The following is a 71,620-nucleotide window of genomic DNA, read 5'->3' as shown; positions in this document are numbered from 1 at the left end:
TATGCTAACGGCGTCAGGTATATTTAATGGTATATGTTGATTTTTAATGGAATATTCCCTAACGCCGTTAGGGTTTCCATCCAGTGTGCTAGGCATGTGCCTGCGCGTGGCCGCGGGTGTGGGCGTGCCTTGGCCGGCACGTGAGGGCATGTGGGACGTCGGAAGTTTTTCCAAAAATATGGGGATGTTCGTCGGGTTGAGTAGATCACGATGGTATATTCAAATACCCCAATTGAGCAACGTATGAGAAGTTACTACCTAATTTTGGTTATGTGTTTAAAATAACGTTTAAATAGTTGTTTTGTATATAGGTGAGACTTATCCTGAGGAAGAGCGCAGTCAAGCAAGACTCGAGGGCTACAACCCTTACACATATCAGTGAGTGAGCTTTTGGTTTTCAATATATATACACTTGATATTTTTCCCAGAAAACTTATTTAAATGGTTTTAATGTTAAAATGCCATGTCAAATGCTCTTTATGTTTGTTTATGAATTAGTATGATTATATATATTGTTGTTTGACGTTGCAGACGCTCAGGTAAGCGTCAGGTGAGTATATATTGATGATAGTGATGGTAATGAGTATAATTGTGTTGAGATGTAATTAGAGTTTATTATTCTGCACCTTGGTGTTAGTGCTCTGCCTGAGGTCAGGGCCTAGCCTTCACGTGATCGTTCACCTCCCCATACGCTCACCTTGGATCCAAGGCAGGTGCCAGCCTGTTGTACATACCACATTAGGTGGTTCCGACTCGTAGGTGACTTACGATACTTCGCACAACCTTCACGTGATCGTAGCACTTGAGCATATTTATTTACACCTAGCCTGTCGTACAGACCATTTTAGGTGGTTCCTACTTGTGTGCAGAAAACTAGTTGATGAGCTATAGATCCAGCCGTACAGGTCACGTTAGGTGACTCCAGCTGGCATGCCATTTCCTATTGATTTATCTCATCTGGTTTATTTATTCTTTGCTGAGATATTTGACATGGAATATTTGTGGAATTGTTATTTCGAATATGATTTTTGAGATATAGATATGCCTACTATTTTTTGGGAATTATACAGGTTTTATGGCGAGTGGTTATTTATTTTTGACAATGACCGGTTTTGAAAAACTTTGTTTTTGCCTACTCACACTTTCTGTTTTGCGCCCCTCCAGGTTCTAGTTAGGAATGCTTGTTGGTGGCTGACGAGGAAGCATCGGCGGTTCTGCGGTTTTGACAGATTATACTAATGTAGGACCACCTTTGGTATTGTATAATTAGTATTCATCCTGCCGACCTGCACTTAGGCTTCTTATGCTCTGGTTGTGTGTAATCACACTTATTCTCGTCACTTGCACTTTATCTTATCTAGTACTTTTAGTTAGCTTGGTTTTTATTTATTCGCATTTCTTTTTATCAATGTCATATCCGCACTGTGCACATGGCTACGTCACCCTCACTTGACGGCCAAAATGCCTCGATCTAGGTCAGGGTGTGTCATTACATGCCTCTTAAGATGTTTTGAACGTGTTTAAAATAGAGAAAATAATATTTAATAAACAACTGATTGAATCACATTATTGCTAGCCTATTGTGAGGCTAGCATCATCCCCCTCCTCCTTAGTGTCGATAATATCGTTTGTTAAAAAAAACAATCATTTGACAACTAATTTAATCACATTAATAACCACGTGCGAATGACATTTTTTATAACCGGCATTATACGCCTCTTAAGATATTTTGAACGTGTTTAAAATAGAGAAATTGAATCACATTATTGCTAGCCTATTGTGAGGTACTAATTAAAACAAAAAAACAAAAAACAAAAAACAAACCACAAAAAAATTAATTATTAAAAAAATACTATTAAAATGACGAAAATGACCCTGCCTTATTTGATGCATTATTTTGGGATGTTTTTGAAGTTTTTTGTCTTGGGGGCATTTTTGTCCAAATATTTTTGTTGAAGCTTGGTGACACCAAAATCAGTATTCACCTTTTCTATTGACTTTATATATAGATTTTGAACCAAACTATGTCAATTGTTTACATTTTATTTATATTACACCCTACTAAGGAGAAAAGGAAAGGATATTCAACTGCAATCAAACGTATGTAGTCTCAGCAATCCATGTGATAGAACTTGAGAAAGTAGCACAAGTCCACATCAAATGAATGCAAGGCAATAACTGTTACCAAGTGAATTTGAAGCTAATCTAATGGAGCAAAATGCGTGCCATGAACAAGACAATGCTATCACCACATTAAGAAGTGAGGAGGAGATCGACAACGAATTGAATGGACTAATTGAAGACGAAGAAAAGATCGAAAACTCAAACGAATTGAATGAACTAATTGAAGACGAAGAAAAGATCGAAAACTCAAAGATGGAGGAATCTTTGCTTGGGCCAACTAGTCAAACTACCTTCACCAACCGGTTACTCCCTACTGAAATTCTAGTGTTGAAGCAAATTCATCTCTTTGAATCCATTGATCCTAAGGCTCTAGATTCATTTACTCTAAATGCTTCCAAAGATCCACTTGTAGTTCACTTACCGAATTATGGAAGAGTTTGGAATCGAACCAAAAATTGAGGATATGTTTGGTCAACTTAATTCCACTCCAATAGCCAAGATATGGTGGAAGAGGCAACGTAAAAAGGTGAAAAAGAGAAAGAAGTCTCAAGCCTTGAGATTTCAGAAAATACAAAAATATGCAATGTCTCATTGTCATGCATAGAGTGGAAGACAAGGAACACGAAGAAGATGCATGGAGTGGTTCCTCATTCAATGATCCACCATCTTCGACTTAATCTCGGCAAGTCAGGCTGAGAAATTTAAGTCATGTGACTTAACATGTGATATACTTTAAAGAGTAATACCGTCAATTTCTCAAGGTTGAGTTTCTTGGCTAGTTTTTGGAAAAATCGAGAAATGTAAAGGTTTTGGCCCTTTTTGAGTGAACTATTTGTTTTAGTGGAGCTTACGGGACTAGGAGTTTACATATGAATGCAGTTTTAAATTTGAAATCCATGGATGACCAACTTGAACTTAAATTTTTCGTAGTACTCTCTTCAAACATACTCGTCAAAAACTATTTTTACACACATTTTCACTTTCTACAAACTCCTTATCTAGTCACTGAATTGAACAAATTAAAATATAATCAAATACCAAAATTAAGTGAGAATGCAGAAGGTGTAAAATGATTGGTAGAAATCACTCCATATTAGTTACCGAAGATTTCAACACATTATTTTTCACCACAAGCACAATCCATACTTATTTGTGATCTTTACATTAAAAAGTTACAGAATATCCATGAATAAAAAAAAAGGTGTGCAACTTAAAAAAATGAGTGTGTAGAAAGAACAATGCTTGATTATTCAAGAATAAGTAGAAACACTTACTCAAAATTCTTCGTGATCGGAATAGTTCATATTATAAAGATCATTTTTGCAAATATTTGAATTAAAACTAAAGTCGTTTAGTTAATCAACTGTAGCAAATAGATCGATAGTTCGTAATGATTCTTACCATTTGTGTCCATCTATTTTTATATTGTTCAATAACTAAACAACGTTGTTTTAATTGAAATTTTTGCAGAGATAGTCTGTATAGAATGATTAATAATATGAAAGGTTATGATTATATATACACACAAAGTTCTACGAATTGGAAACAATCTTGAGTGAGAAATCATACTTATCTTTTGGGTAGCCAAGTATTGTTTGTGTAGAAATCATTTCTATTACAAAAATGTTACTTCTACCAAAATTTTCATATCACATTTTGTACTATTTCTTTAACAGAGATGAGACTCACAGATATTGGTGAGTTCTACATCTCTTAGAGAGATGATACAAATATAGTATAAAAGATGTGGTAAGTGTAGCATTACTCTGACAAATTTTATGACTTTGGTCAGATTCCAAAATTAAAAGTATTCTAAAAGCTAAACTTCCAAGCCATTTTAGTACTACGATTTAGTGATTTTCTCATCACTTGTAAGTGAGAGGTTTTAGATTTAATTATCTCAAAAGGCGAATTTGAACTATATTATTGCTAGCTTATTGTGAGGTTAAACTTAACCCTTAACGTCGTTTGTTGAAAAAAAAAAGGCTAAACTTTCAATAGCGGTTGTATCCCAGTAAAGGGTAAAGCTAAAAGAATACCCTTCCAAGCGCGGTTGATCAAAAGGACAAATTATATAAAAACTAAAAATTATCAAAAAACGCGTGGCAAGTCAGCAGACTTGTTTGGGAAGTGCAGGACTTGATTGGTTGGGATCAAATACTACTGGAGTATTCAGAAGTGAGTTATAAACTACTTGCAATCTCACCTTCTTCTCAGTTCAAACTTCACATTCACAAAAACACAGAGAGAGAATAAACATATGGGAACATTGGGAAGCAACAGAAAAACAAGAGGTGGAGGGGCATCAGACCCAGTAGGGTTCAGATTCCACCCCACTCCGGAGGAACTGGTCGATCATTACTTGAAGCTCAAGAAACAGGACAAGGATTTCAAATGTGATCACATCGCTGAATTCGATGTCTGCAACTTCGACCCTTGGGATTTGGCTGGTAATTATTAAGTTTGTCTCACTCTTTCTTCACTGTTTATTTCTCATTATTCATTAACAATCCATTGTTATGAAAAATTTCCCAAAAAATGTAGTGTTTTCTATTTAGTACTTTGTTTTTGAAGAACTGAATTTGGTTGGCATCAATTTCTTGTTTTGAATTTATTTCGTGTTGAATTTCTCACTAGCAATCATGTATAAGTTCCCCAAGGGAGAATTGCTCTGATAGTACTTGGTTTGTCAAGACTTCAATTGAGTTGGCCTCAATTCTTGGTTCGGTCCTTTTTTTTTGGGAACTTTAACGAAAAGCACCCGGTACTGTTCACTTTAACGAAAAACCACATTTTTACACTAAAAAGTCAATCCTGGTACTATTCACTTTACCCTTTATTTTGTCCTTTTCATTAAAACTCAAAGTTTTCAAGCCCTTTTCATTAGTTTTCCTTTTTTTTTTTGCATTATAATTTGCAGCTCGCATTCCATCCGACGATATGGTGTGGTACTTCTTCAGCCCAAAGGATTACAAGTACATCAACAGCACCCGGTCCAACCGAACTACACCAGGAGGCCACTGGAAAATCACAGGCAAGGAGCGTGCGATCAAGGATCGGCATTCCAAAGCTGTCATTGGGAAGAAGAGGACCTTGACATTCTACCGACGTTGTCAGCCTAAACCCATAAAAACCGACTGGGTCATGCACGAGTTCTATCTCATTGATAGTGAAGCCATCTCTAATCCTAAGCTGCATCAGGTTACTCTCTTTTTCAGTTGCAGAACTTGCTATTTTGTTCTTTGTTTATTATCTTTGGATTATGCAGCATCTTGACCAAAAAAAAAAGATTATGCGGCATCAAAATTTTGTGTGTCGGATTGCTGTTTCTGTGTTTAACATACATGAATTAATAGTTTTGAAGTGTGATAATGGAATTTGATCTATAATTCATAATATTGTTATCCAACTTATGCAGAAGGATTTTGTTCTGTGTTGCATGAAGAAAAATTTCGATATGGAGGATACCTCAATCGGTGAAGTTGAACTTGGCAGCTACAGTGTGTCTAATGCTGAAGATCATGCTGCAGCTGTTGTGACTCCAGAGGTGAGAATGAGAACCGTCTCGTCTTTGAAATTTTTTGTTATGGATGTCGATTCATTGAAACTTAATGCATCTCTCGTTCATGCTCTTCAGTCACAGGATTACAGTTCCTCTACATACCTATCATCAGGATACATAGAGTTGGGAGATATTCCACAAGGCAATGCCAACATTGATGATTGCAATGCAATGCAATCACCATTTGGATATAATAATTATTCTTATCCCGATAAGAATGATATTTCAACCTGTGATGAAGGTGAACCTCCTAGCTTCACCATGTTTGATTTCGAAAATGAAGTTCCAGATCATATGTCTCAAGAGGTGAGAATAAACATTCTTATTTGAATATTTCTAGTATGAACTTTAATAAAACAAAAAGTTTATCAAAACTTAGACCTTCTCGTTTGTGATTTTTAATCCAGTTATGTCTTTAGCCACAAGAAGACATGGAAGAAGATATTCAAACTTAACTACTTACTTGTTCATGATTCTTAATCTAGGTATGTCCTCCACGAGAAGAAAATCTGGAATTGTTCTTTTATCCACCTCAGCCGGAGGACTACACACTGGAGCCACTAATGAACATGACAGTGGGAGATGTTTTGCATGACAATAACTATATTGCATACAATGAGTTTTGGCCCCCAATTTGAAGCTACACCAAGTTCTTAAATAAAATTATAGTTAACTATGACTATTAGTCCTATGAAGAAACAACGTACACTCATTTTGAATGACTAAAAGCTACCCTAGTGCAGTAAGCATTGATACGAACACTGCCATGTATTTGTAAAAGACGATTCTGCATTAGCGAAAGGAGAATAGCAAAAGAGACATTGTGATTTAGGCATGAAAGAGGTAGCTGGCTGCAATTGAGACATTCTTTCAATTTCCCGAAAATAATCTCCTCAAGCCATTAATCAAGTCCTCCATAGAATATTGATTCGACCAAGCGCTGTAGTTCTCGCCTTATTGGCAACGCTATTGTTTGTTCTGCAGTTGTTGCATAGCTGTTGGAGTCTTATCAGTCTACATATTATCGATGCTTAAGATGTGATTGGAATAATTATCAAAATATATGGTTGTAGTTTAAGTCTTAAACCTTTTTATAAGTATATCCTTGTGTATTGTTTTTAAGAACCTCTTAAGATTGAATGGAATTTTGCATTTGCTTTTCTCTTTCCATATATATATATATATATATATATATATGAGTTTTGTACCCAACTATGTATATATATATATAGGAATTGCTTAAGGGGAGGGATCCCCATTTTTTCAAAAAAATGGGGGCACGCTTTTCACCGTTGGATTTAACTTTAATGAAATTGTGTGGTTGAGATTATGTGGCTTGTGTTTTAATCTCCACCACACAATTTCATTAAAGTCAATCTAACGGTGGGGAGCGTGTCCCCATTTTTTTGAAAAAATGGGAATCCCTCCCCTTAAGCAACCTGTATATATATATATATATATGAGTTTTTGTACCCAACTATGTTAATTATTACATGTTATCTATGTTACACCCAATCAAGGAGAAAAATAAAGGATATTCAACTGCAATAAGGTGTCCATGGTTTCAGCATACCAAGTGCAGCTACAAAATCAAACAAACCATCATTCCCTTTAAATAATATTTCTTCATAATTTTAATTAAAGGGTGTTTCTCTTGTGGTGACACACCTCGACCAGGAATGTCCACCTAGACTCTGAATCGAGCTATGTTGGTCGACATTAGGAGGGTGACAAAGCCATCATTATAGTGATGTAAAAAATGTGAATAAATTTAAACCTAAAAGTGCCTAAGTATAAGAGTGCACATGTGAGAGAGAACGAACCCATTTCACACGTGATGTCAGAGCATATTGCATGTGCCGAGTTAAGTCATCGGAGAGTTGGCAGGAAATGTCGTCGGCGTCGCCGTGTACATCGGCGGAGCACAGTACCTCCGAGGAGGTGCATGTGCGCCACGCACCGATCACTGCAGCACCACATGCAGCCCACGCATCTGCAAGTACAAACGTACTCGCCATTTTCGCGAAGCATAGGTTCGCCCTGATTTCTAGCAACTTCCATAGCTAATATCTAGCTCAATTCGCCACCAAAATCGATGATTCAAAAGTCATTTTGAAGTTAGAAATGTAGCGAACAAGACTATACCTGTTTCGAGAGCCATATGTCGCCGGAGATGGTTGGAAAAATCCTCTAAAAGTGGCCCAATGGCCACGGTTCCAAGCTTCCAAAATTTCTAGGAAAATCGTCCATTCGTCCTAACAGCTTTTAAACCCTATTAAAATGCGTCCAAACCTTGAGATCGTTCACTAACAATGAAAAAGGTAAAGGAGAGAGAGGTTCCTCCTTAGGTTTCTCGATGTGTCGAATCCGAATCTACCGTCCGTTTTCTGAAATTCGACCGTTCTAAAATAGTTCATTTATTAGTCGTACTTTGTATGAAAACGAATAATTAAGTTAGTACTATGGCATGACTATATTTATATTATCTGCTCATTATTTGCTACACCAATGTTGGTACTGGCCCGTATCAGGGCCAGTCTTTCACTTGTATGTGCACATCGAATTGTACACTCACTTTGGATCCATTGTAGGTGCCAATCATGTCCTAGATTGCTATAGGCAATTAGGACTCATATGTGCTGCGCGTAGCGCCAGTTTTCACGTGATTGTAGTACTAGAGCGTATATCATTGTTACACCCAATCTTGTTCATCTCATAATATATCTGCATGAACTTGTGTGTCAGCATGTATCGATGAGCACTTGTTATGATATGTTTGCTTATGCAAGATTATGTGATTACGGATGTCATGCGTACTTACGAAATATTGTGCCATATTGAATTCTTGGGTTATTGCAAGTTACGGTAAGTATTTTCTTACTATACGTAGTTTGTATATTTTGGAAACTATACTTGTTTTACAGCGAGGGGTTATTATGTTTTCGAAAAAGTTTTTATAAAACTTTATTTTTAGGCTCACTCACCCTTGTTTTTCACCCCTCCAGGTTTTAGCGGCTGAACTTCTGTATCGACGAGGATTCTTGGCAAATCTTGGTATAGGTGGTTACCTTCGACGGTATAATTCTCATCCTACCTTATTGTACTTTACTTATGCTCTGACACCACGTGTGAAATGGGTTCTTCCCACTATTGCGCACTCTCTTTATTAGCTTAAATAAATGTTAACTTTGGTTTAAATTTATTCATATTTTATGCATCACCTTCCTTTTGGCTATGTCACTGTTGGGTGTCGGCTAGCATGCCTCGACTCCGGTTGGGGTGTGTCATGTGGATAATATCCCGATATTTCCATCGAAATTTTCGTATTTTTGAACTACCGATATTTCCGATATCATTGATATTTTAGACCTTGATAGGAACTCTATGTGGTACTAAGTCACTCATGTATCTTACCATGCAATGTATAAAGTGTAAAATATTGTACTAATTCATTATATATAAATGATTATGGTGTGTTTAAACTTCTTTCATTAATTACTACATATTTTCTACACTCATAATGTTTGCCAGCTCGTTATATAATCAACTTAAACCAGTTAAATCCATCATGTAATGCATTTCCTTCCAATTTTTTTTGTGATAAACTAATAGATAATTGACTAAATAAACATCTTGCAAAGTTTCAATAAAATTTCCAAGTTTTTCTTACAATTTCCGTGGTTTTTATTCAATTTTTATCGATATCGATAATATCCCGATATTTCCATCGAAATTTCTGTGTTTTTGGACTACCGATATTTTCGATATTATCGATATTTTAGACCTTGGTGGTGACCATATAAGAAATTTACTTTTCTTTATGTCTGTGTAAATTATCTCCAAATTAAATTATTGGTCCTTAGAAAATACACATTCAACACCCCTGTAATTGTGTAATTTGATGCTTGGTAAATAAAATCTCACTATCATTTCTTGTCCAAAATAATAAATATTGTGTGCAATTCAATTCAGGCGGTTTCTGGTTATAATGAAAACGAAGTGGTAGATTGTCTTATTTAGATAGGACCTTATTCATCAGATCATTACTGTGAAACCCTGTCCCAAATTTAGTGTATTTTTATATTAACGGATTCATGAAATTACCTTTTCACCCTTAAGTTGACTTTGTTTGACCGTCTCAACATAATGCGTATGATTAATTTTCTTAGTTTATTCTTATTGTACTCATCGACACGAACGCGTTGGCGCGAACAAATTCGAATTTGGAGTTATAATGAAGATTTTATGTTTTTGAAACCTCAAACGTTTTTTGAGTATTCCACATTTCGTCTCTAGTGATCTTAAATTGTGAGCCATTGGGACCCACCTTGTTTCCTCGCCTTTTCTCCTTTGTCCCGTGCATTCCCCCACTACCCTTTCTTTCTTTATTTTCTGAAAAGTTTCTCTCTCTCTCTCTCTAAGCTCTCTCTCGGCTCTCTCTATCTTAGCCCTCCCCGAGGGCACGACATACACACAACAACAAACAGGCAGGCCGCAACGTGAATCAAGACACAATAATGCCTTAAACGTAAAGAATGCTTCCTCTGTGGATGTAGATTCAGAATTACCTCAGATTAACTGTATTCGATTAGCCCCTGACGAATACTATAACAATGAAAGAACACGCGGAATAACATATCCAACAAGTGCCCTCGAAGCACTAAGCAAACAGAAAGAATTAAAACAGAAGCAAAGCAAGGTGAGTGAAAGAACCCAAAACTGCAGCACGGAGAATGTGAATAATGATTCTTTGTAGAGGCTATTTCCACAACTTAATTTGGTTTATTTTTGCAGGCGTAAGAAGCTGCAGAGCGTCGAGCTGCTGTTGATTTTCCCCTGAAGAAGACCTCTATAACAAAGTCTAACAAAGAAGCAGAGGTGGCTCAAGGCAATAATGCAGAAAAGGGTCTGAAGCAGACGCAGAACGTAACAACCGCCGGCAATTGGAAGGACTGTTTCATTTCATGGGAGACATCCCGTCCATTAACAAGTCCCCCATCGGTGTACTTTTTCAACATGGTTGTAGTTTTAGGCTTCTGCGTTTTAGTTTTATACGGGCAGTGGTGCTAGAGGGGTTCATTCACCAGAAAAATGGTTAGTTTTTGTTGTCTGTCACACAATGAGTAATGCCATACTTACCGGTTACTTATTGCTGCTCTAAAATGTGGGAGTACCAGCCACGGTTTGCAGTGATGAAGTGTTTATATTGGACTTGATTCTCTGCCCTCCCATTTCGGTGCCCTCCCCGTGCCCTCCTGTTTTGTGTGGTCACGATTAATCCATGCTAAAATTTTATATTGTTTTTTATAAAAATAATAAGACAAAAAAAAAATAGTAATATAAAATATTGACGTGGCTTAACCGTGACCACACAAACAGGAGGGCACGGGAAAGGCACCGAATTGAGAGGGCAGGGATTTGAACTTTTTTCTGTTTCTGCGGACCAGATGTAATGATGATGGCTAGTCCTGGAAGCTCAATATAATATATTGTTTTTTACTTAATCATTTAGAGAGCAGGGATTTGAACTTTTGGGATATCTTCTTAAAATTGTGAAATAGAAGCACTACTAGACCACGGTGTTGTTCGTGTTGTTAGAAGTTGCAATGTTTTTTGTTTTTATATAATTGCAAAAGAATCATTTGGGGAGCGAGGATTTGAACTAGTGGGATATCTTTTAAAATTGTGGAAGTTGAAATGTTTTTTCGTTTTAATATAATTTCAAAAGAGTCACTCAGTACTACAGTCAGATGGTATTCCTCTTCACTTGTAAGTGAGAAGTCTTAGATTTGAATTTTGTGGATTGCGAATTCAATACCAAATTAGGTTGCCCATTATGTGACTTAGCCAAACTCTCCCCCCCTTTAATGTAAATTATATCGTTGTACTAAAATATATATATATATATTATAATTTCAAAAGAAATCATTGGGGGAGCGGGGATTTGAAATTTTAGGATCTTCTAAAATTGTGAAAGAGAAATATATTAGACCATGATGTCGTTGGTATTGTTAGAAGTTGAAAGTTAAACTTGCAAAAACAAAAGGATAAAAGGGTAATGGGGTGAGGATAACTCAGAAGCTATGAGACCTACGCGCTAGCCAACTGCGCCACCACCCCGAGTTGTTCAAGGTGTGTGTTTGTTTTTTAAAACTAGATACAAAATGGGCCATTTACCACATATATGTCATAGCCCACAGCTGCACAACCCACCTCAAAAATTTTGCTTGGTGAAAAACGGTTTGAAGGAGAGCTGCATTACCATTCAAATTTGATGCTTAGGGAAAGATTAACGCGACCTTCCTAGGCATATTTACCGAATAATACTGTGGTTTATATCTTCATGTATAATACTTGGGTATTGAGAACTTACCAATCTGTACTCAAAATACTCAGTTGTTACGTGGATCAATAATTTTGTGATGTGGATAACCAAACACCTATCTTCTTCCTTCATGGGAAATCTGGCCAATCCCTCGCCTCCTTCAGCTTTTGCATTTGTTCCCATCCTGTCACCTCTGTCGACCCAACCTCATCATCTCCATCATTCCCACCAGTCTCTACCATTGACTCCGCCCCCAATCCGTCCCCTTATTTCTCGTGGCAGCCATGGCAGTGGGGGAGGAAGGTGACAGTGAATCATGAAATGGTTTCATGGAAGGTTTTGTATTGATTGACATGGAGGAAGATGAGGCTGATCATATTTGCAACGGCACGTATAAGAGAAAACTAAAAAAAGGGATGTTTGGTTATGAATATTAAATGAACAGATATTGTAATATTTTTTAGTCAACAGATATTGTAATATTTTTTAGTCATGTAATAGGTCAGTATATATTGGGTATTGAATGATGTATACCCAATCCCAAGTATTGTCCTATCTTTATTCTGTGGAATTAATCCTAAAATTTATGAATTATAACCTTATGATATTATGGATTAAGTGAAAAAAGGGAACAAAAAGGTGTGAATGAATGTACCAACATATATGTGAGGTGGGGTAGTCAGTAGTGTACTAGAAGACTACTTGCTGAGGAAGTACTTGAGACTTGCTGAGGAAGTATTGGATATCTCCATCCTCCAATCACAAAATTCAAATATATTCCTATAAAGAGGGAGGAAAGAAAGGGATTAAACTTGGATAAGGGCACTCGAATCACGTTATGTGCCTCGAATCTCATGTATTTTAATCTCATTTGATCTCACATTGAGATGTTTTAGTAGAGAGTTAATGACATCAGAGATGAAAACCAACCCACCCTGGCAATGCCAATTGCAATAGAATCCGGAAAGGTGAGGAAATGGAAGAGGATTCTTTCAAAGCCAAAGTTTGCAGTTTTATACTTTCAGATGTGTTGATCCTAAAATTTTTATCTCAGTTTTAACGGTCACTTTGGTCATTGATTATTATCCGAGTGAAATGAAGTCTCTAAACATTTTTTTTTTTGATAGAATAAATGTTTAAACTCATTAAAAAAAAAACCTGCTAACTTCATCCCTATTATAAAGATTCAAATCTATTTTATTTAATTTTATATTAATTTAAGTCACGTGACTTGTATGTAATGTACTTTAAGAGGTAAAACCATCATTTTCTCGAGGTTGAGTATTTTGGCTCGTTTTTACTTTATCGAGAAATGCAAAGGTTCTATTAGTTTTAGAGGACTAGGGAGTGTACACATGAATGCAGTTTTGAAGAATTGAAATTATGGATGACCAACCTGAACTTGATTTTTCTTAGTACCATCTTCAAACTTATTCGTCAAAGTTTTGTTTAATCATTTGAATATTACGCGTTCTCTTTCTCTCTTAGGATATGAGATGATGATCACGTGACTTACAATGTAAACATTCGTTGTTGTATAGACGAAGAAAAATGATTTTCACACATATTCTCAGTTCCTACAAACTCCTTTTTAATTATTGAATTGAACAAATTAAAAGATAATCAAATATAAAAATTAGTGAGACCGTAGAAATCCCCCCATATTAGAAAGTCTAGTATTATTACGGGAGATTTCAACACATCATTTTTCACCTCATGCACGACCCACTTATTTGTGATCGTTGCTTTAAAAAAGTTACAGAAAATCAACGAATGAAAACAATAAGGTGTGCAAATGAAAAAAATGAGTGAGTAGTAAAAAACAATTCTTGGCTACGTACTCAAGAATGAGTAGGTACTTCTACTAAAAAAAATTCTTGTTCGGTTCACAAAACTTGGTGCATATAATCAGAACCATCATAAATCGCTTTGTAAAAATCATCTTTGCATAAAAGAAATTAAAACTGAGGTTATTTAGCAATCAACTGTAACAAATAGATAGACGATTTGTAATGCTTTTATCCTTATTTGTCCATCTATTTTTATGTTGTTCCATGACTAAATGACAATGTTTTAAGTGAAATTTTTGTAGAGCTAATATTTATAAACTGATTTATAATATAAACGATTATAATCATAAATACGAAGTTGTATGAATCGAAAATGAAGAGTCCTGAGAATGAGCTCTTACTTATATTTGAGTAACCAAGTATTATTAGTGTAGAAATCATTTCTATTATTGATAAATGCTAAGGAGACTCTCAAAAGTAGAATTCTCCATAAACTCTCTGTCATCCCATATTTTTTACACAACATTTTATTAAATTGAAACAAAAATTAATGTTAAACTCTAAAGTGACAAAGGGACCATGAAAAAGCTTACTCTAAGAAATTTTCCTTAGCTTTTCTCATTATTATTTGATTTTGAATTTCTGAGAAATGATAAAAAAACTCTTTCAAAGTGGAACTCTCCACAAACTTCTAGCCACTTCATAGTTTTATAGTAATTTTCGTATCAAAATTATAAAACATAATGTAAAATATAAGATGATAGAAAGCTCAAAGCTCCACTTTTGAGAGAATCTACCTACTATTACTCTTGGATTTGTAATTCAATGTAGGAAAAGGACCCTATAACTTTTTTATTTTTTATTTTTGGAAACCTGGTAACATTAAAAGGCAAAGATGCCAAGCAAATACAAGGAAGCCTACCCTGAGGCAAGACACCAATAACAACAAAGAAAGTAATACGAGTGGTTCACAACAATACCACGACGCCGCATCTAATGCTAAAGCGTCCCACATCACATAACTCAAAAGGACAGCTAAGGGGGGCAGGGAAGGCCGTCATTACATAGAACATGAACAAGGGAAGATGGGGGTCTATCGACCCAAATCTGATCACAAGCTTCCCTACACTTACTCGACGCTAAATAGTCCGCCGCTGAATTGGCCGATCTTGGAACCCAAGACCAGCGGCAGTCAAGAAAATCCTTACCTAAGCTGCAACATTTCACCAAGATAGGAAAGGCATCCCAACTGTCATTCCTTGCCATATCCTTTAGACACGAAATTGATATTCAGAATAGCCAGAGCCTCCATCATATCTGCACTAGACGCCTTCCCACTATACCTTTCTGCCGCCAGGAACTGTCCCTCCTCACCCCGTGCCACCACCCCAATGAAGCTCGACTTGCTCCTGAGATTCCAACTAGCATCCACATTTATTTTCACACTGCCCATGTTCGACGAACTCCACCTAATTCCAACCCTAGACTCATGTTGACCCGTGCTAGGCTTGGGCGACAGAGCTAGATGAGCAGCAATGTAAGAAGAAGCCGAGAGGGAAGAGGCAAAGATCACCTGCCTTGGATCAATCTGATGGTTGTTGAAGAGCAAATTACATCTAAACTTCCAGATATTCCAGCATGTAAAAGCAATATACGAAAACATCTTTAGACTCACCTCTTTTGAGCCCTTCACTGAAGTAAACACCTGCAGCAGCTAATGAGCCCACGACACTGTAGCCGAAATACCCACCTTCAAACTGAAACAACCTCCACGCTAGATAGCACTCACCCAGGGACACTGCAAAAAGAGGTATTCGATTGTTTCCTCCTGCAATTGACAAATTGGACAAAGTGGGGACTAGGCCGATCTCATTCGTGCGAGATTTTCCATTGTTGCAAGCGCCCCATAGAGAGTCTTCCACAGAAAGCTTCTTAATTTTTAGGGAGTTTTTAAGCTCCAAACCAACTTCCAGAAGCAGGTATGGATGAGGGATAAAGAACTGTTGGGAAGGGATAGGTATTTATCAATAGCCCTGTGATATCCCGACTTTACCGAGAACTTCCCTTTTTTCTCAAACGGCCAAATCAAACGATCACTTCTCGAGGAATCACCAATATACAGGTCCAATATGGCCTCTAACTCGGGTTGCTCAAGAAAAGGTTTTAAAAAATCAACATCCCAAACCCCAGTCACCGGATTAATTAGAGACTCCACCCTCAAGTTTCGGGAAACATGGACCGACCCCAAAGGAGTAGGCCTACCCAATGGGAGAGCCGGAACCCAACGATCCCCCCACATTTTAATCTCCTTGCCATTCATTATCTGCCAATGAGTTCCATTTAATAAAATATCTCTTCCCTTTAGAAGGCTTGACCAAGCCCAAGAAGCTCTCCCGCCTCTTTTCGCCTCAAGGAAAGAACAATTAGGGAAGTATCTAGCCTTTAACACCAAAGCCCATAACGAGTTTGGGTCTTCAACTAACCTCCAACATTGTTTTGCCAACAGAGCATCATTATACACTTCGAAGCTTCTTAGACCCAAACCACCTTTCTCTTTCGCCCACCCCAAGTTTTCTCTAGAAATCCAATGAATTCGGTGCTCTCCCTCCTTTTGTCCCCACCAAAAGTTCAAAATCACGGCATCTAACTCTTTGCAGAACGAGGCTAGAAATTTGAAAAGATTCATCGGATAAGCCGGAATAGCTTTGAGCCATAACTTTAATGAGAACCTCCCTCCCTGCTTGAGACAGAAAAGCTTTCTTCCATCCTTGCAGTTTCTCCAATAATCTCCCCTTGATATAAGCAAGACCGGTTTTCTTATAGCGGCTCCAGATAGTAGGAACTCCCAGGTAAGAACCAGGATCCCCTACTATTTCCATGCCAAGGATAGACGCCAATTGAGTGGACAGATGCCCCGGAACATTACATCCAAAGAAAATACTTGACTTGGATTTATTAACTTTCTACCCAGAAGCCAAGCAAAAATCATCAATCACTTTGGATAACTGTTGACAGTTTTCCACATCCGCCCTCAGAAAAATGAGTGTATCATCGGCAAAAAAGATATGGGAGATGGTAGGGCCAGGAAAACTCATTTGAATTCCTCTTAGGTGACCAAGATCACTATACTTTTGAATAAGAAGGGAGAAGAATTCACTAATCAGCAAGAACAAGTATGGGGAGAGCGGATCTCCCTGCCTTAAACCCCTGGAAGGAGTAAACTTTTTACCAAGTTGCCTATTCAAGAGAATAGCAAAGTTGACTGACGAAATACACCCGAGAATCATATTCCTCCATTTTCTGTCAAACCCCATCTTCTCCATCACTGCCATCAGGAAGTCCAATTCCACACGATCATAGGCCTTATGCATATCCAACTTAATCCCCAACTCCCAATTGCATCTTGCTTTCCTATTTTTTAGGAAATGGAAAAGTTCGTGAGCAACTCCAATGTTGTCTTGAATCTGCCTGCCAGCCACAAAAGCATTCTGAGTTGGTGAAATCAATTCTGGAAGAAAAGCTTTGAGCCTTTTTGCCAAAACCTTCGACAGAACTTTGTAAGAGTAGTTGCACAAGCTAATTGGCCTAAATTGGGAGACCAATTCCGGATTTTGGACCTTTGGAATCAACACCAAATGAGTTGCATTTAATCTTCTTGGATCTTCCTGACCATTCATCAAAACCCCAACCATCTCATTTACGTCCGCAGCTAGGATGTCCCAGTGTTTGTGGTAGAAAATTCCAGAAAAACCATCCGGTCTTGGAGCTTTAGTCCCCCCCCATTTCCAAAGCAGCAAACTTAACCTCATCAACTGAAACCGGCCCAGAGAGGACCTCGTTCATCGCCATTGTTACCTTCGGGGAAATGCAGCCGAGAACATCTCCCCAATCCCGCTCTCCCATCGATGTGAACAGGTCCACAAAATGCTCATCAACCACTCTCCTAATCAATCTCGGATCATCCACCCATTCCCCGTTCCTATTCTTCAAAGTAATCACCTTGTTTCTTCTTCTTCTTTGTATTGTTGATTGGTGGAAAAATCTAGTATTTGCATCCCCCTCCTTCAGCCATTGCACTATTGACCGTTGTAACCAAAAACATTCTTCTTGTCTCCATAAATGGTCAACTTCTTTGGAAAGATCTTTAATTTCTTCTTCATACTCCCTCCAGTTGAGTTGCAACCGGCCAATAAGCTCCAATTTCTCCTTCAACTGTCTCCCACGCTTTTTGAATTTTTCCTTGCTCCACCTCTAGAGTTTGTTTCGACAGTCATTTATCCTCCAATTCCATCTTTCAATAGGCGTCCCATCCTTATGCCTACCTCAGACCTCCTCCACAATATCTTTGCATTCCCCTTCTTTTGTCCAAAAAGCCTCAAAACGAAACAATCTTTTACTTCTTTCATCCCCATGCAACTTGCATTTCACCACAACGGGACAATGGTCTGAACCCACACAAGTGCCTATCACTGCTGAAGTATTAGGCCACAAAGACTGCCAATTTTCATTCATCAGAGCTCTGTCCAACCTCGCCTCAACCATCTGCCCATTTCGCATCCCCCTCCATGTAAATTTAGGCCCATTAAAACCCACATTCATAATCTCCGCTTTCTCGTGATCCCATATAAATTCGTTGAAATCGCCTCCACATAACCAATGATCATTATCAAGATTGAATTTACAGATCATATCCCTTCAGAAGCTTTCTTTCTCCGCCCTGTATGATGTACCATAAACTCCAGTGAAACGAAACCCAGACCCAGACTCACCAATATAACATTTAGCATCAATGAAATGCTTAGATGACTCTTTCACCTCAACACATATTGTATCGTCCCACCAGAGGCTTAGACCTCCCGCACTCCCAACATGAGCTACATTAAAGCCATTCAGATATCCCATCCTCCTTCTCACTCTTTCAATCCTATGATCTTTCATTTTTGTTTCTGATAGAAAGATCATAGAGGGTCTATGTTCCCTAATTAGCCCATGAAGGGCACAAACCACCATGTCCGACCCTAGGCCACGGCAGTTCCAGAATAGGTGCGTCATGGCGATCGTGAGGCTGTTGAAAGCCAGCCGCCACCGCCTCTGAAAGACTTTTCTTTTTTCTTAGCCAACAACGCTTCTTTTTCTTTCGCTGAGACATTCTCCATATAATCCCACATATCCTGTTACTCAATCGGAACCTCTTGTAACTCCTCTTTAGCATCCAGAGCTCTCATCATCATCGAACATCTTTCTTTGATCGTCATTCTTCCTATATCTTCTGCCGCTTTTCTTTTTCTCTCTATAACATTTTGGTTCTCAATCATCAGCTTGCATCTCTTCTAGGGAACTTGTGCCGATTTGAGAGTATTGTCATTCATCACCCGCTTGTTTTTTCTGCTATGGTCATCCCTCCTTGGTCCAACTCCTTACCTCTATGGATACTGGCCAACGTCCTACCCTCAAGCTGAGAAATATTCGTCTCCAGGATTTCTTCTATTATAACTGATGGGCCCTTACCGAAGGTAGTACGATCAAGACCCGGTATTAATCTATTTTGGGCCATCAAGCCTATATTCTCCGTGAACTATTGGGCCGGGTTTGGAAAAGGACCCAGCCTTCTTTCTTACAATCTATGCCATTTCTTTGCACTAACACTGATTTCCTGTTGGGATGTTGGAGGACTTGGGACCCATTTCCCCGAGACTTGTGGTACCCTCTGTCTTCTTTCATTATTCCCCTTTGTGTCTCCCTCCTTATGCTATGCCCCACTCTGCTAGTACCAGCATTTCGTCTTTCTCCCATCATAACAGACGAAGGTTTAGTAGGTTCTGAGAAAACCCTTACTGGAGCAGCCTTTGTCTACTCTCCGTATCCTGCCATTCCTCCCCCCATTGCCTCAAACGAACAATCAGAATTAGCATGCCCAATTCTCCCGCATCTATAACAGAAGTCCTGCAGTCTCTCATATCAGAATTCTATCCAAGTCTCTATATTATTTTCCCTTGGGATCCAGCATCCAGTAGTGAGGGGCTTAATGGTGTCAACCTCCACTTTAATCCTTAAGAACCCGATTGCCATAGACAGATCTTTAATCTCCTCCACCTTCCCAAGCTTAGCTGCCAAACACCTCAAATTTGTTTCTGTACTACGATTGGGTGGTAGGCCCCGAATTTGGATCCAGAACGGAACCTCCTTCATATTCACTTCCTCCAAAGCTAGCTCCTAGGGCCAACGCTTGACAGAGAAATTCTATTTCATGACCCCCCAAGGGACCTGTTCCAGTATCTTTTTTGCCGTGCTTTCATCTTGGACTGTAATAATAAACATATTTTCCTTAACCTATTTTACCTCCGTTTCCCCAAGCTCCTTCCAAGCTGATCTGAGCACATTTCGTATTCCCCATGTATTAAGAGTTTTGTTAGCCAAAACAGTACCCACCAGCTTGATTCCTTGCTCAATTGAAGAGAGCTCCAATTTGTTATTCAGTTGCACTACGAGCTCGTCAACCTCACCCCCAGACATCACAATCGACAGGTACAACATTGAAACTAATCTCCAAATAATTTCAACCTGGCCTTCTACCTTTTTATCTCTCTCTTTCACCTTTCACTCTATCCAGATTTTCTGTGCATGCCCCAGATCCTTTCGAGATTAAGACCAGCCAAAGATACTCTCCTTTCAATTTTTTGTGCATGCCCCAGATTGTCTGACTTCAATAACTTTAGCCTTCTGAAGCTCATGTGCGCTGAAAAATCTTGGAGATATGAGTTTAGTCTTATCACCTTTGATGAATCCTTCCTTCATCTGGGCGACACAGGCTGCATTATCTTCATGGATGACAGTTGGAGTGTCTGTCTTTGAAGGTAGACCACATGAATTCCGGATGTGATTGATCATTGATCTTAACCAAGAACATTCACGACTTACTTCATGTAAAGCAATTATTTCTGAGTGATTGGAAGATGTAGCAACTTCGTTGATCGCCATGAAATTGCAGTATCTCCATTAGTGAACACGGAAGAGACCTATATTTGTTGTCCCACGAAGGTATCGTAGAACATCTTTGACTCCCTTCCAATGACGAATTGTTGGAGCAGAGCTATACCTGGCTAACAAGTTAACTGAAAAAGCTATATATGGTCTAGTACATTGTGATAAATACAATAAAGCATATATTGCGCTCAAATATGGTACTTCTGGACCAAGGACCAGTTCATCATCTTCTTTTAGACGGAATGGATCTTTCTTAATGTCCAAAGAACGAACGACCATTGGGGTGCTAAGTGGATAAGCATTGTCCATGCCAAATCGCTTCAGTATTTTTTCAATGTAAGCTGATTGATGGACCACAATTCCATTGACACAATGCTCGATCTGCAGGCCGAGACAATATTTGGTTTTCCCAAGGTCTTTCATTTCAAATTTGCTTTTCAGATATTTAGCAGTTTTGTTGAGCTCTTCAGGGGTTCCAACTAGGTTCATATCATCGACGTATACTGCCATTATAACAAATCCAGTATTTGATTTCTTAATGAACACACAAGGGCATATGACATTGTTGGCATATCCTTCTTTAATCAAATACTCACTGAGATGATTATACCACATTCGCCCAGATTGTTTCAACCCATATAGTGATCGTCTTAATTTGATTGAGAACATACCTCGTGGTTTGTTAGTTGCTTCAGGCAACTTAAGTCCTTATGGGACTTTCATATATATGTCAGTATCTAATTCTCCATATAGATATGCGGTGATGACATCCATAAGTCGCATGTCAAGTTTTTCTGAAATCACCAAACTTATTAAGTAATGGAACATAATTGCGTCCATTACAGGAGAGTATGTCTCTTCATAATCCATTCTAGGTTTTTGTGAAAAACCTTGTGCAACGAGTCGTGCTTTATATCTTGCAATCTCGTTTTTCTCGTTGCGTTTCCTTATGAATACCCATTTTTAACCTACGAGGTTCACACCAGGCGGGGTTTGGACTACTGGTCCAAAAACACTTCGTCTTTCCAGTGAACTTAATTCTGCCTGGATTGCATCTTTCCACTTAAGCCAATCTTGTCTCTGTCTGCATTCATCAACAGAGCGGGGCTCAATATCATCACTTAAGATAATTTCAGTGGCTATTGCAAATGCAAACATGGCATCGATGATTATTTCATTTCGATCCCACAATTTATTAGTACATGCATAATTTATGGATATTTCTTTGCTTTCATGTACTTCTGTCTTTTCAGGGACATGTGTCTCATCAAAGACATTTTCTTTTTCTGGAAGTACAGAATCATGAATTGTGGATTTATCATTCAATTTCTTTTCTTGAATGATATCATTTGGGTTCAACTATGCCTTTATCTTTCTCTTTCGAGGGGCTGAATCTTTTGAACTTGGGGGTCTACCACGCTTCAGGCGTGCACTGGATGAATCATTCGCTGCCACTTTATTTTGTCCAACAGGGACATCAATTCTTGTAGATGCATTTGCAGCTGGTATATGTGACTTTGTCACTTTCGAAGCATCATTAAATGCATCTGGCATTTGATTAGCAATACCTTGAAGATGAACGATCCTTTTCACTTCATTTTCACATTGAGTGCTTCGTGGATCAAAATGAGATAAGGTGGGAAAACCCATGTCAACTTTTGCCATTCTTCTGGAATGGTCTTTTCTCCCCCTAACGACGGGAAAAATGTCTCATCAAAATGACAATCAGCAAAACGAGCTGTAAACATATCACCAGTCAAAGGTTCTAAATATCTAATGATAGATGGTGAATCAAAACCCACATAAATTCCCAGTCTGCGCTGAGGTCCCATTTTAGTTCGTTGTGGCGGTGCAAATGGCACATAAACAGCACAACCAAAAACTCGTAAATGTGAAATGTTTGGCTGTTGTCCAAACACGAGTTGTATTGATGAATATTGGTGGTTGGCTATGGGTCTCAATCTAACCAATGATGCAGCATGTAATATGGCATGTCCCCATGGAGAGACTGGCAATTTCGTTTTCATGAGCAGAGTGCGGGCTATTAATTGAAGCCGCTTGATAAATGCCTCTGCTAAACCATTTTGAGTATGGACATGAGGAACAGGGTGTTCAACATCAATGCCCAGTGCCATACAGTAATCATTAAAGGTTTGAGATGTAAATTCACCAGCGTTATCAAGTCGGATTGACTTAATTAGATGATCTGGAAACTGTGCTCGCAACTTAATTATCTGAGCAAGAAGTCTCACAAAAGCTACATTTCGAGTAGACAATAGGCAAACATGTGATCATCGGGTAGATGCATCAACCAAAACCATAAAATATCGAAATGGTCCACAAAGTGGTTGAATAGGTCCACAAATATCCCCTTGAATTCTTTGCAAAAATGATGGGGATTCATAATCAACCTTTAGTTGTGATAGTCTAATTACCAACTTCCCTTGGGAATAAGCCTTGCAAGGGTTATCATTTGAGACATCAATGTGTCTGCTCAATAATGGATGTCCATTAGAGTTGGTAATGATTCTACGCATCATGATAGATCCTGGATGACCTAGACGGTCATACCAAACCATGTAAACCTTTGAATTAATGAACTTCTAGTTCATGACAGTATATGCCTCAACTGTCTTTATGTATGTATAATACAATCCACTCGATAAACCATGTAACTTCTCCAATATACAGTTCTGGGTATCATTGGAGGTAATGCATAAATATTCCACATTTTCTACACTTTTCGTTTCAATGTGGTATCCATTTAGACGTATGTCTTTAAAACTCAACAAATTTCGAATTGATTGAGTAGCGTATAATTCATTCTGTATGGACAATATTGTTCCATTTGGTAACATAATCTGGGTTTTTTTCTAAGCCTTCAATTACATCTGATTGCCCTGATATTGTTGTTACCTTTACTTTTGCAAGTACCAAATTCGAGAAATACTTGCGATCTCGAAGTATTGAATGCGTGGTTGCACTGTTTGCAAGACAAAAGTCTCCGCCATTGATCTTGTTTTGAGAATAACCATAATTTTTATCCATGATCTCTGAGTAAAGAAAAAGTAGTTTATTCATACTGGAATACTAATTTTATTGAATTGAAAATGCAAGCATTAAACCACAAGTACAAATAACAAGAGTACATTAAACATAAATAATTCAATCGGACCCATAAACTTCATTCCCTCTTTCATTAATAAAGTCTATAGCATCCAAGTGGGTTGTGTTTAACTGTCCTGATAAATTGGTCACTGGATCAAGTGTTTCCATTGGTTGAGCCTGGTCGAAGAAATTGCTCTCGACACCCTTCTCTTTGAATAAGGCTTGATACAGCTCCACCAGATGCTTTGGGGTGCGACAAGTATGCGCCCAATGTCTGCCACACCTATGGCAAACTCCTTCAGGATTTCTAGGAGTGTTCATATGAGCTTTTCCTTTATGGCAATTTGCATTTTTAAAGTTCGGGCCTGGATTATGCCTTGGAACCTAGTTGTGAAATTGGTTGTGAAACTGGACACCATGGTTCTTGCCTTTCCCTTTCCACCGGCCTTACTTGTGGCCACGTACTCGTTTGTAATTATTGCCACGGGAGGATATGGTATTCCTTTCAAGGGAATCAACATTCACTTCTGGGAACAGTGCTGATCCAGTAGGTCGGGAATTATGGTTTTTCATCGGCAGCTCATTGTTCTGCTCAGCTACCTGAAGCACATATATCAGCTAGTTGTATTCAGTGAAGCATCGCGCTCTATACTGCTGCTGCAGGAGCATGTTAGAGGCATGGAATGTGCTGAAAGTCTTTTCCAATAACATCTTCTCAGTAATAGTATCCCCACAGAGCTTCATCTGAGAGGTAATTCGGAACAACGCCGAATTGTACTCAGCCACTAACTTGAAATCCTAGATGCTTAGATGAGTCTAGTTATAGCAAGTTCTTGGAAGAATCACCGTTGTCTGGTGATTGTATCTGTTTCTCAAGGCATTCCAGAGGGCTAACGGATCTTCAACCGTTAAGTACTCGCTCTTTAGTGCCTCATCAAGATGGCGACGAATACAAATCATGGCTTTCGCCCGATCTTAAGATGATGAGCTACTCTCTTCCCTGATGGTATCTCCAAGATTCGCTGCTTCCAGATGGATCTTAGTATCCAGTACCCAGGTAAGGTAATTCTTTCCAGTAATGTCCAGGGTAGCAAAATCAAGCTTTGCCAAGTTTGCCATTTTCTTTTCTGAAAAAAAATGAAGTGTGTAAGAACTTGCAATAATATGTGTTCTGGAGAAATATATTGTTAGAACTTCTAATTCTTACAAATTTTTGATCTTCGGGCCAAAATGTTAAGTACTCGAAGCTTCAGGCTCGAGATTTACATGATTAATGAAAAGGGCAATTGTACCGCACCATTCTCATTTAAACAAGTATAGGATGGGCGATTATTCCGTACTACTTTAAACAGCAGGAAAATTTAAATATGTAAAGCAAGGCGGACGATTATACCGCACCACCTAAAATTGCGATAAAATTTAAATATGCAAAGCAAGGTGGACGATTATACCGCACCACCTAAAAATTGCGATAAAATTTAAATATGCAAAGCAGGGTGGACGATTATACCGCACCACCTAAAAATTGCGATAAAATTTAAATATGCAGAGCAAAGTGGGTGATTATTCCACACCACCTAAAATTGCGATAAAATTAAATAACAGGTAAATTTAAATATGCAGGATAGGGCAGGCGATTATACCGCTCCACTTAAAATTTGCAGTAAAATTAGATCTACAGTCCAAGATAGGCGATGATACCGCACCATCTTGGATTGCATAAATAAACACTAGGTTAGTAGTCAAGATTTACACCAAACAAAAAATCAAAGATATAAATAACTGTTAGGTTGAGAACTAGAAGTAAACATGGTGCAAACAGTACTTCGCGAGAGTATACCCAGCAATTGAGGCAAAGGAAGAAGAAGAACAGTAAAAACCTTAGAGGAAACTTTTTTTTTTTCTTTCGGTGAAGGGAAATGAGAAATGATTAGAGAGTCGTGCTGATAACGTGTTATAAATAGGCAAAATTTAGAGATATAACCTTTACTCGGGACAGGAACGAAGCAGTTGCAGAGTATTATACCAACATAAGCTGTTGCAGAGGAAGTAATGTATATTATTGCTATTAGATGTTTTTCTCTTTCTTTTCTCTTCTTGATCTTCACTTAATTTGAACAATCTAAGTGCTCTATTTATAGAGCCACTTCAATGGAAACTTACAAAACTTACTATTCACATGTGATACTTTACTATACATTACTATACACATGTGGGCAAACATACCCATTATTTACAACACTCCCCCTTGGATGCCCACATATCAGTATCAGTTGCCTCGTTAAAACTGGAGGAAAGAAAGTGATTAAACTTGGATAAGGGCACTCTAGATGACATGAATGCAGTTTTGAAGAATTGAAATTATGGATGACCAACCTGAACTTGATTTTTCTTAGTACTATCTTCAAACTTATTCGTCAAAGTCTTGTTTAATCATTTGAATATTACGCGTTCTCTTTCTCTCTTAGGATATGAGATGATGATCACGTGACTTACAATGTATACATTCGTTGTTGTATAGACGAAGGAAAATGATTTTCACACACATTTACAGTTCCTACAAACTCCTTTTCTAGTCATTGAATTGAACAAATTAAAAGAGGATCAAATATAAAAATTAGTGAGACTGCAGAAGGTGCAAAATGATGTGTAGAAATCACTCCATATTAGAAAGTCGAGTAAGTCTAGTATTATTACATGAGATCTCAACACGGATCATTTTCCTAGGGATCCCATGATAGTGACCGTTCATCGTATATTATGCGGTCAGAAATCATTTCAAAATTTAAAATTAAATATAAATAGTACTTAACGAAAATTGACCGTACAATGTACGATGAATGGTCACGATCATGGGATCTCTAGGATCCCTAGGAAAAGGATCCGGCGAGGATCCTTTTCCATTTCAACACATCATTTTTCACCACATGCACGACCCATTTGTGATCGTTGCGTTAAAAAAAAGTTACAGAAAATCAACGAATAAAAACAATGAGGTGTGCAAATGAAAAAATTGAGTTGAGTAGAAAAAACAATTCGTGGCTATTCAAGAATGAGTAAGAACACCCTACGCAAAAAATTTCTTGTTTGGTTCACAAAATTTCGTGCTTATAATCTGAACCCTTCATATTATAAATCACTTTGTAAAAATCATGTTTGTATAAAAGAAATTAAAACTAAGGTGGCAAATAGATAGACAGTATGTAATGCTTTTATCCTATTTTGTCCATCTATTTTTATGTTGTTCCATGACAAAATGACCTTGTTTTAATTGAAATTTTTGTAGAGCTAATATTTACAAAGTGATTCATAATATAAACGGTTATAATAATAAATACAAAGTTGTATGAATCGAAAATGAAGAGTCTTGAGGAGGAGCTCTTACTTATATATTGAGTAGCCAAGTATTATTAGTGTAGAAATCATTTATATTATTGAGAAATGCTAATGAGACTCTTAAAAGTGAAATTCTTTATAGACTCTTTGTCACCTCATGTTTTTTACATAGTATTTTATAATATTGACACAAAAAATTAATGTTAAACTCTAAAGTGATAAAGGGATTATGAAAAATCTCACTTTAAGAGAATCTCCTTAGCATTTCTCATTATAATTTGATTTAGGAGTTGTGAGAAATGCTAAGAAGACTCTTTCAAAGTGAAACTCCTCATGAATTTCCTGCCAATTCACAATCTTACAACTTTTATGCTAAAATTATAAAATATTATACAAAAAAAAAAAAAAAAAAGTAAGAATCTACCTACCATTACTCTTGGATTTGTAATTCTCTGACAGATTTATGACTTGGGGCAGATTCCAAAATGTAAAAGTACTTAAAAGCTAAACTGCCAAGAGGGGTTGTCTCGCAGAAAAGGAAAACTTCCGAGAGGGGTTGATCAAAAGGACAAAATATAATAAATTAAAGAGAATAAAAACGCGTGGCACGTCACCAGACTTTTTGAGGTGATATCAAATGCTTCTGGAGTATTCTGAAGTGAGTTATAAGTTACTTTGCAGTTGCACCTTCTTCTCAGTTCAAACTTCACTCAAACACATAGAGAGAAAAGAAACATATGGGAACACTGGGAAGCAACAGAGAAATAGGAGGGGTTTCGGACGCGGTAGGGGTCAGATTCCACCCCACTCCGGAGGAAATGGTGGATTACTTGAAGCTCAAGAAACAGGACAAGGGTTTCAAATCTGATCACATCGCTGAATTCGACGTCTGCAACTTCGACCCTTGGGATTTGGCTGGTGATTGTTCAATTCGTCTCACTCTTTCTTCACTGTTTATTTCTCATTATTCATTAACAATCCATTGTTATGAAAAATTTCATAAAAGAAAATAGCGTTTTGTACTTGGTACTTGGTTTTTGAAGAACTGAATTGGGTTGGCATCAATTTCTTGTTTTGATTTTATATTGTGTTGAATTTCTCACTAACAATTATGTATAAGTTCCCAAAGGGGAAAAATTACTCTGTTTTTAGTACTGGTTTTCCAAGACTTCAATTGGGTTGGCCTCAATTCTTGGTTCAGTTTTCTTTTTGCGTTGTAATTTGCAGCTCGCATTCCGTCGGACGATATGGTGTGGTACTTCTTCAGCCGTAAGGAGTACAAGTATATCAATAGCACCCGATCCAACCGAACCACACCAGGAGGTCAGTGGAGAATCACAGGCAAGGAGCGTCCGGTCAAGGCTCGGCGGTCCAAAGCTCTCATTGGGAAGAAGAGGACCTTGACATTCTACCAACGTTGTGCCACTCAACGCAAGCTGAAAAAAACCAACTGGGTCAGGCACGAGTACAGTCTCATTGATAGTGAAGCCATCTCGAATCCTAAGCTGCGTCAGGTCACTCTCTTTTCAATTGCAGAGTTTGCTATTTTGTTCTTTGTTCACATTTGTGTCGTATTGATGCTTCCGTGTGTAACATACATGAAGTAGTAGTTTTGAAGTGTGACAATTGAATTTGCTCTATAACTCATGATATTGTTATCCAACTTATGCAGAAGGATTTTGTTCTCAATCGCATGAAGAAAGAATTTGATGACGAGGATACCTCAATTGGTGAAGTTGAACTTGGCAGCTACAGTGTGTCTAATGTTGAAGATCATGCTGCAGCTGTTGTGACTCCAGAGGTGAGAATGAGAATCGTCTTGTTTTTGAACATTTATCTTATGGATTATGTGAAATTTATCCAAACTTAATGCATCACTCCATGCACTTCAGTCACAGGATTGCAGTTCCTCTACATTCCTGTCATCAGGATACATAGAGCCGGGAGATGTTCTGCAAACCAATGATACTAGTTATGATTGTAATGCAATGCAATCACCATTTGGAGATAATCATTATTATTCTTATACTGATAAGAATGATATTTCAACCTGTGATAAAGGTGATTGGTTCACCATGTCTGATTTCGAAAATGAACCTCCAGATGATATGTGTCAAGAGGTGAGAATAAAATACTTATTTGAATATTTCTAATATGAGCTTTAATAAAAGTGTATCAAAACTTAACCTTCTTGTTTGTGATTTTTAATCCAATTATGTGTTTAGCCACAAAAAGACATGAGTCCGCTCTAGTTACGCATTGCACAAGTCACCAACATACACAAAATTCGGAGATTTTATGCATACTGATGTCTTTATGATGAATGTTGGCAGCCTCGAGTTGGAGATTTTTATTCACATGTTGCATACAAGAATAATATTTCAACCAATGATGAAAATGAGACGGTTAGCTACGCTGCATATGATTTTGAAAATCAATATGCAGATGATATGATTCAAGAGGTGCGAAGAATTATGCTTGACCATTTTTATACTACTTCTAAATATTGAGCACAAGATGTATACCAAAAACTTAATGCTTGCTTGTTTGTGATTCTTAATCTAGCAGTCATATCTTCAACCACAAAAATATGCAAGAAGTGCTCTGGATGCTGATGTCTGTAACAACGGCTACAACAATTGTCAACCACAATTTTGGAATAAAGATTCTTATAAGAATAATATTTCAACCAATAATGAGTGTGAACAATTTAGCAACACACAATTTAATTTTGAAAATCAAGCTACGAATAAAAGGATTTCAGAGGTGAGAATGAGAATGCTCTTTGAACATTTTGTTATATGAACTTCTTGTTATGAATATAATCAAACTTAGCTTTTTACTTGTTCATGATTCTTAATCTAGGTATGTCTTCCACGAGAAGAAGATTTGGAATTGGCTTTTTATCTACCTCAGCTAGAGGACTACACACTGGAGCCACCAATGAACAAAAAAGTGGGAAATGTTTTGCATGACAATAATATATTGCATGCAATGAGTTTCAGTCCCCACTCTGAAGCTAATGACTTATCCCACAAACCTCTTGAATAAAGTTTTAAAAAACTAGTCTACGGAAGTGCAATAAGCAGTGATGTGGAAACTGATGTAGGGTCATTTATCTGTGAAAGACCATATTGATTTAGCTAAATGAGAAAAGCAAAAGAGGCCTTTTGAATTAGGCAAGCAAGAGGCAGCTGGCAGCAACTGAAAACATTCTTTCAAGTCCACAAATCAAGTGATTTGGATTTTTAAAATTTAGTTCAACGACTAAAAATTATTATAACTTTCAAGGGTCCGGATTTCAAGAGCTGTTGGATCAAATTTCAAGAACTCCGATCACTTGATCTGTTGATTTTGAAGGAAGAGATCCGGAGATGATATCTTTTCCAGAATAATGTATCGACCAAACTGTAGTTCTCACTGTATTGGCAATGCTTTTGTTTGTTCTGCCACTGCTACTGCAAGGCTGCCGGAGTTTTTATCAGTCTACATGTTAGCGTTACTTTATATGTGTTTTTGTGTGTAATTGGAATGACTGTTAAAACATATGGTTGTAATTGGTCTTAAACCTTTCTATATGTGTATCCTTGTGTATTGTTTATCAGAACATCTTATTTTGCATATTGTTTTTTTTTTTTTTTGAACGAGCATATTGTTTTCTATGTACTAACCTTCATGAGTGTGAAAAATGTATTTTTTGAATCACAACATGCTATGCGCGATTTACACGTTTTAAATGTATTTATATGCGTAAATTGACAAAAGGAAAGTCAAATATTTGAAGTAGATGAATAATCTTAGATCATACTAGAAGAAAATCCTTATAAACCAATTAAAGCAGCTGAATTCACATAATAAAATCGGTCTCTATAAAATTTACATTAAGAGTAGAGAAAATACGATTTAATAAACAACTGATTGAATCACATTATTGCTAGTCCATTGTGCGGCTAAGCCCACCCCCTCATTCCCCTTAGTGTAGATAATATCATTTGTTAAAAAAAATAATCATTTAACAACTAATTTAATCACATTATTATCTGCATGTGAAATACCTTTTTTATAACTGGCATTACATGCCTCTTAAGATGTTTTGAACGTGTTTAAAAATAGAGAAAATAATATTTAATAAACAACTGATTGAATCATATTATTGTTAGCCTATTGTGAGGCTAAGCCCACCCTCTCCCCCTTAGTGTAGATAATATTGTTTGTAAAAAAACAAAAACAATCATTTAACAACTAATTTAATCACATTATTATTTGCGTGCGAAATACCTTTTTTATAACCGGCATTACACGCCTCTTAAAATGTTTAGAACATGTTTTAAAATAGAGAAATTAAATCACATTATTGCTAGCCTATTGTGAGGTACTAATTAAAAAAATAGCACACAAAAAAAAACAACACAAAAAAACTAATTAAAATGACGAAGGTATTTTTTGAATTACGGCGTGTTACGCGTGACTTACATGTTTTAAATGTATTTATATGCGTAAATTGATAAAAGGAAAGTCAAATATTTGAAGTAAATGAATAATCTTAGATCATGTTAGAAAAAATCCCTTATAAACCAATTAAAGCAACTGAATTCACATAATAAAATCGGTCTCTATAGAATTTACATTAAGAGTAGAGAAAATGTAGATAATATCGTTTGTTAAAAAAAATCATTTGACAACTAATTTAATGTAATTTAATCACATTATTAGCTGTGTGCGAAATACCTTTTTTTTATAACTGGCATTACACACCTCTTAAGATGTTTTGAATATGTTTAAAAATAGAGAAAATAATATTTAATAAACAATTTATTAAATCACATTATTGGTAGCCCATTGTGAGGCTAAGCCCACCCCTCCCCCTTAGTGTGGATAATATTGTTTGTTAAAAAAAATATTATTTGACAACTAATTTAATCACATTATTATCTGCGTGCAAAAGACTTTTTTTATAACCGGCATTACATGCCTCTTAAGATGTTTTGAATGTGTTTAAAATAGAGAAAATAATATTTAATAAACAACTGATTGAATCACATTATTGCTAGCCTATTGTGAGGCTAAGATCATCCCCCTCCACATTAGCGTAGATAATATCGTTTGTTAAAAAAAAAACAATCATTTGACAACTAATTTAATCACATTAGTATCCATGTGTGAATGACCTTTTTTATAACCGGCATTACACGCCTCTTAAGATATTTTGAACGTGTTTAAAATAGAGAAATTGAATCACATTATTGCTAGCCTATTGTGAGGTACTAATTAAAACAAAAAACAAACCACAAAAAAATTAATTATTAAAAAAAATACTGTTAAAATGACAAAAATGACCCTGCCTTATTTGATGCATTAGTTTGGGATGTTTTTGAAGTGTTTTGGCTTGGGGGCATTTTTGTCCAAATATTTTTGTTGAAGCTTGGTGACACCAAAATCAGTATTCACCTTTTCTATTGGCTTTATATATAGATTTTGAACCAAACTATGTCAATTGTTTACATGTTATTTATATTACACCCTACTAAGGAAAAAAGGAAAGGATATTCAACTGCAATCAAACGTATATAGTCTCAGCAATCCATGTGATAGAACTTGAGAAAGTAGCACAAGTCCACACCAAATGAATGCAAGGCAATAACTGTTACCAAGTGAATTTGAAGCTAATCTAATGGAGCAAAATGCGTGCCATGAACAAGACAATGCTATCACCACATTAAGAAGTGAGGAGGAGATCGACAATGAATTGAATGGACTAATTGAAGACGAAGAAAAGATCGAAAACTCAAAGATGGAGGAACCTTTGCTTGGGCCAACTAGTCAAACTACCTTCACCAACCGGTTACTCCCTACTGAAATTCTAGTGTTGAAGCAAATTCATCTCGTTGAATCCATTGATCCTAAGGCTCTAGATTCATTTACTCTAAATGCTTCCAAAGATCCACTTGTAGTTCACTTACCGAATTATGGAAGAGTTTGGAATCGAACAAAAAATTGAAGATATGTTTGGTCAACTCAATTCCACTCCAATAGCCAAGATATGGTGGAAGAGGCAACGTAAAAAGGTGAAAAAGAGAAAGAAGTCTCAAGCTTTGAGATTTAAGAAAATACAAAAATATGCAATGTCTCATTGTCATGCATAGAGTGGAAGACGAGGAACACGAAGAAGATGCATGGAGTGGTTCCTCATTCAATGATCCACCATCTTCAACTTAATCTCAGCAAGTCACGCTAAGAAGTTTAAGTCATGTGACTGAACATGTGATACACTTTAAAAAGTAATACCGTCAATTTCTCAAGATTGAGTTTCTTGGCTAGTTTTTGGAAAAAATCGAGAAATGTAAAGGTTTTGGCCCTTTTTGAGTGAAATATTTGTTTTAGTGGAGCTTACGGCACTAGGAGTGTACATATGAATGCAGTTTTAAATTTGAAATCCATGGATGACCAACTTGAACTTACATTTTTCGTAGTACTCTCTTCAAACATACTCGTCAAAAACGATTTTTACACACATTTTCACTTTCTACAAACTCCTTATCTAGTCACTGAATTGAACAAATTAAAATAGAATCAAATACCAAAATTAAGTGAGAATGCACAAGGTGTAAAATGATGGGTAGAAATCACTCCATATTAGTTACCGAAGATTTCAACACATTATTTTTCACCACACGCACAATCCATACTTATTTTTGATCATTACATTAAAAAGTTACAGAATATCCATGAATAAAAAAAAGGTGTGCAACTTAAAAAAAATGAGTGTGTAGAAAGAACAATGTTTGATTACTCAAGAATAAGTACGAACACTTACTGAAAATTCTTCGTGATCGGAATAGTTCATATTATAAATCACTTTATAAAGATCATTTTTGCAAATATTTGAATTAAAACTAAAGTCGTTTAGTTAATCAACTGTAACAAATAGATCGACATTTCGTAATGATTCTTACCATTTGTGTCCATCTAATTTTATATTGTTCAATAACTAAACAACGTTGTTTTAATTGAAATTTTAGCAGAGATAGTCTATATAGAATGATTAATAATATGAAAGGTTATGATTATACACACACAGTTATATGAATTGGAAACAAAAACTCTTGAGTGAGAATTCATACTTATCTTTTGGGTAGCCAAGTATTGTTTGTGTAGAAATCATTTCTATTACAAAAATGTTACTTCTACCAAAATTTTCATATCACATTTTGTACTATTTCTTTAACAGAGATGAGACTCGCATATATTGGTGAGTTCTACATCTCTTAGAGAGATGATACAAATATAGTATAAAAGATGTGGTAAGTGTAACATTACTCTGACAAATTTTATGACTTTGGTCAGATTCCAAAATTAAAAGTATTTTAAAAGCTAAACTTCCAAGCCATTTAGTACTACGATTTAGTGATTTTCTCATCACTTGTAAGTGGGAGGTTTTAGATTTAATTCTCGCAAAAGGCGAATTTGAACTATATTATTGCTAACCCATTGTGAGGTTAAACTTACCACTTAACGTCGTTTGTTGAAAAAAAAAAAAAAAAAAAAAAGGCTAAACTTTCAATAGAGGTTGTCTCCCAGTAAAGGGTAAAGCTAAAAGAATACCCTTCCAAGAGCGGTTGATCAAAAGCACAACAAATATAAAAACTAAAAATTATCAAAAAAAGGCGTGGCAAGTCAGCAGACTTGTTTGGGAAGTGCAGGACTTGATTGGTTGGAATCAAATACTACTGGAGTATTCAGAAGTGAGTCATAAACTACTTGCAATCGCACCTTCTTCTCAGTTCAAACTTCACACTCACAAAAACACAGAGAGAGGAGAAACATATGGGAACATTGGGATGCAACAGAAAAACAAGAGGAGGAGGGGCATCAGACCCAGTAGGGTTCAGATTCCACCCCACTCCGGAGGAACTGGTGGACCATTACTTGAAGCTCAAGAAACAGGACAAGGATTTCAAATGTGATCACATCCCTGAATTCGATGTCTGCAACTTCGACCCTTGGGATTTGGCTGGTAATTATTAAATTTGTCTCACTCTTTCTTCACTGTTTATTTCTCATTATTCATTAACAATCCATTGTTATGAAAAATTTCCCAAAAAATGTAGTGTTTTCTATTTAGTACTTTGTTTTTGAAGAACTGAATTTGGTTGGCATCAATTTCTTGTTTTGAATTTATTTCGTGTTGAATTTCTCACTAGCAATCATGTATAAGTTCCCCAAGGGAGAATTGCTCTGATTTTAGTACTTGGTTTGTCAAGACTTCAATTGTGTTGGCCTCAATTCTTGGTTCGTTCCTTTTTTTTTTTTGTTTTTTTTTTTTTATTTTTGCGTTATAATTTGCAGCTCGCATTGCATCCGACGATATGGTGTGGTACTTCTTCAGCCCAAAGGATTACAAGTACATCAACAGCACCCGGTCCAACCGAACTACACCAGGAGGCCACTGGAAAATCACAGGCAAGGAGCGTGCGATCAGGGCTCGGCAGTCCAAAGCTGTCATTGGGAAGAAGAGGACCTTGACATTCTACCGACGTTGTCATCCTAAACCCATAAAAACCGACTGGGTCATGCACGAGTTCTATCTCATTGATAGTGAAGCCATCTCTAATCCTAAGCTGCATCAGGTTACTCTCTTTTTCAGTTGCAGAACTTGCTATTTTGTTCTTTGTTTATTATCTTTGGATTATGCAGCATCTTGGCCAAAAAAAAAAAGATTATGCAGCATCAAAATTTTGTGTGTCGGATTGCTGTTTCTGTGTTTAACATACATGAATTAATAGTTTTGAAGTGTGATAATGGAATTTGATCTATAATTCATAATATTGTTATCCAACTTATGCAGAAGGATTTTGTTCTGTGTTGCATGAAGAAAAATTCCGATATGGAGGATACCTCAATCGGTGAAGTTGAACTTGGCAGCTACAGTGTGTCTAATGCTGAAGATCATGCTGCAGCTGTTGTGACTCCAGAGGTGAGAATGAGAACCGTCTCGTCTTTGAAATTTTTTGTTATGGATGTCGATTCATTGAAACTTAATGCATCTTTCATGCTCTTCAGTCACAGGATTACGGTTCCTCTACATACCTATCAGCAGGATACATAGAGTTGGGAGATATTCCACAAGGCAATGCCAAAATTGATGATTGCAATGCAATGCAATCACCATTTGGATATAATAATTATTCTTATCCCGATAAGAATGATACTTCAACCTGTGATGAAGGTGAACCTCCTAGCTTCACCATGTCTGATTTCGAAAATGAAGTTCCAGATCATATGTCTCAAGAGGTGAGAATAAACATTCTTTTTTGAATGTTTATAGTATGCACTTTAATAAAACAAAAAGTTTATCAAAACTTAGACCTTCTCGTTTGTGATTTTTAATCCAGTTATGTCTTTAGCCACAAGAAGACATGGAAGAAGATATTCAAACTTAACTTCTTACTTGTTCATGATTCTTAATCTAGGTATGTCCTCCACGAGAAGAAAATCTGGAATTGTTCTTTTATCCACCTCAGCCAGAGGGCTACAATCTGGAGCCACTAATGAACATGACAGTGGGAGATGTTTTGCATGACAATAACTATATTGCATACAATGTGTTTTGGTCCCCAATTTGAAGCTACACCAAGTTCTTAAATAAAATTATAGTTAACTATGACTATTAGTCCTATGAAGAAACAACGAACACTCAGTTTGAATGACTAAAAGCTACCCTAGTGCAGTAAGCATTGATACGAACACTGAAGTAGTGCCATGTATTTGTAAAAGACTATTCTGCATTAGCAAAAGGAGAATAGCAAAAGAGACATTATGAATTAGGCATGAAAGATGTAGCTGGCTGCAATTGAGACATTCTTTCAATTTCCCGAAAATAATCTCCTCAAGCCATTAATCAAGTCCTCCACAGAATATTGATTCGACCAAGCGCTGTAGTTCTCGCCTTATTGGCAACGCTATTGTTTGTTCTGCAGTTGTTGCATAGCTGTTGGAGTCTTATCAGTCTACATATTATCGATGCTTAAGATGTGATTGGAATAATTATCAAAATATATGGTTGTAGTTTAAGTCTTAAACCTTTTTATAAGTATATCCTTGTGTATTGTTTTTAAGAACCTCTTGAGATTGAATGGAATTTTGCATTTGCTTTTCTCTTTCCATATATATATATATATATATATATATATATATATATATATATATATATATATATGAGTTTTGTACCCAACTATGTTAATTATTACATGTTATATATGTTACACCCAATCAAGTCAAGGAGAAAAAGAAAGGATATTCAGCTGCAATAAAGCGTCCATGGTTTAGCATACTAAGTGCAGCTACAAAATCAATCAAACCATCATTCCCTCTTTAAATAATATTTCTTCGTAATTTTAATTAAAGGGTGTTTCTGTTGTGGTGACACACCCCGATCAGGAATGTCCACCTAGACTCTAAATCGAGCTGTGTTGGTCGACATTAGGAGGGTGACAAAGCCATCAGTATAGTGATGTGGAAAATGTGAACAAATTTAAACCTAAAAGTGCTTAAGTATAAGAGTGCACATGTGAGAGGGAACGAACATATTTCACACATGATGTCAGAATACTACACGCGCCGAGTTAAGTCGCCGGAGAGTTGGCAGGAAATGTCGTCGGCGCCGCCGTGTACAGCGGCGGAGCACAGTACCTCCGGCGAGGCCCGTGTGCGCCACGCACCAATCACTGCAGCACCACACGCAGCCCACGTGTCTGCGAGTACAAACGTACTCGCCATTTTCGCGAAGCATAGGTTCGGCCTGATTTTTGGGCCAACTTCCATAGCTAATATCTAGCTCAATTCACCACCAAAATCGATGATTCAAAAGCCATTTTGAAGTTAGAAATGTAGCTAACAAGACTATACCTGTTTCGAGAGCCATATGTCACTGGAGATGGTCGGAAAAATCCTCTGAAAGTGGCCCAATGGTCACGGTTCCAAGCTTCCAAAATTTCTAGGAAAATCGTCCATTCGTCCCAACAGCTTTTAAACCCTACTAAAATGCGTCCAAACCTTGAGATCGTTCACTAACAATGAAAAAGGTAAGGGAGAGAGAGGTCCCTCCTTAGGTTTCTCGATGTGTCAAATCTGAATCTACCGTCCATTTTCTGAAATTCGACCGTTCTAAAATAGTTCATTTATTAGTCGTACTTTGTATGAAAACTCGTAATTAAGTTAGTATTATGGCATGACTATATTTATATTATCTGCTCATTGTTTGCTGCACCGGTACTGGCCCGGACCAGGGCCAGTCTTTCACGTGTATGTGCACTTCGAACTGTACGCTCGCTTTGGATCCATTGTAGGTGCCAGTCATGTCCTAGATTGCTATAGGCAATTAGGACTCGTATGTGTTGTGCGTAGCACCAGTCTTCACGTGATTGTAGTACTATAGCGTATATCATTGTTATACCCAGTCTTGTTCATCTCATAATATATCTGCATGAACTTGTGTGTCAGCATATATCGATGAGCACTCGTTATGATATGTTTGCTTATGCAAGATTATGTGATTACTGATGTCATGCATACTTACGAAATATTGTGCCATATTAAATTCTTGGGATATTGCAAGCTACGGTAAGTATTTTCTTACTATACGTAGTTTGTATATTTTGGAAACTATACTCGTTTTACGGCGAGGGGTTATTATGTTTTTGAAAATGTTTTTATAAAACTTTATTTTTAGGCCCACTCACCCTTGTTTTTCGCCCCTCCAGGTTTTAGCAGCTGAACTTCTGTATCGACAAGGATTCTTGGCAAATCTTGGTATAGGTGGTTACCTTCAACGGTATAATTCTCATCCTACCTTGTTGTACTTTACTTATACACTGACACCACGTGTGAAATGGGTTCTTCCCATTACTGCGCACTTTCTTTATTAGCTTAAATAAATGTTAACTTTGGTTTAAATTTATCCATATTTTATGCATCACCTTCCTTTTGGCTATGTCACTGTTGGGTGTTAGCCAACATGCCTCGACTCCGGTTGGGGTGTGTCATGAGAAGCATTACAAGAGACTGTAATTAAGAGATTACTTAATCTTGATTATAAATTTGCTCCTTGAGTTTTAGCAGTTGTTCTATTTGGGTCTTTAAACCTTTTTATAACCAAATTGGTCCCCTAACTTTTAAAATGTGGTAAAATGAGAACAATTCATTACAACCTAATAAATGGTTTAGGTTCACAATGGTTTCCATGGGTTCTTATTCATGTGGTGGTGACCATATAGGAAATTTACTTTTCTTTATGTCCGTGTAAATTATCTCCAAATTAAATTATTGGTCCTAAGAAAATACACACTCAACACCCCTGTAATTGTGTAATTTGTTGCTTGATAAATAAAATCTCACTATCATTTCTTGTCCAAAATAATAAATATTGTGTGCAATTTGATTCAAGCGGTTTCTGGTTATAATGAAAACGAAGTGGTAGATTGTCTTATTTAGATAAGACCTTATTCATCAGATCATTACTGTGAAACCCCGTCCCAAATTTAGTGTATTTTCATATTAACGGATTTATGAAATTACCTTTTCACCCTTAAGTTGACTTTGTTTGACCATCTCAACATAATGCGTATGACTAATTTTCTTAGTTTATTCTTATTGTACTCATCGCCACGAATGCGTGGGCGTGAACAGATTCAAATTTGGAGTTATAATGAAAATTTTATGTTTTTGAAACGTCAAACGTTTTTCAAGTATTCCATGTTTCGTCTCTAGTGACCTTAAATTGTGAGCCATTGGGACCAACCTTGTTTCCTTGCTTTTTCTCCTTTATCCTGTGCATTCCCCCTCTCCCCTTTCTTTCTTTATATTCTGAAAAGTTTTTCTCTCTCTCTCTCTAAGCTCTCTCTCGGCTCTCTCTATCTTAGCCCTCCCCGAGGGCACGACATACACAAACAACAACTACAACACTCCCACCACCACCCAAACCAAGAGCACCATGAGCTTTATCTCGTCCTCATGAGCCTATAACACCCAACCTCACCTCGAACTTCACTCCGGATAGTCAGGATCGAAACCAAGTCGAGCCGCGACCTTTCAGGCCATTTTTTGAGCAAACCACGGTGAGTTAGCCATTAAGAAAGGTACCATTCTCTTCGTCTCATTGAGAAGTATGATTTTAATCACTTGATTTTGTTGAGTATTGAAGAAGTTATGACTATTTAAAGTTTACCTAGTTTCAGCAACCTTTGAGGCTTTCGAGGCATTTTTTGCCAAACCACGGTGAGTTAGCCATCGTGCAAGGTACCATTCTCTTTATCTCGTTGAGTACTACAACTTTGATTTTTGAATCACTTGATTTGTTTGAGTATCAAAGAAGTTATGGGTGTTTGAAATTGTGCCCAGATTCTGGCCAACCATTGGCCTGAAACCAGGTCGACCCTACTCGATTACCCTTAAACCCAAATCTAAGATCCAATCTTGCAGTCGGCCTAAACCAGACCCTTTGGGCCAAGCTACCAAGCCCAAGCCTATAATTGTGACCAATTACCCCAAGCCCAAAACCCCAAACCCTTAACCCAAAAACCCAAACCCATTTAGGCCCAACCCGAAACCAAGCCCAAGCACAACCTGTTTAACCGACCCGTTTGACCCGGACCCGTTGACTTCCGATCAACACTGACTGTTGACTTTGACCAGTGTTCTAAAAAATGCTCTAGGCTGCCGCCTAGGCGCTAGATGGCAGTGTTCCGTCTCGATTAACCCAAAATCGTTTACTAAATCGAGAAAGCTATTAAGCGGGGTAAGGCAGACACCTGGGGGGCCTAAACGGACACTAGGCGGTTTAAACGGATGTTGGGCGGGCTAGAAGGAGCTGGATGATCTGGGCGGCTTAGGAAAATACGACTAGTCTACCAGAAGCAGGCGGACGTTGGCCAATTTGGGTGCTATGGTTTACAAGAAGAGAGAGAGAGAGTATGGATCTGCAATTGCAGATGTGGTGATTAGGAATCGGGAGGCTGTACAAGTATATTTAGTGTATTCTTTTATTCTAATAGGAAATATAGGATAATAAATGGATTAGATGGCTTTGGGTTTTTGGTTAGGGTCCATTGCGCCCCATCTATAATGGATTGGACAATTCTATTCAAGGGTGAAAGAAGGAATACAAGGCCCAACCTTGCATTTTATTAATGAAAAAGGCCCAAAATTTTTTTATAGGCTTAGAAAATGATACAAAGCGTCTAAAATTTTACATATTTTCTTACACATATATTTTTCTTTTAAAAAAACTAACATATTATTCAATGTTTATTCACATATTATGTAGTAAATTGAATTAATTTATATGATGTATAATAAAATTACTTAAATCCGCCTAGGCCGTCTAGACCCCGCCTAGCCACCTAGGCATTAGGCGCTAGCTAGCCGCCCGACTAGCGCCTAGCGTTTTTTAGAACCTTGACTTTGACCAGTCAACGTTGACTTTTTGTTGACTTTTTTCGAGTTTTGGTCGAGACCCTCCCTAAACTAATTTTGACGTCCTAGATCCCTTTTTTACGTCTGTTTTTTAAAATTCAATCATTATGATAGAGTTTTATTAATTGGAACCTTTATGTGCGTAGGTGCGTTTATTAGCGGCGATTATGTCCTTCCTATTTCTCACAGCTCTTCGGCGATGGAGTATCTGTGAGTGGACCCCTTCTAAAATGCATATTTTACTATTAGAAATGCATACATGTAAAGCATGACTTAATGGCAACGTTTTATGAAACGTTTATGAGTAAATTGGAATTACACTTTATAAGATATCATGCTTTACTGAGAATATTTTGGGATACCATTCTTTATCGATTTTTACATTCTTTATAGTATATATGATGGATGACTATATACTATGAAGATGATTTGAGATATGATGTTTGAGCTACTAAGCTCCGTTGAGATCTATGTATTTATGTTGGAAATATTATATTCAATGTTTTGTGCTCATCTAGTGGTCACTGTTTTGCCTACGGGCGATTATACTTATATTGGTTTTGGCCGAGTGTTGGTAGATGGCTTCGGCCAGGAGATACTTATATATTGGATTCGACCGGGTGTTGGTAGATGGCTTCGGCCAAGAGATACTTATATTGGCTTCGGCAGGGCGTTGGTAGATGGCTTCGGTCGGGAGATACTTATATTAGCTTCGGCCAGGAGATACTTATATATAAGCTTCGATCGGGCGTTGGTAGATGGCTTCAGCCAAAAGATACTTATATATGATACCACTAGTTAGCACACTATATATGATATATGTTTTATGAAAGGTTTTATGGCATGCTAGGGTTTTCAAAAAACCTATCACATATTATGCTATTAGTTTTCATAAACTTTGGGGGTTAGTACATTATGGAATAACTATGTTTGTATTACTTATATATCAACTTGGTTGACTCATGTTTGTTTTGCGCCCCCTCAGGACATAGGAATGAGGCATACGATCCGGAGATGATATCTTTTCCAGATTAATGTATCGACCAAGCCGTAGTTCTCACTGTATTGGCAATACTTTTGTTTGTTCTGCAGCTGCTACTGCAAGACTGTCGGAGTTTTTATCAGTCTACATATTAGCGTTACTTTAGATGTGTTTTTGTGTGTAATTGGAATGACTGTTAAAACATATGGTTGTAATTGGTCTTAAACCTTTCTATATGTGTATCCTTGTGTATTGTTTATCAGAACATCTTATTTTGCATACTGTTTTTTTTTTTTTGAACGAGCATATTGTTTTCCATGTACTAACCTTCATGCACGCGCTTGCTCGTGCATAAGGTATTTTTTGAATCACGGCATGATATGCGCGATTTACACGTTTTAAATGTATTTATATGCGTAAATTGACAAAAGGAAAGTCAAATATTTGAAGTAAATGAATAATCTTAGATCATACTAGAAGAAACTTCTTATAAACCAATTAAAGCAGCTGAATTCACATAATAAAATCGGTCTCTATAGAATTTACATTAAGAGTAGACAAAATAATAGTTAATAAACAACTGATTGAATCACATTATTGCTAGTCCATTGTGGGGCTAAGGGAGAATTTGGATGCGGTCTCTAGCTATGAATATTCTTTAATTGAAACCTTGTTGGTTTTCAAATTTTTATCGAAGTCCCTGAAATTAATGTGATAATTTATTTCTATATACGTTACTATATTTTTTAAATTAAAAATTAAAAATTATAGTTGTTTATATAAATGAGATTTTAAATAAAAAATCATAATTTGTGGGATTAAAAATATTAAAATATAAATATATTATTGTGTGTGTGTGTGTAAACATGGGTACATTCATCAAAATTAACCAAAAAATTATTGAATCAAAACATGGGTACATTCTTGAAAATCACAAAAAAAAAAAAAAAAGATATTAGACTTAATAACATTAGTAAATTTCTTCGATTAAACTTGACATGGATACATTTTAAAATCAAAGAAAAAAGAATGAACTCATATAAGTTTAAAAATGGATTAGGAAAAAATTGAATAGATTTTATATTTAAAAAATGGTACATTTTTCATATAACAAATTGGTATATTTAAGAATCAGTACACTTTAAGATTAAAAATTTGAAAAAAGTACATGAATGGGCACATATAATTAGCATGGGTACTTTTGGCAAAATAAAAAATGGGTACAAATAAATTTTATAAAAAATATGGGTACAAATACAAATAAAACTTTAAAAAATATGGGCACAAAAAGAAATTAATATATGAGTACAAATTAAAACTGAAAAGAAAATTGGTATAAATTAAAAAAAGGTTGCAAATTAAAATGGGTACAAACTAAAACTAAAAATATATGATAAATTTTTTTTTCATAAATATAAATATACTAATTGTAACATTTTTAACATTAAATGAATATATTTAGAAATAAAAAATATTTTATTATTGAAATAATTAATGATGTTATTAATACCCAAGGACCTTAATCAAAAATTGAAAAGGAATAGGATTTTAATCAATGGAGTAGCAAAATGAATGATGAGAACCTAATTTCTCCAAAAAAAAATAATCATTTAACAACTAATTTAATCACATTATTATCTGCATGTGAAATACTTTTTTTATAACCGGCATTACACGTCTCTTAAGATGTTTTGAACGTGTTTAAAAATAGAGAAAATAATATTTAATAAATAATTTATTGAATCATATTATTGCTGGGTCACCCTCTCCCCCTTAGTGTAGATAATATTGTTTGTATAAATGAGAAAAACAATCATTTGATAACTAATTTAATCATATTATTATCTGCGTGCGAAATACCTTTTTTATAACCAGCATTACACGCCTCTTAAGATGTTTTGAACGTGTTTTAAAATAGAGAAATTGAATCACATTATTGTGAGGTACTAATTAAAAAAACAGCACACAAAAAAACACAACACAAGAAAACTAATTAAAATGACGAAGACATTTTTTGAATTACGGCGTGTTACGCGTGACTTACACGTTTTAAATGTATTTATATGCGTAAATTGACAAAAGGAAAGTCAAATATTTGAAGTAAATGAATAATCTTAGATCATGTTAGAAAAAATCTCTTATAAACCAATTAAAGCAACTGAATTCACATAATAAAATCGGTCTCTATAGAATTTACATTAAGAATAGAGAAAATGTAGATAATATCGTTTGTTAAAAAAAATTATTTGACAACTAATTTAATGTAATTTAAACACATTATTATTTGTGTGCGAAAGATCTTTTTTTATAACTGGCATTACACGCCTCTTAAGATGTTTTGAATGTGTTTAAAAATAGATAAAATAATATTTAACAAACAATTTATTAAATCACATTAGTGGTAACCCATTGTGAGGCAAAGCCCACCCCTCCCCCTTAGTGTAGATAATATCGTTTGTTAAAAAAAAAACAATCATTTGACAACTAATTTAATCACATTAGTATCCACGTGTGAATGACCTTTTTTATAACCAACATTACACGCCTCTTAAGATATTTTGAACATGTTTAAAATAGAGAAATTGAATCACATTATTGCTAGCCTATTGTGAGGTACTAATTATAAAAAACAAACAAAAACAAAAAACAAACCACAAAAAAAATAATTATTAAAAAAATACTATTAAAATGATGAAAATGACCCTGCCTTAATTGATGCATTATTTTGGATGATTTTGAAGATTTTTGTCTTGGGGACATTTTTGTCTAAATATTTTTGTTGAAGCTTGGTGACACCAAAATCAGTATTCACCTTTTCTTTGGCTTTATATATAGATTTTGAACCAACTATATGTCAATTGTTTACATGTTATTTATATTACACCCTACTAAGGAGAAAAGGAAAGGATATTCAACTGCAATCAAACGTATATAGTCTCAGCAATCCATGTGATAGAACTTGAGAAAGTAGCACACGTCCACATCAAATGAATGCAAGGCAAGAACTGTTACCAAGTGAATTTGAAGCTAATCAAATGGAGCAAAATACGTGCCATGAACAAGACAATGCTATCACCACATTAAGAAGTGAGGAGGAGATCGACAACGAATTGAAGACGAAGAAAAGATCGAAAACTCAAACGAATTGAATGAACTAATTGAAGACGAAGAAAAGATCGAAAACTCAAAGATGGAGGAACCTTTGCTTGGGCCAACTAGTCAAACTACCTTCACCAACCGGTTACTCCCTACTGAAATTCTAGTGTTGAAGCAAATTTATCTCTTTGAATCCATTGATTCTAAGGCTCTAGATTCATTTACTCTAAATGCTTCCAAAGATCCACTTGTAGTTCACTTACCGAATTATGGAAGAGTTTGGAATCGAACCAAAAATTGAAGATATGTATGGTCAACTCAATTCCACTCCAATAGCCAAGATATGGTGGAAGAGGCAACGTAAAAAGGTGAAAAAGAGAAAGAATTCTCAAGCTTTGAGATTTAAGAAAATACAAAAATATGCAATGTCTCATTGTCATGCATAGAGTGGAAGACGAGGGAACACGTAGAAGATGCATGGAGTGGTTCCTCATTCAATGATCCACCATCTTCGACTTAATCTCGGCAAGTCAGGCTGAGAAGTTTAAGTCATGTAACTTAACATGTGATACACTTTTAAAGAGTAATTCCGTCAATTTCTCAAGGTTAGTTTCTCGGCTAGTTTTTGGAAAAATCGAGAAATGTAAAGGTTTTGGCCCTTTTTGAGTGAACTATATGTTTTAGTGGAGCTTACGGGACTAGGAGTGTACATATGAATGCAGTTTTAAATTTGAAATCCATGGATGACCACTTTGAACTTAAATTTTTCGTAGTACTCTCTTCAAACATACTCGTCAAAAACGATTTTTACACACATTTTCACTTTCTACAAACTCCTTATCTAGTCACTGAATTGAACAAATTAAAATAGAATCAAATACCAAAATTAAGTGAGAATGCAGAAGGTGTAAAATGATGGGTAGAAATCACTCCATATTAGTTACCGAAGATTTCAACACATTATTTTTCACCACACGCACAATCCATATTTATTTGTGATCGTTACATTAAAAAGTTACAGAATATCCATGAATAAAAAAAAAGGTGTGCAACTTAAAAAAAAATGAGTGTGTAGAAAGAACAATGATTGATTACTCAAGAATAAGTAGGAACACTTACTCAAAATTCTTCGTGATCGGAATAGTTCATATTATAAATCACTTTATAAAGATCATTTTTGCAAATATTTGAATTAAAACTAAAGTCGTTTAGTTAATCAACTGCAGCAAATAGATCAACAGTTGGTAATGATTCTTACCATTTGTGTCCATCTATTTTTATATTGTTCAATAACTAAACAACGTTGTTTTAATTGAAATTTTTGCAGAGATAGTCTGTATAGAATGATTAATAATATGAAAGGTTATGATTATACACACAATGTTCTATGAATTGGAAACAAAAACTCTTGAGTGAGAATTTGTACTTATCTTTTGGGTAGCCAAGTATTATAAATCATTTCTATTACAAAAATGTTACTTCTACCACAATTTTCATATCACATTTTGTACCATTTCTTTAACAGAGATGAGACTCACATATATTAGTGAGTTCTATATCTCTTAGAGAGATGATACAAATATAGTATAAAAGATGTGGTAAGTGTAGCATTACTCTGACAAATTTTATGACTTTGGGCAAATTTCAAAATTAAAAGTATTCTAAAAGCTAAACTTCCAAGCCACTTAGTACTACGATTTAGTGATTTTCTCATCACTTGTAAGTGAGAGGTTTTAGATTCAATTCTTGCAAAAGGCAAATTTGAACCACATTATTGCTAGTCTATTGTGAGGCTAAACTCATCCCTTAATGTCGTTTGTTAAAAATAAAAAATAAAAAATAAAAGCTATATACTTTCAATAGCGGTTGTCTCCCAGTAAAAGGGTAGAGCTAAAGAATACCCTTCCAAGAGCGGTTGATCAAAAGCACAAAAAATATAAAAACTAAAAATTATCAAAAAAAGGCGTGGCAAGTCAGCAGACTTGTTTGGGAAGTGCAGGACTTGATTGGTTGGGATCAAATACTACTGGAGTATTCAGAAGTGAGTCATAAACTACTTGCAATCGCACCTTCTTCTCAGTTCAAACTTCACACTCACAAAAACACAGAGAGAGGAGAAACAAATGGGAACATTGGGAAGCAACAGAAAAACAAGAGGAGGAGGGGCATCAGACCCAGTAGGGTTCAGATTCTACCCCACTCCGGAGGAACTGGTGGACCATTACTTGAAGCTCAAGAAACAGGACAAAGATTTCAAATCTGATCACATTGCGGAATTCGATGTCTGCAACTTCGACCCTTGGGATTTGGCTGGTAATTATTAAATTTGTCTCACTCTTTCTTCACTGTTTATTTCTCATTATTCAGTAACAATCCATTGTTATGAAAAATTTCCCAAAATATGTAGTGTTTTGTATTTAGTACTTTGTTTTCGAAGAACTGAATTTGGTTGGTATCAATTTCTTGTTTTGAATTTATTTCGTGTTGAATTTCTCACTAGCAATCATGTACAAGTTCCCCAAGGGAAAAAGAATTGCTCTGATTTTAGTACTTGGTTTGTCAAGACTTGAATTGGGTTGGCCTCAATTCTTGGTTCGGTTTTTTTTTTTTTTGCGTTATAATTTGCAGCTCGCATTCCATCCGACGATATGGTGTGGTACTTCTTCAGCCGAAAGGATTACAAGTACATCAACAGCAACCGGTCCAACCGAACCACACCAGGAGGCCACTGGAAAATCACAGGCAAGGAGCGTGCGATCAAGGCTCGGCGGTCCAAAGCTCTCATTGGGAAGAAGAGGACCTTGACATTCTACCAACGTTGTCAGCCTAAACCCAAAAAAACCGACTGGGTCATGCACGAGTTCTATCTCCTTGATAGTGAAGCCATCTCTAATCCTAAGCTGCATCAGGTTACTCTCTTTTTCAGTTGCAGAAGTTGTTATTTTGTTCTTTGTTTATTAACTTTGGATTATGCAGCATCTTGACCCAAAAAAAAAAAAATTCAAAATTTTCTGTGTCAAATTGCTGTTTCCGTGTTTAACATATATGAATTAATAGTTTTGAAGTGTGACAATGGATTTTGATCTATAATTCATAATATTGTTATCCAACTTATGCAGAAGGATTTTGTTCTCTGTCGCATGAAGAAAAATTCCGATATGGAGGATACCTCAATCGGTGAAGTTGAACTTGGCAGCTACAGTGTGTCTAATGTTGAAGATCATGCTGCAGCTGTTGTGACTCCAGAGGTGAGAATGAGAACCGTCTCGTCTTTGAACATTTTTCTTACGGATGTCGATTTATTGAAACTTAATGCATCTCTCTTTCATGCTCTTCACTCACAGGATTACAGTTCTTCTACATTCCTATCATCAGGATACATAGAGTTGGGAGATATTCCGCATGGCAATGACAATATTGATGATTGCAATGCAATGCAATCACCATTTGGATATAATAATTATTTTTATCCTGATAAGAATGATATTTCAACCTGTGATGAAGGTGAACCTCCTGGCTTGACCATGTCTGATTTCGAAAATGAAGTTCTAGATCACATGTCTCAAGAGGTGAGAATAAACATTCTTCTTTGAATATTTCTAATATGAACTTTAATAACACAAAAATTTTATCAAAACTTAAACCTTCTCATTTGTGATTTTTGATCCAGCTATGTCTTTAGCCACAAGAAGACATGGAAGAAGATATTCAAACTTAACTTCTTACTTGTTCATGATTCTTAATCTAGGTATGTCCTCCACGAGAAGAAAATCTGGAATTGTTCTTTTATCCACCTCAGCCAGAGGACTACACATTGGAGCCACTAATGAACATGACAGTGGGAGATGTTTTGCATGACAATGAGTTTCGGTCCCCAATTTGAAGCTATACCAAGTTCTTAAATAAATTTATAGTTAACTATGATTATTAGTCCTATGAAGAAACAACGTAAACTCATTTTGAAGGACTAAAAGCTACCCTAGTGCAGTAAGCATTGATAGGAACGCTGAAGTAGTGCCATGTATGTGTAAAAGACTATTCTGCATTGGCTAAAGGAGAATAGCAAAAGAGGCCTTTTGATTTAGGCATGAAAGAGCTAGCTGGCTGCAATTGAAACATTCTTTCAATTTCCCGAAAATAATCTCCTCAGGCCATTAATCAAGTCCTCCACAGAATATTGATTCGACCAAGCGCTGTAGTTCTCGCCTTATCGGCAACGCTATTGTTTGTTCTGCATGTGTTGCATAGCTGTTGGAGTCTCTATCAGTCTACATATTATCGATGCTTAAGATGTGTTTTTGTGTATTATTGGAATAATTATCAAAATATATGGTTGTAGTTTAAGTCTTAAACCTTTTTATAAGTATATCCTTGTGTATTGTTTTTAAGAACCTCTTAAGATTGAATGGAATTTTGCATTTTCTTTTCTCTGTCCATATATATATATATATATATATGAGTTTTGTACCCAACAATGTTAATTATTACATGTTATCTATGTTACACCCAACCATGGAGAAAAAGAAAGGATATTTGGCTGCAATCAGGTGTCCATGGGTTTTAGTAGTTGTTCTATTTGGGTCTTTAAACCTTTTTATAACCAAATTGGTCCACTAACTTTTAAAATGTGGTAAAATGAGAGCAATTCATTACAACCTAATAAATGGTTTAGGTTCACAATGGTTTCCATGGGTTCTTATTCATGTGGTGGTGACCATATAGGAAATTTACTTTTCATTACGTCCGTGTAAATTATCTCCAAATTAAATTATTGGTCCTTAGAAAATACACATTCAACACCTCTGTAATTGTGTAATTTGTTGGTTGATAAATAAAATCTTGCTATCATTTCTTGTCCAAAATAATAAATGTTGTGTGCAATTCAATTCAGGCGGTTTCTGGTTGTAATGAAAGCCAAGTGGTAGATTGTCTTGTTTAGATATGACCTTATTCTTCAGACCATTACGCCCATCGTATACCTCTTAGTGTTGTTACTTAGAGTAGTAATATGACTTGTAAGCAAAATCGTGTAAAATTAAGCGTAGCCAAGTTAGCTAAAACAATGTACTCTTCTCGTCACTCAAGTTAAAATTTATCCCATGTAATTTGAATTAGATTACAATATTGCTCGAATATAAAAAAAAAACTGATCAGAAACAATTGGAAGACCAAAATGAAAGAAACCCCAAAGTAAAGGGAGCAAAAGGTGAACTTACACCATAAGCTCAAAGACTTGGGAAAAACACTAGTCAACTTTCAAAAGTCCAGTGCTTTGAGGGTTAAGTGAGGTCTTTGATGAATGTACATAAGTACAACTTCACTCAAAGACTTGTTAATGTTTCTTTTATTATTATGTTGTATCAAAAGAAAAATATTCTTGTGAAAGTAGTTTATTAGAACATTTAAATGTTGAATAGTGTATTTTGTATTGTTTTTTCGTTTTTTATTTTATTTTTTATTTTTTGCAATCCTTTTTAACGGTAAGTAGCACTGACTGGTATAGTAAGATTGAAAATAAAAGTTTTAAACAATTATAAAAATCAAATCTAACAACTAAAATACCGTCACACTTAATACTACATAGCATTAATGCCATGCCGTTACTTTTGCACTGTGGTAAATGTTTTATCCTATTTTTGTTATTAAATTATTGGTTTCGGGTACTTCAATGTCATGGTTGCTAATGTAGTAGACCAAATGAAACAATGAATCAATGAGTGTGGCAAAGGGGAATTCGAATCTGAGATATAATTTTGGGAAGAGAGGAATGATTAGACTAAGAGTTAGGTTGTCACATGAAGAACTTAATTTGAAACATTTTAGGTTGTGGTCCTTAGTTAGTATCTCGTAAATTAGTATCCTCATTTCTTAGAGGATCTCTTAGGAGAGATGTAAAGAGCCTTAAAATAAGTACTTTACATTTTCGATTGGTCAGAAGTTGTTTAATAGGCGAGATGTAAAAGACAGACCTTTTTGAAGAATGTAAATTTGTATATTCTTTTCTCTTCTATTTTAGGTGGATCCAGCCAATTAAAGAGATAAAATAAAATAGCAAGGTTTCAAAAACCGCTAGTCGAGATTTTTTTATTTTAATTAGATTAAATATACATTTTTTATATTCATGAATATATTTGTAAATTTTTTATGAATTTTCTATTAGTTTTTAAGTCCCAAACTTATCTTTTTAAGTCCATAAAGAAAGGTGGGCTTAGTTTTAAAGCGAAATGACCTGACTTGAAACAAAAGCCCACCTTTTATTATCTTTAACTTATTTCGTTCAGAAGCCTTCATTTTCTCAATTAAGGATAACAATTTTTATTTTTTATTTTTTGAAAATATATTATTTACACTATAGAGGTGGGGAAGTGAGCTAAGCCAACAATTTATATTGACCAAAAGCAAAAGTTTATTGAGAGAAGTTAAAAAAAAACCCCTTAACTATCGTCGTCTCAATTTCTTTTTCTCTACAACTATGGAAAACTCATCGTAACTTCTACATCGTTCTCTCTCTCCCCTCCCCCCTCCCCCCTCCCCCCTCCCCCCTCCCCCCTCCCCCTCTCTTTTCACTATCTTACATCATCGCCAGAAGCATGGGGGCCTCACAAAGTGACGCATCCAAGGGACAACTAACCACAAAGTCTCGCGTCATAGAGCCGCCTAGCCTGCCAAACAACCGCCTAGCCCGCCCAAGAGGCTGCCTAATAGCATTGCCAATTTTCTAAACGATTTTGGGTTCATCAAATTTACATTTTTTTCATTGAAGTAAAACTCACATTTACATTTTGAAAATGTAAAACAAGATGTAGATGTAGCTTTACATTTCAAATAGAAGTGTTGGCATTGAAGATGCTCTTATAAGCACATGTAACTTATTATTTCTTCGACGTGAGATTTATACTGTCAACATTGATCAGTATGAGAATAAATTCCACTTAAACATACCAGGTAAGTGTTGAAATCTTCTAATTGTACACGTTTGCAAATTCAACATTTGTTATACCTTGGTCAACATTCTTGTCACTCCACATGGACACGCTCAGTAGACGTCGACGTAATGCTCTACCTTCACAAACAAGGAACAATTGTGAGCAAGGCTTTCGAACTTTTATCAGATTCCAGAATGTTCTTGAGTTCTCTCGATTTTATGTTTCCCTCCGAAAAAATATTGGAGAAAATTGGTAAAGCTGAACCTACAGAAGGTGGCAGATAAGAATCATGAGATTCCCCGATGAGGATTTTTTTTTGTAAAGATTTTACAATATGTTTGGATGAAGAAATTTATTATTATTAAGAAATTTTAAAATAATGGGATTTTATTTTTTTAGAATTTGTGAATTTTCTTGTTTGGTTAACAAAAAAAAAAGAAATTGAATACAGAATTTCTTATTTTTAAACTCTCAATCATAGAAATTAGAAAATAACACCTACTTACATGGAATTTAAACTTGGGAATTGGAGGTCCCAAATTCCAAGTTTTTTTTCTAGGTGAAAATTCTAAAATTCTATATTTATGAATTCAAACAAAGGAATTGGTGCATGTCAATTTATAGATTATGAGTTTAATCCAAATTCCAAGTTTATTTTTCTTATCCAAACATAGTGTTAGGGATTTTTACATTCTATCCGTTTATTGTATATTGTGCGATTAGATTTTGTTAAACACTATTTATGTTTAATTTTAAATGAAAAAATTCAAAATAATTCCTAACTGCATAATTTAAATCCAAGATTCCCACTACAAGACATAATAAAATAAACAAAAAAATTAACGCCTAAAAGGACGTTGATAGGATCCACTGTTTATGACTAAGGTAAAACTTGTATGGGAAGCTCAAGACTTAATTAAATTTGCACCTTGAGTTTTAGTAGTTGTTCTATTTGGGTCCTTAAACCTTTTTTTTTTCGACCGAATTGGTCCCCTAACTTAAAAAAAATGTGGTAAAATGAGAACAAATCGGAGAAAGTTTTCAGTATACCGGAAACAATGCCCGGTACACCAAAATATCATAATACAATTGGTTGAAAAATTATTTTTTAAGTTTCAATTGTATTAAACACCTTTCCATTGGTTCGTATTCATGTGATGGTGGCCATATAGGAAATTTGGTATTTTTGTATGTATGTGTAAATTATCTCTAGATTAAAATTTAAATTATTAATCCTTAAGAAATTTACACATTTGGCACTTATGCAAATGTATAATTTGTTGGTTGATAAATAAAATCTCGTTGTCGTTTCTTGTTAAAAATAATAAATGTTGTGTGCAATTCAATTTAGATGGTTTCTCCTTGTCATGAAAACTAAGTGGAAGATTGTCTTGTTTAGATAAGACCTTATTCTTCATACCACTATGGCCAACGTATAAACTCTCCTGTATCTATTAGTGTTGTTGCTTAGAGTAGTAATATGATGTTGTAATTAAAATCGTCTAAATTTAACCATAGCCAAATTAACAAAAACAATGTACTCTCCTCTCATCACCTTAAAATTTATCACACTGTAGTTTAAATTAGATTATAATATCACTCCAATAAAAAAATGATAAGAAATAGTTGGAAGTCCAAAATGAAAGAAACCCCATAAGTGTAGGGAGCAAAAGATGAACTTGTACCACAAGCTCAAATACTTGGAAAAACACTAGTCAACTTTCAAAAATCGAGTGATTTGAGTGATAAGTGTGTCTTTGATGAGCGTATATAAAAGCAACTTCACTCATTCTGCTTCCCCACACAATCCAAAACACTGATCAATAATCACAGTTCAAAGTTGAGGGAGAGAGATGAGCAGCAGCAGCAGCAGCATCACAACTGAAGGAGGAGATGCAGTGCATGCGAATGTGATCCTACTACCTTCGGTCAGATTCAAACCCACTGATGAGTTGCTGGTCAGCTACTACTTGAGGAGCAAGATACAGGGCACCGACTCCCTCTTCCGCCACACCATCCCTGAAATCGATGTCTGCAAGTACGAGCCCTGCGATCTTCCTGGTAAACCCATTAATCTATCTCACTTTTTCTTCACTAGCCATACATCTTGTTTCCAATGGATTCTGCCGTTGTTTATGTAAATCTATACCATCTTGTTTCAGTTTTCTGTTTTTCTTCATTCAGAATTGAATTGGGTTGGTTTCGATTTGTTGTTTCCTATTGTATGATGTTGTATGCATAAATTTATGGTCTTATCAGTTTTTGTGTTTTTGTACCTCAAGAATTGGAGTCCAATGTTCCGGGTTCAAACCCTCCTCCCTCCCCTTAGTATAGCTTAGAGTAGTAGTATCACTTGTACCTCAAGAATTGAAGTTGGTTGGTTTCAATTTCAATATATTGTTTTGTGTTGCATTTCGATTTAATTTCCCTTTAAATAGCCAACCCATATCTCTTTCCTATCGTATAATATTGTTGCACCAAAAAATTTATGATCTTGTTTCAGTGTTTGTGTTTTTTGTTCTTCAAGAGTTGGAGTGGGTTGGTTTCAAATTTTGAACATTTTGTTTTGTTGTTGGATTTCAGCATTCTTCCCAGAAGATCATGAGAAGGAGTGGTTCTTCTTCAGCCGGCCCGACTACAAGTACATCAACAGCACTCGCTGCAACCGGGCCACGGATCAAGGCTTTTACAAGATCACAGGGAAGGAGCGTGAGATCAGGGCTGAAGAATCCAAAGCTGTGATTGGGAAGAAGAGGATTCTGACCTTTTACGAAGGTCGTGTGCCGAAATCAAAGAAGACCGATTGGGTAGTCCATGAGTATTATCTCACAAAAATTGAGGTGGGTTCTAGACCCACCAAGCAGATGGACTTTGTCCTCTGGCGCCTGAAGAACAAGTCAGCTAGTTATAAGAAGCCGAAAGATGATCCAATCCACGGCGAATTAGCTGATTCAGGTGCTAACTCGGAAGATGATCAAGCTGCTGTGAGTGATGTGATTGCAGAGCCAGTGGAACATCTGGGATACTTCTTTGATAACCTTCAGATTGAAACTCTGATCTCTAGTAAGTATTGCTTTAATTAATTTCCCTGCATTAGCTGCTGCGTTCCTGTGCAGCATTTCTTCTTTTTTCTGTACTCCTTTCATGTAGTATTGCTGTTAATGTTGTTTATTTAAAACCTTTCAATTTCAGTGGAATTTTGTGTTATATTCTCTTCTCATTTTTCAGTCCACACAAGAAGAAAAAATTGTTTCCACTCTTTCCTTTAGTTAGGGAGCAATAGAAGAGGAAAATTCACTAGAGTATTGACTTAGCGCATTTTGATGTGTCGGGGCTCTTTTCCGCCCTCCCCCAAAGGCCGATACTCATCTCACTTGGGACGTCTTATCTAAAAGCTCATCAAGCATTGCCATATGTTTTAACGTGATTGATCGGCTTTAAGTTCCTTTTGGCTTCCAATCAAGTTAGAAATTGGAACCAAAATAATGCTAAAAATCTGCACGATTTTATAACATAACTGTGTTATCTATGTCACACCCAACTAAGAAGAAAAAAGACCGGAAGGATATTCAGCTGTAATCAGGAGTCCATAGTTTCAGCAACTCACATGATAAAATCTGAGAAAGTAGAACAAGTCCACATCGAATGAATGCAAATTTACAACAGCTTTTTCTTTATGTAAACGAGGGGAGAATATTCCAATCAAACTTAAAATCTCTATCAATATTGGAAAGAGGCGCACTAATTTAGGGCATTCGGATATAATTGGAATATGTAATTGCTACTGAATAATTATTTTGAATTATTGTATTCAGTTGTTTGAGTTTAAGTTTGGTTTCAGCTTTATGATGATTTCTAGTGGTTTAATCTAGGGAATAATAGTTTTAGCTAGTGGCAGCATAAGCAAAATAAGGTGTATAACAAAGAGAAGCATATTCTCCGCAATTTTGCAATTAGAGTTGAGTGATTTCTCCTATGTTTATGAGTGACATTCATGATTAGCAACTTTGAGTTATTTTGATGCCCCTAGTCAAGTGATTTCAGAATATATGTTTGATCTCATCATTTTTGCCTATTTGTTAAGTGTTGGGCTAAAAAATGGAAGAGGCATCGAGACTAAAAGATAATTCTAAATCAACCCGGTTATCAAATACAAATATAATGGGTGTGAAGACAACTCCTCAGACATATTTTGATACGAATCAACTCAAAGCACAAACCTCGATGAACTCGCCATCTCTCTCTTTTTTTTATCTTTTTTTTTTTGTTCAAACGATGAACTTGCCATCTCCAATTATTGGACTTGCGCCACTACAAATTAATAGGCCAAATTTTCGTTAACTGCCCAATTAATTAAAAAGGCACAAAGTCGCTCTAAAATTAAAAAGGCACAAAGCCGCACTCAAATGGCAAGAAGTCTCACCAAAATCCACTTTGATTGGTTTGGACCCACAAAAAATATATAGCCAGTCTAGTACTAGATTCTAGACACAACCACAACCAAATTTACCCCCAAACACTTCAAACACCATATCTAAATGGGGATTTGGATCCTCTCCTACGCTAATGGAGAGTATCCTCCTAACCAAGAGTTGTGGGCCGTTGGATTTTTATTCAACGACTACAAACAGGTGGGTCCTTTTAAAGTTATAATAATTATACCCGTTAGATGAAAATCTAACGACCCATAACACTTGGTCAGGAGGATCCTCTCCATTAGCTCAGGAGAGGATCCAAGTTCTCTAAATGGCCATCCAAATTTCATTGAATTACGAGTCGACTTGATTCTCCTAAAAAAGGATACGTAGGCAAGCTACAAAATCAAACAAACCATCATTCCCCTTAAATGACATTTCTTCGTAATTTTAATCAAAGAGTGTTTCTCTTGTGGCACATTACAAAATTACAATTAATCGTGAACGGGTCCAAACTTAAATAACAAACCCTATTCTTTTCGGGTAACGGCGAACTTGTGATGGAAGAAATTTATTCTCAAATTACAAGTTTCCGTCAACACTCTCAAACTAATTTTTCTTCTCGACTTATAGGTACAACGTTTGACAAGTATAGGATTTTTGAATTTGATCTAACGATTTTCAAACCCTCAATTAAAACCAATAAGATCAACTTTATAATCAAATACATGTGGATACCAAATTGATATGCTACTCAAGAAAAATCGATAGTCGTCTCTAGGGAAGAAAAGAATAGTACAAGCTTGAATTTTGGCTTTTCCATCTCCAATTACAAAGTAAAAGACATGATAGGAAGTGGTGGGATCCACACTCAAAGGCATTTCCGCACACGTTTGTAAATTCGACATCTGTTATAACTTTGTCAACATTCTTGTCAGTTGTCACTCCTCATGGACATGGACATGCACAGTAGACGTAGTGACGTGATGCTCTGCCTTCACAAACAAGGAACGATTATTTTTGTGAGCAAGGCTTTCCAACTCCCATGTATCAGATTTGAAATCCTTGTCCTGTTTCTTGAGCTTCAAGTAAAAGAAATTATTACAACAGTAACTTTAACTAACTGTTAACATCTTTCACATTTTTATATACTCTATTATTCTCTTCATGGTCCACCATTTCATCCGGAGTGGGGTAGAATCTGAACCCTACCGGGTCTGAAACCCCTCCTCCTCTTGTTTTTCTGTTGCTTCCCAATGTTCCCATGTGTTTATGTGTGTGAACTGAGAAGAAGATGCAACTGCAAGTAGTTTACTCACTTCAGAATACTCCAGTAGTATTTGATCCCAACCAATTAAGTCCTGGGTTTCTAAACAAGTCAGCTGAGGTGCCACGCGTTTTGTTTCTTTAATATATTTTGCCCTTTTGATCAACCCCTCTTGGCAGTTTTCCTTTTTCCTTTCCCTTTGAGGGACTGGGAGACAACCCCTCTTGGAAGTTTAGCTTTTAGAAGTACTTTTACGTTTGGAATCGGGATTCTCTTCCCTTTCATCCCTTCCTACTTGAACAATTAAATTACATCAACATCTTACATTAATTTTGTTTATAGAGACAATAAGGTAAAAAATAAAGTGTGAAAAGCGGAGAGAGAAGGGGATAAGAATAGGAGGGAGAGAATCCTACTACGGTTCATATCATGCGGTGGTTGCCATATAGGAAATTTACTATTTTTGTATATCTATGTAAATTATCTCTAGATTAAAATTAAAATTATTAATCCTTAATTGTCACATCCCGGCTAGGCCTGGCAATTCTTGACATGACCCGATAATCCGACACGACACGAAATTAACAGGTGTTCAGGTCGACACGATAATGAATCGAGTCGTAATCGGGTAACCCGATAAGCAACTGTTAAGATAACGGGTTGGTTCGGGTATACACGTGTGTAACACGATACACGATAAGCAAAATATTAATTTAATAATTTTATAACCCCAAAAAAATACTATAATAATTATATATATATATATATATATATTAATTTAACAATTTTATACCCTTAAAAACTATAATAATTATATATATATATATATATTAAATTAAATATTAAAGACCATTGGATCAGCTTAAATATATAGACCATTCAATTTCTTATTATATGTACAAAATAAATAAATTTAAATCTACTTAATAAATGTATATACACCATTGAACTTGATGGGATACGAATTCCACGAAACTAATTTCAACGATCCAACCGTCAAACTTGTTTGTATATTCAAAGATCAAGTAACGGGACAAAACGTTTCGACAGTTATCAACGAAAAATCACGATTTAACGGTTATTTTAACTCCGATTTTGATGATTTTTTACAGCTACATTCCTTGACCCTATATGAATACAATGAATGAACTTGATCTTCAATTTAAAATATTTACACTAGTGGATACCAGATAATCTTATGTTATACTTGATGAAAGTATGAATAAACTCTTAAGTGTTAGTGAATCTATTGTTTTGATAGGATACGCATTCTACGAAACTAGTTTTAATGATCCAACCGTCAAACATGTTTGTATATACTTCGAGATCGCATACGCCAAAAATTACAAAAAACAAACATTCAGAGATGAAGTAACGGGACAAAACTTTTCGACGGTTATCAACGAAAAATCACGATTTAACGGTTATTTTAACTCTGATTTTGATGATTTTTTACAGCTACACTCGTTGACCTTATATGAATACAATGAATGAACTCGATCTTCAATTTAAAATATTTACACTAGTGGATACCACAAAATCTTATGTTATACTTAATGAAAGTATGAATAAAGTCTTAAGTGTTAGTGAATCTATTGTTTTGATGGGATACGCATTCTACGAAACTAGTTTCAATGATCCAACCGTCAAATATGTTTGTATATACTTCAAGATCGCATACACCAAAAAATTGCAAAAAAACAAACATTCAGAGATCAAGTAACGGGACAAAACTTTTCGACGGTTATCAACGAAAAATCACGATTTAACAGTTATTTTAACTCCGATTTTGATGATTTTTTTACAACTACACTCATTGACCCTATATGAATACAATGAATGAATTCAATCTTCAATTTAAAATATTTACACTAGTGGATACCATAAAATCTTATGTTATACTTAATGAAAGTATAAATAAATTCTAAGTGTTAGTGAATCTATCATTTTGATGGAATACACATTCTACGAAACTAATTTCAATGATCCAACAATGAAACTTGTCTGTATATTCTTCAAGATCGCATACGCCAAAAATCACAAAAAACAAACATTCAGAGATCAAGTAACGGGACAAAATTTTTCGACAGTTATCAACGAAAAATCACGATTTGATGGTTCTTTTAACTTCGATTTTGATGATTTTTTACAGCTACACTCCTTGACCCTATATGAATACAATGAATGAATTCGATCTTCAATTTAAAATATTTACACTAGTGGATACCACAAAATCTTATGTCATGATGATCGATGAAAGTTGAGGATTTTGTAAAAGGAATAACATGCAAGCTTTGAGTTCCATTGCCAATGTTTAAACTTTTGAGAAAGGCTTCACAACCTTGAAAACAAAAACTCTTTCATTTTGCATATCCTTGCACATTTAATATTTTGTAATAGATTAGTAGTGTATGGATATTTGTTTATTAGGCTCTTATTTTCGAGTGTAGATGTAATACTTAAACGACAAATGTGTTTTAACGTTTTGAAGTAATATTTATGTGGCAATGTGTGGTATGTGCAAATTTAAGGAAAAAAAAATATTTTTCTTAACGGGTCAGGTCATTTTATTCGTTGGGTAAAGTGACCCGACCTGTTAAGGACCCGTTAAGATAACGGGTGTGACACGACACTACCCGTTAAGATAACAGGTGTTACACAAAAACGACACGAACACGATAAACACGACCCGTTTGCCAGGCCTAATCCCGGCCCAGGCCCCCATCACATCCCGGGCCCTGCCTTCGTCGTAGCACGATATTGTCCTCTTTGGGCCCTAACCACGCCTTCACGGTTTTGTTTCTATGAACTCACAAGAGAACTTCCCAGTGGTCACCCATCATGAGATTGCTCTCGCGCGAACTCGTTTAACTTCGAAGTTCCTACAGAACCCGAATTCAGTGAGCTCTCAAAAGGCCTCGTGCTAGGTAGAGATGAGAATATACAAATAAGGCTTACATGATCCACTCCCCTAGGCGATGTGGGATGATACAATCCACCCATCTTAGGGGCCCGACGTCCTCGTCGGCATACATCCGGCCAATGATTGGCTCTGATACCAAACTATCACATCCCGACCCAGGCCCCCACCACATCCCAGGCTCAACTCCGCCGTAACACGATATTGTCCACTTTGGGCCCCAACCACGCTCTCATGGTTTTGTTTTTGGGAACTCACATGAGAACTTCCCAATGGGTAACCCATCATGGGAATGCTCTCGCTCGAACTCGCTTAACTTCGGAGTTCCGATGGAATCCAAAGCCAGTGAGCTCCCAAAAGGTCTCGTGCTAGGTAGAGATGAGAATATACATATAAGGCTTACATGATCCACTCCCCTGGGTGATGTGGGATGATACATTTACACATTTGGCACTTTTGTAAATGTATAATTTGTTGATTGATAAATAAAATCTCGCTGTCATTTCTTGTAAAAATTAATAAATGGTGTGTGCAATTCAATTCAAATGGTTTCTAATTGTAATAAAAACTAAGTGGAAGATTGTCTTGTTTAGATAGGATTTTATTCTTCAGCCCACTAGCCTAGGGTATATAATCTCCTACATCTCTTAGTGTTGTTGCCTAGAGTAATATGATTTGTAATTAAAATCGTGTAAAATTAACCGTAGCTAAGTTAGCTAAAACAATATACTCTCATTTCATCACCTAAGTTAAAATTTATCACACTGTAATTTAAATTAAATTATAATATAACTCAAATAAAATAAATTATAAGAAATAATTAGAAGACCAAAATGAAAGAAATCCCGTAAGTGTAGGGAGCAAAAGATGAACTTGCACCACGAGCTCAAAGACGTGGTAAAACACTAGTCAACTTTCAAAAGTGGGTCTTTGATGAGCGTATATAAATACAACTTCACTCATTCTGCATCCCCACACAATCCAAAACACTGATCGATAATCACAGTTCAAAGTTGAGAGAGAGAGAGAGAGAGAGAGAGAGATGAGCGGCAGCGTCGCACCTGAAGAAGGAGATGCAATGCGTGTGAATGTGAGCCGACTACCTGGGTTCGGATTCTCCCCCACTGATGAGTTACTGGTCAGCTACTACCTGAAGAACAAGATAGAGGGGACGGACTCCCATTTCCGCCACGTCATCCCTGAAATCGATGTCTGCAAGTACGAGCCCTGCGATATTCCTGGTAAACCCATTAATCTATCTCACTTTTTCTTCACTAGCCATACATCTTGTTTCCAATGGATTCTGCCGTTGTTTATGTAAATCTATACCATCTTGTTTCAGTTTTTCTGTTTTTCTTCATTCAGAATTGAATTTGGTTGGTTTCGATTTGTTGTTTTCTGTGGTGATTCCAGTGCTCTATTTCTATTGTATGATGTTGTATGCATAAATTTATGGTCTTATCAGTTTTCGTGTTTTTGTACCTCAAGAATTGGAGTTCGATGTTCCGGGTTCAAACCCTCCTCCCTCCCCTTAGTATAGCTTAAAGTAGTAATATCACTTGTACCTCAAGAATTGAAGTGGGTTGGTTTCAATTTCAATATATTGTTTTGTGTTGTATCAAGAAACAAAAATTTTGTTTTGTGTTGCATTTCGATTTAATTTCCCTTTAAATAGCCGATCCGTATCTCTTTCCTATTGTATAATATTGTTGCACCCAAAAATTTATGATCTTGTTTCAGTATTTGTGTTTTTTGTTCTTCAAGAGTTGGAGTGGGTTGGTTTCAAAATTTGAAAATTTTGTTTTGTTGTTGGATTTCAGCATTCTTCCCAGAAGTTCATGGGAAGGAGTGGTTCTTCTTTAGCCGGCTCGATTACAAGTACAACGGCACTCGCTGCAACCGGACCACGGGTCAAGGCTTTTACAAGATCACAGGAATGGATCGTAAGATCAGGGCTGAAGAATCCAAAGCTGTGATTGGGAAGAAGAGGATTCTGACATTCTACGAAGGTCGTCTGCCGAAATCAAAGAAGACCAATTGGGTACTCCATGAGTATAATCTCACAGAAACTAAGGTGAGTTCTAAACCCACCAAGCAGATGAACTTTGTCCTCTGGCGCCTGAAGAACATGTCAGCTAGTTATAAGAAGCCGAAGGGTGATCCAATCCACGGCGAATTAGCTGATACAGGTGCTACCTCGGAAGATTATCAAGCTGCTGTAAGTGACGTGATTGCAGAGCCAGTGGAACAGCTGGGATAATCCTTTGATAACCTTCAGATTAAAACTCTGATCTCTAGTAAATATGGCTTTAATTAATTTCCCTGCATCAGCTGCTGCGTTCCTGTGCAGCATTTCTGCTTTTCCTGTAAACTTTTCATGTTGTATTGTTGTTAATGTTGTTTACTTAAAACCTATTAATCTCAGTGGAATTTTGTGTGTTATATTATCTTCTCATTTGTTAGCCAAAATGTTAAGTGATTGATTGTGTTTTTTTTTTCTTTTTGTTTTAATTTTATTTTTATAAAACTTCGATGGTATAAGAAGAATTTTATTGATAACGAAAAAGAAGTTACACATAATCAGGGAAACAAAAATCTAACCCCTCAAAAGGATCTCCCGTTCTTCCATCAAATATTCTACTTTTTTCGGATACTCAGGTTCAAATACCCATGGATTCGCTGTTTGCTTATGAAAAAATCAAAGCCCTTTATCAGATTTGAATCGATGACTTACATCTTACCATAGCATTACTCTACCACTGAGTTAAAAAGGCTCACTAATGAGTACCACATCTTTAGAATTGTAACCTTCTCATGCCATATAAGCTACTAATACGTGCAAAGCAGTTCGTTGCCTATCGTAGCAGCACCATCTGCTAAAATTTGTCCCTTTTTAATACATTTACCTTGCGAAACCTTGGGTTTTTGGTGCACACAAGTATTTTTGTTGGAACGTTGATATATAACTAACAGAATGTTTAGAGTAGCCCCATTTCCCAATAAAATGATCATGTCAATATCAACATTACCCTTCTAGAAAAGCAAACAATAAAGATACAAAGAAAAGAGAGGGGACATGAAACCTAATCTTTCTAAAACCAAACCTAAAAGTCTAAACCTGCAGAACAGATTAAGCAACATCACAAGGTCAAGAAAAAAAAAGTGAGCCAAACCTATATGCCCATTTGCAAATTAATTTGAGAAGCGGTAGCCAGGCTAGAAAGTATAGTCTGAAAAATAAGCAACACGAGTTGCCAATGGAGGGGAATCATGTCATACTAAAGTTGGAGAAGACAAGTCCACGTTAGCAAAATTGTTCGCAACAGCATTTCCTTCGCAATATATGTGAAACCCCGTCCCAAATTTAGTGTATTTTCATATTGACGGATTTATGAAATTACCATTCTGCCCTCGAGTTGACTTTGTTTCACTGTCTCGTTGAAACACTTAACGTTAATTTTCTTAAATTATTCTTAACGTACTTATCGCTATGAACGTGTAGGCACAAACGGATTTGAATTCGGACTTCTAACGAAGATTCTACGTTCGAACGTCGAACGTTTGTGAATATTTTGTGTTTCATCTTACACATTCTTGAATTGTGAGTCACTGGGACCCAATTTGAAAAGCTTGTCCCCTTACCTTTTCCCCTTGGACCCGTCCATCCCCCTTCCTCATTTTCTTTTTCTGATTTTTGTAACTCTCTCTCTCCCTTACTTCTCACTTTCTCCATTTTCTCTCCATCTCTTCCCTCTCACTCCCTTGCTCTCTCTCTGCATTTATCCTTCTCCTCTCTAAAAATCACACACAAAAACCATCCCAAACCACCACCACGTGGACCACGAAGCTTCAAGAAACCCCGTGCTAAGCCAAGGAACCCTCTAATGATGTGGTCACTATTCATCATCTTCCCCGACATGTTTTGTGATTTTTTCCGATGTTGGTAAGCTTTTAGAAACTCTTAGGATGTGTTTTAAGAGTAGATCGAAGCTAGTTTTGAGTTGTAATACGTGTTAATCGCATAATATAGCTCGGAGTAGCTTTTCAAAATAACCCTGCGAGCACCGTCACTTTCAAGGCGTTTTCCTACCAAACCATGGTGAGTTAACGATCGTGCAAGGTACCATTCTCTTCATCTCATTGAGTACTACAACTTTGGTTTTGAATCACTCGATTTGGTTGAGTATTGAAGAAGTTATGAGCGTTTAAAAACTAGCCCAGAAACTGGCCAAACTATGACCTGAAACCGGGTCGACCCGACCCGTTTAACCTCAACCCAGATTCATTTGGGCCAGGTTATCTAGCCTAATAACCTAAGCCCAAACCCAATTGAGCCCATCCCAATAATCTGGTAACCTAGAAACCCAACCATGCCTTTGGGCCATGGAGTTCGGCCCAAGCCCAGAAGTCCAAACCCTAAGACCAGCCAGCGCGTGGGTCCACGTGTGGGCCTGCGCGTGAGGCTGACCCTTGGCCGGAGCATAGAGCACACGCACCTCCACTGGAGACACTGTGCTCCACCGCCGTCCACGGCGGCGCTGGCGACTTTTCCTGCCAACTTTTCGATGACATGTCACTCGTTGCAACCATGGGTCCACGCGCTGGCGACACGTTCGTTTTCTAAAATTCAACCGTTATGATAGAGTTTTATTAATTGGACCTTTTACGTGCTTAGGTATGATTATTAGCGACGTTTCCGTCCCTCATTTTTCGCACGGCTCTTCGACGACGGAGTATCTATGAGTGGTGTGAAATCTCGTTCCTAGATTTCACTGTTATAATCTACGTATTTGTATTATTGAGATTTTATATTATTTTGTGAGAATTTATATTAATTTATTTGAATTTAGATTTTAATTAAACTAGTTATGAAAAGTGAAGTTTGGGAATTAATTATTTAAAATTCATAGACCGTTCGAGGTCATAATTTATATTTTCGAATAGAGCTCGATCTCACGAACGCATATGTGCAAACCGTTTGGAAACGGAGTTATAACGAAAGAGTTATTAACATTTGAAGTTAGGGGCATTTTTGTAATTTTGCCCTTATTTGGAAGGCTCCAGAAAATCTGGAGCAAAGGATGTGCCACGTGTGTGGCTAGGATGAAAGCATAAGAAGAGATGGACGGCTGGGATAGAAAGGAAAGAAAAGAAAGAAGAGAAATGAGAGAAAATGAGGGGAAGAATGACCAATCGAAAAGAGAAGTAAGGAGGGGAAAGGAGAGAGGGGAGAATGAGGGGAACCGGATCCCCTCTTCGATTCGGTTGTATGTTGACCCGACCTGGCCATACTTTCCAATTCCAGCCACTGTTGACGACGGGACCGATGCCAAAATGATTCTTGCTACTAACCTAATCGTTCTGTCACCCATTTCCAACCGTAAAATTGTGAAAATTGGATTGATTTTGGGTGAAGCCGCACTGGTGGGTGCGAGGGATGGAAGTGGCGATTCCACCATTTTGGAAATCAACACCATTGACTACCACCATGGCTAGGCTCCCTTCAACCTCATGAACAAATCCCAAGCAGTGGTGAAGGCGTCGGAGCGAGTATGAGGGTCGAATCGAAGCACACAATTTTTAGGGTTTCCGACTGGTTTATGTAAAATTGAGGTGTTTCCCGGCCAAATTGGCTTTGGTCACATGTATGAAACTTACTCTACTCATTGAGATCCTCATTCTGGTTAAATTTGAGAATTTTTGGAAATAGTTGAATTTTCCAGCGAGTCGGGGCGACCGACCGCCACCCGCGGCGACAGGTGACCAGTGGGCTGATGATATCTTTTTAAATATTATTAGGTGCCCTAAGTTCATGTTTGATATCCGTATGACGTAATTTGATTGTTTGAACTTAGTTTCATTACGATACCTTACTTGATCAAAATATGAATCGATAATCTGACTGTTGGATCGTCACTAAACCTTAATGAATTATAGAACATAATATTTGAGGATTATAGAAACTTACGGATCGGGAACCCGACGTACGAATTTTCCCAAATTGGATTTCTAAGTTTGTAAAATTAAATGTAGACCACCACTTGAATTTGCGATTGGCGGAGATTCAACCGTTGGATCGTAATGATGTTTTAGTATGTTATTCTAGAAGCATAATATGGACTTTGGGAAGTTACAGATTAGGAATCTGATTGGCGGATCTTCCAGTTTAGATTTCTAGGGTTGTGGACCCTAATCTCGACCTTGATCGATAGTTGACTTTTTAGTTAACTAGCATGAGTTCTTCTAGCGTGTTGCTGATCTTAGAGTGCGATTAAGATTTTATGGAGCTTGATGGGCTCATCGTGATGACGTGTCTTCGCGATTGACATGCACATCGATTTATGCAATGATGGCATTATATGGTGATATGCTTGTTTATTTTATGTGATTTGACTTATGTATTGAACTTGTTGTAGAATGTGTGGTTGATTTGTATGATTGGCTTGATGTGATGAAATGTGAAGGCTAGTAGTGGACCGTTAAGCCATTGTCATAGGGTTTGTTGTTTCGACACTTGTTTTCCTTATTTCACTTTTTGCTTCATTCAGCCCTTCTAAATTGAGTACTTGGTTCTTGTATTATTTCTTCGAGCCATTGATATGTTCCTTGGCCTTCAGCTCGGTTCCGTTGAGTGATCGGGAACTGGGTATCCGCTGGGGTTCCGTTGAGAGGTCTGGTTCCCTGCTCCGTCTGGATTCCGTTGAGTGATGGTCCGGAATCCCTTATACTGCGTGATTCCATTAAGTGATGGTCCGGAATCATATCCTGCCTTGGATTTTATTGAGTGGTTTATTATGCATTGTACTCTGTGATTCCGTTGAGTGATGTGCGGAATCCCTTCTATTCTGCGATTATGTTGAGTGATGGTCCGGAATCGTATCCAGCTTGTATTTCATTGAGTGGTTCTATATGCATTGTACTCCACGATTCCGTTGAGTGATGCTCCAGAATCATATCTACTCGGATTCCATTGAGTGATGGTTCAGAATCCCTTTTACTCTGCGATTCCGTTAAGTAATGGTCCAGAATCGTATCCTGGTTTGGATTCTGTTCAGCTTCAGCGATGTATGCTTTGGCCGAACTGTGTCACTCTAACCCTGCATTTTAGTGTATTGTACATGTTATTATTTGGTGTGATTATTGGATGCTGTTGGATTTAAGTAATGGTCCAGAATCGTATCCTGGTTTGGATTCTGTTCAGCTTCAGCGATGTATGCTTTGGCCGAACTGTGTCACTCTAACCCTGCATTTTAGTGTATTGTACATGTTATTATTTAGTGTGATTATTGGATGCTGTTGGATGTAATTGTTATCATTATGATAGACCGTTGATCAATATGGCTATAGATTATTATTGCGCTTCGTCGATTGTTCCTTGAGATATTGCATGCATTGAATTGTGTAATATGTTAACACATGGCAGTTTAGGTGATGAATATTTGAGACATGGTGATTCCGTTGAGTGATGGTTCAGAATCGTATCCAGCTTTATCTCTATTTAAGGTACGTATGCAGTCTAACGAGGAGGTTAAATGCAGCCATAAAGTATACGAAAAATTACTATGCAAATTTGAGGCATGAGTTAAGCTTGGTACGTATCCCGGAGGCGGGGTATGTTAGATATACGGGTTTTTAAGGACGTCATGTGTCGGTCCTGGACGTATGTCGGGATTGGGGCGTGACAAGTGGACCCCTTCTAAAATGCATATTTTACTATTAGAAATGCGTACATGAAAAACATGATTTAATGGTTACATTTTATGAGTAAATTAGATTTTACTTATTATGAGATATCATGCTTTACTGAGAATATTTTGGAATATCATGCTTTATCGATTTCCTTTTCTTTGTAGTATATATGATGGATGACTATATACTATGAAGATGTTTTGAGATATGATGTTTGAGCTACTGAGCTCCGTTGAGATATATGTACTTATGTTGGAAAGATTATATTCAATGGTTTTGTGCTTATCTAGTGGTCACTGTTCTGCCTACAGGTGATGATACTTATACTAGCATCGGCTAGGCATGTGCAGGTGGCTTCGGCCAGAAGATACTTATATTGGCTTCGGTCTGGCGTGTGTAGGTGGCTTCGGCCGGAAGAGTTCTATATGCCTTCGGGTGATACTTATACCACTATTTAGCACAATATATATGATATATGTTTTATGAAGGTTTTATGGCTAGGGTTTTCGGAAAACCTACTACATATTATGCTATTGACTTTTCATAAACTTTGGTGGCAGAGTATGTAAAGAGATTTATTATTTGCCAGCATGTGAAGGCGGACAGACATAGATTAAAGGGGCTAATGCAGAATCTCCTTATACGAGCGTGGAAGTGAGAAGACATCACCATGGATTTCGTGTATGGTATGTCGAGCACGCGGTCGAGGTTTGATGGCATTTAGGTGATTGTGGATCGACTCACCAAGACTGCTCAGTTCTTACCTGTTTGACAAACCTACACACTGGAGAAGTTGGCACGGTTTTTCATTGATAATATTGTCAAACTTCATGGTGTACCCATCACCATCGTTTCGGACAGAGATCCAAGATTCCCTTCTAGATTTTGGAGAGTGTTCTATGATGCCATGAATACTCAATTGTTGTACAGCACTGCCTATCATCCACAGACTGATGGTCAATCTAAAAGGTCAATTCAGACTTTGAAGGACATGTTAAGAGTGTTTGTTCTCTAGTGGAAGGGTAGTTGGGATAGTTATCTACCATTAATCGAGTTTGCCTACAACAACAGCTACCACTCCAGTATCGGCATGGCACCATTTGAGGCACTGTATGGGAAGGTGTGCCAGACACCGTTGTATTAGACTGAGGTCGATGAATGGGTGTTAGTGGGGTCAAAAATTATCGACACCACTAATATTAACATCCAGTTGATAAAGAGGAACTTGAAGGCAACACAAGATCTACAGAAGAGCATTGCGGACTGACATTCTAGGGATCGTGAGTATAAGATTGGTGATTTTACCTTCCTAAAGTTGTCGCCCTAGAAGGGTGTGGGTCGTTTTGGTAAACGAGGAAAGTTGAGTCATCGATATGTTGGCTTTGTTTGAAATTACCATTCTACCCTCGAGTTGACTTTATTTGATCATCTCGTCGAAATGCGTAACATTAATTTCTTAAATTTATTCTTAATGTACTTATCGCCACGAATGCGTAGGTGCGAACGAATTTGAATTAGGACTTATATTGAAAAACGTTTGCGGATATTTTGTGTTTCGTCTTACACGTTCTTGAATTGTGAGCCACCGGGACCCACTTTGAGAACTTGTCCCCTTGTTTTTTCCCCTTGGACCTATCCATCCCCTTCCCTCTTTTCTTTTTTCTGATTTTTGTAACTCTTTCTCTCTCCCTCATTTCTCACTTTCTCCATTTTCTCTATATCTCTTCCCTCTCACTCTCATGCTCTCTATCTGCATTTCTCCCCCTCCTCTCTGAAAATCACACAACAACCATCCCAAACCACCATCAAGTGGACGGAGAAGCTTCGGGAAACCCCATGCCAACTGAGGAACCCTCTAACGATGTGGTCACTATTCATCGTCTTCCCCGACATGTTTCATGATTTTTTCGACATTGGTAATTGCCTAGAAACTCTTGGGATGTGTTTTAAGATCGAAGCTTGTTTTGAGTTGTACATACGTGTTAGTCGTAGAAAATAGCTTGGAGTAGCTTTTCCATATTTTTCGACGAGTATCACCACTTTTGAGGTGTTTTTTACCAAACCACGAAACGTTAGCAGTCGTGCAAGGTACCATTCTCTTCATCTTGTTGAGTACTACAACTTTGGCTTTTGAATCACTTGATTTGGTTGAGTATTAAAGAAGTTATGAGCATTTGAAAACTAGCCCAGAAACCGACCAAACTATGGCTTGAAACCAGGTTGACTCGACCCGTTTAACCTTAACCCAGATTCATTTGGGCCAAGTTATCTAGCCCAAAAACCTAAGCCCAAACCTAATTGAGCCCAGCCCAATAATTTAAGAACCTAGAAACCTAACCAGACTTTTGGCCATGGAGTCCCGCCCAAGCTTTAGGCCCAAACCCAAATAACCCTAGGCCTAAGCCCATGACCCTAGGGCCAAGCCCAGAAGCCTAAAACCTGAGCCCAGCCAGCGCATGGGTCCGCACATGAGCCTACATGTGGGCACGCATGAGGCCGAGCCTTGGCAGGCACACGCGCATCCACCGGAGGCACTGTGCTCCGCCGCCATCCATGACGGCGCCGGCGACTTTTCGCCAACTTTCCGGCAACCCATCTCTGCACGTGGGGTGGCGCGTGGTCGATGG

At 36.7% G+C, this 71,620-nt stretch overlaps 6 protein-coding genes and 1 long non-coding RNA gene across 9 annotated transcripts; all 7 read left to right on the top strand.

The window, feature by feature from the left end:
• The first annotated feature begins 4,228 nt into the window (after positions 1-4,228).
• On the top strand, positions 4,229-6,848 carry LOC103421272 (NAC domain-containing protein 71-like). 2 transcript variants are annotated; one of them, XM_029099981.2, is made up of 5 exons: positions 4,229-4,574; positions 5,045-5,325; positions 5,543-5,671; positions 5,762-5,992; positions 6,172-6,848. In XM_029099981.2, exons 1-5 carry the CDS (start codon positions 4,385-4,387, stop codon positions 6,322-6,324), a joined length of 984 nt encoding a protein of 327 aa, XP_028955814.1. In that variant the 5' UTR covers positions 4,229-4,384; the 3' UTR covers positions 6,325-6,848. The 2 variants fall into 2 exon arrangements, with proteins under 2 accessions (XP_028955814.1, XP_070680700.1); XM_070824599.1 differs by having other exon boundaries at positions 4,317-4,574; positions 5,768-5,992.
• A 3,315-nt stretch (positions 6,849-10,163) lies between these two features.
• LOC139197347 (uncharacterized) lies at positions 10,164-11,190 on the top strand. Its single transcript, XR_011582673.1, has 2 exons — positions 10,164-10,385; positions 10,481-11,190. It is a non-coding gene; the product is annotated as an uncharacterized lncRNA (long non-coding RNA).
• Positions 11,191-27,853: 16,663 nt separating this feature from the next.
• Positions 27,854-30,850, top strand: LOC103423992 (NAC domain-containing protein 71-like). 2 transcript variants are annotated; one of them, XM_029099974.2, is made up of 7 exons: positions 27,854-28,147; positions 28,457-28,743; positions 28,902-29,030; positions 29,122-29,349; positions 29,563-29,691; positions 29,798-29,995; positions 30,095-30,850. In XM_029099974.2, exons 1-7 carry the CDS (start codon positions 27,967-27,969, stop codon positions 30,278-30,280), a joined length of 1,338 nt encoding a protein of 445 aa, XP_028955807.1. In that variant the 5' UTR covers positions 27,854-27,966; the 3' UTR covers positions 30,281-30,850. The 2 variants fall into 2 exon arrangements, with proteins under 2 accessions (XP_028955807.1, XP_028955802.1); XM_029099969.2 differs by having other exon boundaries at positions 29,795-29,995.
• Positions 30,851-34,972: 4,122 nt separating this feature from the next.
• LOC103410855 (NAC domain-containing protein 71-like) lies at positions 34,973-37,384 on the top strand. Its single transcript, XM_029099959.2, has 5 exons — positions 34,973-35,243; positions 35,576-35,856; positions 36,075-36,203; positions 36,290-36,520; positions 36,700-37,384. The coding sequence occupies exons 1-5, from the start codon at positions 35,054-35,056 to the stop codon at positions 36,850-36,852; spliced, it is 984 nt and encodes a 327-aa protein (XP_028955792.1). The 5' UTR covers positions 34,973-35,053; the 3' UTR covers positions 36,853-37,384.
• Positions 37,385-47,784: 10,400 nt separating this feature from the next.
• Positions 47,785-50,204, top strand: LOC139197342 (NAC domain-containing protein 83-like). Its single transcript, XM_070824571.1, has 5 exons — positions 47,785-48,089; positions 48,405-48,685; positions 48,896-49,024; positions 49,121-49,345; positions 49,525-50,204. The coding sequence occupies exons 1-5, from the start codon at positions 47,900-47,902 to the stop codon at positions 49,657-49,659; spliced, it is 960 nt and encodes a 319-aa protein (XP_070680672.1). The 5' UTR covers positions 47,785-47,899; the 3' UTR covers positions 49,660-50,204.
• A 4,135-nt stretch (positions 50,205-54,339) lies between these two features.
• On the top strand, positions 54,340-55,909 carry LOC103406245 (protein NTM1-like 9). The gene is made up of 2 exons (XM_008345247.4): positions 54,340-54,763; positions 55,286-55,909. Exons 1-2 carry the CDS (start codon positions 54,556-54,558, stop codon positions 55,783-55,785), a joined length of 708 nt encoding a protein of 235 aa, XP_008343469.2. The 5' UTR covers positions 54,340-54,555; the 3' UTR covers positions 55,786-55,909.
• Positions 55,910-62,156: 6,247 nt separating this feature from the next.
• Positions 62,157-63,746, top strand: LOC103417664 (NAC domain-containing protein 91-like). Its single transcript, XM_008355831.4, has 2 exons — positions 62,157-62,545; positions 63,125-63,746. Exons 1-2 carry the CDS (start codon positions 62,347-62,349, stop codon positions 63,562-63,564), a joined length of 639 nt encoding a protein of 212 aa, XP_008354053.2. The 5' UTR covers positions 62,157-62,346; the 3' UTR covers positions 63,565-63,746.
• Positions 63,747-71,620: the final 7,874 nt, after the last annotated feature.

This window comes from Malus domestica, chromosome 01, assembly GCF_042453785.1.
Source record: "Malus domestica chromosome 01, GDT2T_hap1".
In the NCBI taxonomy this organism is placed as follows: Eukaryota; Viridiplantae; Streptophyta; class Magnoliopsida; order Rosales; family Rosaceae; genus Malus; species Malus domestica.
The sequence above is the reverse complement of the archived record's forward strand: the minus strand, read 5'-3'. Positions and strand labels throughout refer to the sequence as shown.

Bases quoted from the DNA above. Each gene is read 5' to 3' on its own strand.
- LOC103421272 (XM_029099981.2), top strand. From the start codon at position 4,385: ATGGGAACATTGGGAAGCAACAGAAAAACAAGAGGTGGAGGGGCATCA. The intron at 5,326-5,542 runs GTTACTCTCTTT...CAACTTATGCAG, and splicing joins CTAATCCTAAGCTGCATCAG to AAGGATTTTGTTCTGTGTTG. The intron at 5,672-5,761 runs GTGAGAATGAGA...CATGCTCTTCAG, and splicing joins CAGCTGTTGTGACTCCAGAG to TCACAGGATTACAGTTCCTC.
- LOC103423992 (XM_029099969.2), top strand. From the start codon at position 27,967: ATGGGAACACTGGGAAGCAACAGAGAAATAGGAGGGGTTTCGGACGCG. The intron at 28,148-28,456 runs GTGATTGTTCAA...TGTAATTTGCAG, and splicing joins CGACCCTTGGGATTTGGCTG to CTCGCATTCCGTCGGACGAT. The intron at 29,350-29,562 runs GTGAGAATAAAA...GAATGTTGGCAG, and splicing joins CAGATGATATGTGTCAAGAG to CCTCGAGTTGGAGATTTTTA.
- LOC103410855 (XM_029099959.2), top strand. From the start codon at position 35,054: ATGGGAACATTGGGATGCAACAGAAAAACAAGAGGAGGAGGGGCATCA. The intron at 35,857-36,074 runs GTTACTCTCTTT...CAACTTATGCAG, and splicing joins CTAATCCTAAGCTGCATCAG to AAGGATTTTGTTCTGTGTTG. The intron at 36,204-36,289 runs GTGAGAATGAGA...CATGCTCTTCAG, and splicing joins CAGCTGTTGTGACTCCAGAG to TCACAGGATTACGGTTCCTC.
- LOC139197342 (XM_070824571.1), top strand. From the start codon at position 47,900: ATGGGAACATTGGGAAGCAACAGAAAAACAAGAGGAGGAGGGGCATCA. The intron at 48,090-48,404 runs GTAATTATTAAA...TATAATTTGCAG, and splicing joins CGACCCTTGGGATTTGGCTG to CTCGCATTCCATCCGACGAT. The intron at 48,686-48,895 runs GTTACTCTCTTT...CAACTTATGCAG, and splicing joins CTAATCCTAAGCTGCATCAG to AAGGATTTTGTTCTCTGTCG.
- LOC103406245 (XM_008345247.4), top strand. From the start codon at position 54,556: ATGAGCAGCAGCAGCAGCAGCATCACAACTGAAGGAGGAGATGCAGTG. The intron at 54,764-55,285 runs GTAAACCCATTA...GTTGGATTTCAG, and splicing joins CGAGCCCTGCGATCTTCCTG to CATTCTTCCCAGAAGATCAT.
- LOC103417664 (XM_008355831.4), top strand. From the start codon at position 62,347: ATGAGCGGCAGCGTCGCACCTGAAGAAGGAGATGCAATGCGTGTGAAT. The intron at 62,546-63,124 runs GTAAACCCATTA...GTTGGATTTCAG, and splicing joins CGAGCCCTGCGATATTCCTG to CATTCTTCCCAGAAGTTCAT.